Here is a 72,089-nt window from a genome sequence, read left to right as displayed (position 1 = left end):
CCCGATCGACCTCTCCAACCATCATTGACCTACTGATCCCTCCTCTATTCCAATTGCCTTCTCCCCCAGCTCACAAGTCAGGTTTTCAACTGTGGAGCAATACTTCCTGACCCTTGTGTCTACTCTCCATGGGTGTCAGTCTTGACAGAGCACACAACCTGAATAAGATGGTGCAAACAATGTGACAATGTAAGCATCGCCATCCCTGCACCAAGGGACACATACTTATCATGGCAAAGGGACTCCATGATGGAATTGAGGACCGGGAAATTGGAGATGTTCCTGGATCATGTCAGTGGGTCCTGTATCATCAAAGGGTCCTTCAACTGGAAGGAGGCAGGGGACTTAGGTGAGAGAACAGATGTAGTGAGAAAGACTCAGATATGTTCCCTGAGTGTGCCAGAAGGGGTACTGGGCCAGCAATGGGGGAAGCATCTGGAAGCTGGAATAGCCAAAGCGACCATGTGGCATACATCATCAAAAGAAACCAGAGGCTGCACCTCGATATCAGACTTTTACTTCCAGCGACATCATAATGCATTTCCAGGGGCTGGAGCGATAGTACAGCAGGTAGGGCTTTTGCCTTGCATGTGGCCAATCCGGGTTCGATTCCCACATACCATATCGTCCCATGAACACTGCCAGGAGTAATTCCTGAGTGCATTAGCCAAGAGTATCCCCAGTGCATCGCTGGGTGTGACCCAAAAAACATAATGAATTTCCACTATGTTAGTCACCTAATTTGAAGTGAGCTGTCACACCTTCCCTGGTGCCTGAGAGCTGGGCTAATCTTGGAGAGTGGGAATGTGCCAATCATACTTTTCCCTAAAAATCCCACCAGGAGTCCTTGTAACCTCCAACTCACTACCAGTCTCCGGCTCTCAAAGGACAGAGGAGGTTTTCGGCATTTCAGTTACTCCCCACCTCACTCTGCCACTCTCTAGCACTCCCAAAGAAGAAGGTTTTTCAGCCCAGCTGAGCCTCAAGCACTGCCTCAGTCCCCTACCCACCAGCAAGAAAAGCCTCCTCCTATTTCCCTATGCCTCCTAAATTATCTTACTTTGTCTATCTCTCTCCCATAAATAAATATTCAACCCTCTTATTACACACACAAAAAGGCAAATTCCCCCACCAACGCATTCAACTCACAGGGCAGAACCACTCACCAGCAGATATCCCCTTTCAGGATCCATTCATTCTCCAAGAGTCAGTTTTCTCCCATTCTTCCAGATCAGCAGTCACCCTTCCGTTGGCCTCTCTCTCCTCGTGTACATTCACTCACACAGCCTCCTATCCCTTGATTATCCATTCACCTTTGTCCATCTATTCATCCATTCTCCCATCATTCTCATAGAAATCCCCGATCAGCCAATATATCTTCCCGTTCCACCATCCAATGACAGACCCACCATCTTTCCTGTTACCCTCCCACCTGGCTTCCAGTACCCATCTGCCATCGCATTAATACCTTTAGACAACAAAAATTCAGGAGAATATTTTTAGTTCAGAGATAAAACGGTAAGTGAAATAAAGAGAATTATTTTAGAGCTAGACCTAATAAGTAATGTGAAGAAAACTCAGTAGGGAGATGAAATTATAGGGGGGAATATATTTAGCTGATATGAAAATTCAAGCTTCTTAGGAAAGGAGGAAAATGACAAACTCAAAGGAATGATGCACTATTTCTTGAATAAACAACAACTCAGGAACTTCGTAGACTCAAAACCAATCTTAAAAGAAGGACTAAAGGGGCTACTGTAAGACAAGACAAATCCCTACAAGCACAACACACCTCTACAGAAAGATGGCACAAAACCTCATACGATAATCTCTCAATGTCAATTAAGAGACACAGAGTGGCAAAATGAATTAAAAACCTGAACCAATCATTCTGCTACCTACAGGAAACATATCTGAACAGCCAGAGCAAACACAGACTCAAAGTCAAAAGATAGAAAAGAATCCTTCAAGCAAACAAATCCCTCAAAGAAGCCACGGTGGCCATACTAATATCCAACAACAAAGATTTTAGGCTGAAAAAGATTATAGGGGACAACAAAGGACATTTTTTTAAATAATCAAGGGATATGTACAGCAGGAAGAAAATCACACTCCTAAACATATACGCACCCAATGAGGGACCACCAAAACACTTAAAACAAATTCTAAGAAACTTCGAGGAGGATATTGGTAGCAAAACAATAGTAGTTAGAGAATTCAACACCATCTTATCACCTCTGGATAGATCAACAAAATTAAAACTTAGAAGGAAGTCATGGAAGAATGCCTTTGGAAGAAGAATGGCTTTGAAGAATGGCTTTGAAGGAAGAAATGGAAAAGAGAGATCTAATAGATGTATACAGGCCTTTCCATCCCCTCAAAATGTGAATACACATACTTTTCTGCAAATGTGCACATGGAACATTTTTCAAGATAGACTATGTGCTGGGTCCCAAAACATACCTCAATAGAATCAGGAAGATAAAATTGTATCCACTAACTTTTCAGACCATGATGCATTGAAGTCTTACAGCAAACCTTCATAAAGTTGTGTGGACACTAAATCATATACAGCATGGGGCTGGGAGAACTGTCTGGAGATATTGCCTGTACATAAGGTTCTTGGGTCAGGGAGATTGTTGGGTCAAAGAGCTGAGCATATGTTCTGCATGCAGGAGTAAATGTCACTATCCGACACTGCAGGTCCCCTTAATGCTGAAGGAGTGACAACCTAACCCCCAGAGTCAGAAATTTCCCTGAACACCTCTTGGTGTGGCCCAAACACACAGAGAAACACATACAGAGAGATGTTGTCTATAACATCATAAAACACACAGAAGAAAATTTAGGGGTTATGTTCTGGGATTTCAACATTAGGGATACATTCAGACACATGTCCAATGGGGAGGGAAAAGCAATCAAGAATACATGAATAGTGTGAGTTTCCAAATAAAGGAGTGGGCACACATATGGGACTCAAGTGTTTGGTGGCCGAGAGCCACCTTTCAGGCTAGATAACAGCAAGAGATGGACAAAGGATTGAGGGAACAGGAGAACTGGACCCCAAACTTGTCAATAGCCAGTTTCTCTCTCCTCCCCAATGTAGTCTGATCTCTCTCCTTACTGCACAACCATCGTTGTACTTTTGCTCGTAGTCCCAGTCATCATAGTTCCGTCATCCTAGTCTCGTCATAGATCTCAAAGTCCTCTACTTCCAGGCATTGTTCTTATATTCCTTGTCATCCTCCTAGTCCCCTCTTTCCCCTTACAGTATAGTAATATAGAAATCATGAAGGGCGGGGGTACACATAGGTGGGGTTGAACAATATCAGAACAACAAACAGAGATAAAGCTAGTCATTCAGGGGAAGTTCTAGGAGATTAAATCAAGGACAAAATCTCATCTGAGGGTTCAGCACTCCAGATAACTAGGAGCACTCCAGATTACTAGGAGATCCGTACAAGGGCGGGATTGCATCTAGGGTGTATTGCTTTCTCCTTTCCTTAGCTAGTAAGTAATCCATTTGAACAATCATAGTAACTTCTTATACAATTTCTAGTCATTTTTGTATGAACACAGTAAGAACTATATTAAGCTTAAAGTTGGCTCTTCCTGGGACATCTTGCTATATATTCCAAACCACAGTCCTCAGGCCAGGCTAGTTGATCCTAACCTCAGCAGGGTCCTTATTCAGTAACTTCTTCTTGGGTCATGACAGAGTCTGTTCCACGATGATGCTCTTAACTTATTATACTTCATACACTTAGCTTGTCCCTTTCCGATGCCAGGATAGTTTTCAGCTTACCCTGGGCCTATTCAGTCCCTTCGTCAGGACCCTGCTTTTGGAGAGCTAGGAACTAAGGGAAACTGAGGTTTAAGTCAAGTAAATATGGATGCCCAGGAGTAAATATTATTTTGGAGCGAATTAACTTCCATGTTACAAAGCATAGCATCAACTGTCTTTCTTTGTCTATACAAAAAGGACAATGCTAAATAAGCTATGCAAATAACATAAAGGAAAGAGGAAAATAATATAGGCTTATTAGTGCTTGATGGAATTGGGTGTGCTTTAGGGGCACTGTTGTGGGAGCAACTCAATAAACCTAAGCCTCTGCGGGAGGAGCAAGGAGAACCCATTGTTATCCAATGGATTGGGACAACATAAAATTAAAATGCATTTACAAAGAAAAGGAAACCACCATGGAAGCAAACAAACAAACGCAACTGAGTAACAGGCAAAAGCTATTTGATCATCTTTCAAAAGGAAGGATTAATATCCAGAATATATTAACTCATCAAACAAAAAAGGAAAAAAACAACACAATAAAAATTATTCAAAATACATAAACAGACACTTCCTCAAAGTTGGCGCACAGACACATTAAAAAAGTCAAAATTACTTATAATTAGGGAAATGGCTCATAGTTGGGAAAATGGTTCAAGAAGAAATGAGTGTTGGCAAGGATGTGGAGAAAAGGGCTCTGTTAGTGGGAATGAAATTAGTGTAGTTGCTAGGGATAATGATATGCAGTCCTTAAAAAAATTTACGGAAATTCTATATGATTCAAAAGTATCACTACTAATTAGTTATCCAAAGACAACAAATTTTGCTCAGATGTACGAGATGATTTATTAAAGCAAGCAATCACCAAGGAATGACAACACTAACTTGTAGACCCAGTGAAAACAAGGAAGCTTCTAGAGAGAAAGGAGAAGGGGAGAGGAAGTAATGGGCAGAAGGATGTTTGTGGAGGCGAGCTGGCATGGGAGCAATGGTCACATCTAAGCCCATAAAAGTCAGAAGATGATTGTCTGAAATTCTATAGGGTGACTAATGATAAGTCTGCTCCTGGACCTCAAGACAAACACAGTATAAGCTTGTATGAGTGTGTCTGTGCGTGTGTGTTTGTGTGTGTGTATGTGTGCATGTGCATGTATAGTTGGGGGCTGGTTATGAGGAAGGAAGTGTTCCTGCCACTGAGTCAGGCAAGAATATGGAATGCTGCTGTACCCCATTTCCAGAAGATATGGTCTCTCTGAAATGTCTGTAGCACCTTTGAAGAGAAACAGTGTACCAAATAATGACCTTAGAAATAAAGGCAGTTGGGGGGCTGGAGCAATAGCACAGCAGGTAACGCGTTTATCTTCCATGTGGCCAACCCACGTAGGATTCCCAGCATCCCATATGGTCCCCCGGGCATCGCCAGGAATAATTTCTGAGTGCAGAGCCAGGAGCAGCCCCCTGAGAATTGCTGGGTGCGACCCAAAAAGCAAAAACCAAAAAAAGTAAGAAAGTAAGAGAAAAAGACAGAAAGACAGGAAGGAAGGGAGGAAGGAAGGGAGGAAGGAAGGAAGGAAGGAAGGAAGGAAGGAAGGAAGGAAGTTGGGAAAATTCAAAATAATGGTAGTGGGAAGGTGTATGGTGGTGGGATTGGTGTTGGAATCACTATCACTATCACCCCTTTGTTCATCGATTCGCTCGAGTGGGCCCAGTAACATCTCCATTTGTCCCTGTCACGTGCTAGTGTAGCCCGATGACATATTGGGGACTCTTTCCAGATCAGGGGACTGAGGACAATTCATTGTTACTGTCTTTGACATATTGAGTACACCACGGTTAGCTTGTCAGGCTCTGCCATGCGGCAGGATACTCTCAGTAGCTTGCCGGGCTCTCCAAGAGGGTGGAAGCTTTGGGGGCAGCCTCTAATCACTTTTACAGGTGTTCCTAGTCAGGCATATAGGCAGGTATGATATTCTCAGTAGCCTGCCGGGTTCTCTGAGAGTGAGAACTAGAGAATAAGAGGTCGTGCAGCTGGGAGCTTGGTTTGAGAGTCTCTGGATCCTGGCCATTGATGGGGTTACATGGCAGTTGGTGGCTGTCAACTGTCTAGATACTTGAAGGTGGGGGAGCTGGGTGTAGGAAGCCCAGTCCCGAACTGAGCAGGCTTGGAGATCTCAGCCCCAGGTCCCGCATACCTGGGTTTCTCTGCCGGTTCCTCATCCAAGCGTGTGGAGAGTGGTCTCAGCATGGATTTGGATGGGTCCCGGAGGTCTTCAGCTGTTGGGACTCTGCTCAGGGTGGAGAGAAAAACTCAATCCGCCACCCTCCAAGAGGCCCCGGTGAGGACGGTCAGACACGGGAGCAGGAGACTCAAGTGTTGGAATACTAAATGTAATAAATTATTGTGAACAACTTTATAAAAATAAAAAAATTAAAGGAAAATAAATATTTTCTTTTCCCTAATCATTATGCCATCAACATTTCACTAAAGTATAAACACACTTCTCTGAACAAGTTCATGTTTATACTCAATGTTTATACTTCTCCTCATTTTACTGAAAACATCCACAAAGTTTTGCCCTGTATTCACCCTATTACTCCACTCACCTGACAAATCCAAGAGGCAGATAGGAGACACAGGTTAGGAGAAAAACAAAACTTAGGTGATGGAGCTGAGATCATTTCAGGCCATGATTGTTCTTCCCCAGGGTTCTCCAAGAGCGTTTTTCTTTCTTTTACATGTTCCTTCTATGGCCATGGAAAAATCAAGGTATTTCAAAGTAGAAAGAGAAACACTCAGACAAATTGAGTTGACAAAGTCATGTCTGATCTACATCAAATTGAAATATTAGAACCAAGGGGTTAGAAGAGAACAGAAGTGTGAAATACATGCTTCTCACAAAATCGTTGCCAGTTATATCTCTGTCATGACATGTTCCCTAAGCATCAAGATAAAGACCTACAGGCCCTTGAGCACAACCAGATGTGGCCGAGAGGTTTCCCCAGCAGCACTGGGGTGGCATGGTTAACCCTGTCACTGCAGGACCTAACAATACTGCATCCTCAAACTGAGCAGGTGAGCCATACTTCACTGAGAGGAGTTCTCAGGCCACCTAAACAGCATTTTTGAGAAACCCTACATCAATTCACTTAGTAGTTAAATTTTTACACCCAAGACAGAGAAACTTTGAGATCCAGATTCCTGACTCCAAAAAGCAAACGACCCCAGAATTTCAGTGTCTTTGACTTGAGTTACTTTGAAGCTTTCAGAAGGACACATTTTTTCACAAGAGAAACTAGAAGAGTCCAGTTCTCTGGAAAGAAGGCACAGAGGCACAAGGTCCATAGGCCTCCACGCTAACTAGAGATTTTGATGAGCTAGAATCCCATTCCCCGTCTCCCACCCACACCCACACCATAGCCACTCACTGTCCTCAGTGAGCTTTCGCCAGCCAGTTATCCAACAAGATGTGCCAAGGGGAAGCTCCATGCCAGGGGTTGGAAAGTAGACAGGGATGATATAGGAGCTGAAGTTCACAGGTTGTTGCAGTTGTAACACCGCTGCAAAACGGTGGAGCTTCTTAAAGTCTGGATGTATGATAATGCAGCTCACAGCCACCCTCCTGGCCTATTGGGTGTCCTGGTAGAGCTGGGTACTTCCCCCATACACCCAGTAATCCTCAGGGGTATGAGACTTCCTGCAGGAGGGAAGGTGACAGTCATCATCCATTCTCTGCATATGCCAGCTTGCGCCTCTCCACCATCATCTGACCCCCAGCACTGCCTTGTCTGCACCACCGCACAGAACTCTCCCTTTCTGTCATCCCTTCTCTCTGGAGACCAGGGGCGGTTTTAGTCACAGCTCAGCACACACCCACTATTAAAGGAAAGGATCACGGAGGGCTGGAGGCCCCTTGGGGCTGGAAAATCCTGACTTTACTTCGGCACATACAGAGAGCTCTGGCTCCATCTTGGCTCTTGACAAGCCTTATGAACAAACTGCTCTCGCACCACTCCTTTCTCTCACTCCTTCTTGGTACTCACCTGTTCTAAAACGGCACAAAATCATTGGTCAAAAGAGACGATGCGTGCAAAATGTCCTGTGTTCTGACCATGAGGGATGAAACATCCCACTTTCCCACTCACTCACCTGGAAATTCCTCCCCACACAGCTGGTGACCAAAATCTTGCTTTCACAAGCTGACCCAAGCCCATGGGAGCCTGCCCATCTGACTTCCCCAATCCAATGGTGTCAGCCCTGCTCACCCACAGGGGAAACTTCTGCTCTGACTTAATGGAGACACAGTGAGGTTGGTCAAGCCAACCTAATCCACAGTGGGTCTCCAGTGGTACACAGCACAGAGCAGGTGCTTGTGGTCCTCTGTGTGTACCAAAGATCCAGCTCCTGGTTACTGCCCCCAAAAACCTCTCGGAACACCCAACCAGACCCAGGACAGAGTGCAACTCTGTTCTTCTTCAAGGTCAGGGACTCCATATCTAGTGTCCATGCAGCTGACCAATAGACATGTGGTGAGCAGAGACCCCAGGCCAGAGATGTGCAGAACACCAGCATCTGCCACTGCATCCCAGGTTCCAGCCTCCCTCTGACAACCAGGATTTCAGGGACATTGAGAGAAGCCGTGGTGTGAGGTGACACAGAACCAGCTGACACTGCACCTGGGAGGCAGGATGAACACTGCCATCTCGGGTGCATACCTGTGTCTGGGAAATGCATAGGGATGAGGATGGAAGATGAGCAAAATCAGGTGAGGAGAGAGGACAATACAGGAGAGGACAGGTCACAGGCAGAAAGACTTGGACTAGAAGGACACAGATTGTCCCAGCACACAGCGTGAGGATGCAGGGGCTCTAATCTTTTAACCCTCTCCCCCTGCCAGCCCAGCTGCTAGGACCTGAGAAACAACTCACTTTGTAAAGCAGTGGGCAGTAGAGAACACCCAGTGGGAATGAACGAGCACAGCTCCACAGGGATGATTGCTCTGGTACTGCAGGCTGACCTGCCATGGCCACTGGCCTTCCACGGCCTCCTGGCCCCCAGAGATCATCCCTATGCACCTGGGCTTCCCACACACTGTGATGACCAGCCCGATGCCATGTGGTAAACAGGAGATCCCCGTTTCCTCTCCGGTAGACCCTTGAGCACTTCTCAGTGGAAAAGCAGAAGCAGGGGTCAACCAGTCCCAGAGCGACAGGGCAGCTTGGTGTCTGATGTCCCTGTCTGCTGCCGAGGGAGCAAGAACTTGGACAGCAGAGAGCATGTGAGCAAGACCCGTGGGGTGACGTGGAAGTGATATGATTGCCACAGTTGGTCACAGCTGCATCCCGGCAACCCCATGACCTCAGCGCGCGCCAACACCACCCCTGGCCCAGAAACCAGCTTTGTGTGCAGGGCTGCACTAATATCCTGCCTCCACCTCCCCTCTGTCTCCAGGAGGGGCGGTGGGCCATGTGGCCTGGACAGGGTGGGCCAGGTGCCCCAACTGTGTGGACGCTGTGACCCTGTGACCGGCTGCCAGCATGAATACAGGGGAACACAGAGAGGAAAAAAGAGAAGATGGCTGGGCCAGTCCACCCCAGGCTGTTCCTCGCCCACACCCCATCTGCTCCTCTGTGCCTAGGATGCCCCAGGCACCTGCTGGGCACGAGGGCTCCGGGGGCGGGATTTCCTGCCAGGGGCTCTCAGGCTCATTGGCCAGGGCCAGAGTGTTATCAGCCCTGGCCCCGCCCCTCTGACCTCTGACCCCACCCTGTCACTGCCCCCTGACCCTAGTACATGACCTCTCTAATCCCATCCTCCCCATTGGACACAGCTCTCTCCTGAGCCCTCCTTGACCTAGGGCCTGCCCCTATGCTGTGCCTGCCCTGACCCTGCCCTGACCCTGCCCTGACCCCCTCTGACCCCAGCTCTCATACACCACGTTGGCCACACTCTGACCTGGTCAGGCCTTGGAGAGTTGGAGCAGGGTCCACAGAGCAGCTGAGTGCTTCTACTCACTCAAGGGAGGGACCTAGGAACTCCACTTGGCTTTTGGAAGTGATTTGGGCTGGAGAGGTCTACATCAGAGTTAAGTAAGGGCCGAAGGCGCAGCTGGAGCTCGGGGAGTGGATCTGTCCTTAGATGAGAACGTTGGAGCAGAACGGGAGACCCAAGGAGCCAGCCGAGAGGAGGGACCCAGGGAGGCAGGATAGTACCGGGGATGCTTAAACCCAGAGGCCTTACCCAGTTTAGGGAAGACAGATTGTAGAGTAGGTATATCTGCAGTGGCTTCTTGCAGCTCTGTCTTATTTCATTTCATTTCATTTATTTTGAGTTTGGGGTCACACGGTAGGGCTCAGGAACTACTCCCAGGGATCCATATGGTGCCATGATCAATCAGATCCTCACGGATGCAAAACGGAAGTATGAGCACCAGCCCTGTGAGCCAATTCCATTCTCCTGTAGCCCTCTTTTATGGGGGAGCGGGTGTTCTATCAAGTGGTACTCAAGAGGCCCTCGTGGTCCTCTTGGCAATTCTCCACCAACCATGCAGGACATCCAATGTAAGGGACCGTGGATGTGGTGCTTGCTGCTGGCTAGGGTGTGGGATGACCTAGGCCCCTGCACTTGTACTTGGGCCCTCCAGAGCTCCACCTGTAGAGTCTTGGGGCCACTTGGTGCCTGGGATCAAGCTGGGATCAACTATCTAAACCCTATACTAAATCTTTGGCTTCTACAGCCCTGTTTTAAAATTATTCCAGTTATATTACTCGTCACACCTCCCAGATACTACGGAAAGGTAGGGGGATATCTATACAAGCAAAGGAAATCCCTTCACTAGCGCGGAACAAAGCCAAACACAAGTTGTCATTTCTTTTGTGTTTCTTTGGTTTTGGATCTCTTCCTGGGTTACTCCTGGAAGTAAGCTCAGGGGTTGCTCCTGGTGGTTCTGAGGATCAAACTGGGGTCAGCCCTTGTGAGGTAAGAGTGTTATTATCTTCTCTGGCTAGCTGACCTTTCTTTCAATGTTCATATTATAGACACATATATGTATATATATGGTCATTTCCTGAAGCTGCCTGGTCCCCAAGGAAAGGATAATTTTTATTTCTAGATTTCATGGTCGTTCCTCCTGTCTCCAATATACTCTTACCCACAGTTAACTGACTGAAACAACTGAGGAGCATGAGATGAACTTTAGAGTCAGGAGTAAACCCTGAGCACTTCCAGGTGTGGTGAGAAAGAGAAAGTAGAGAGAGCAAAAGGAGAGATTATGCTAACTCAAGAATAGAGAGGAGAGAAGAGAAGGGTGTGAGTGAAGAGGAATAGGGAGGGAGAGAGAGCAGAGAGGAAGAGGGAAAGAAAAGAAAGAGGATGGGGGAGAGACTGTGAGAGCGAGAGAGAAGTATAAAAGGTTAACTCCATGTGAAAGTGCTTCCACCTCTGCTTGACTCACCTTGGTCACCAGTGCTCATGGAAATGCCTGGTCTAGGTCAGGTCAGTTCTATTATCAGCATGGAAGTTCTGGGTCCATCACTTTTCTCTCACAGAAAAGAATTTCATGAGGAGGTTAAATGTGAAGCATGATAGTTTTTATTGAAACTTATCTAGAAAGATGTGAGGGTACAGATAGAGAGAAGTACACGTTCTAAAGAAAATGGGCTTCTCCAGAGTGGAAATAAACAAAGAGACAACTTAGTCAGGCATGTGCTCTAGGGCTTGAAGTATAAGCTCCCGTTGACTTTTAAACTTGTAAGTTTGTTCCCTTAAATGCCACCATTAGTGCTCTCCCATCTCCTAAGCACTCCCTTATTGTTTGCACATTATTTACAGTAGACAAGATAAGAAAACAACTGTGTCTATAACAGAGGAATGACTTTTGAACAATATAGATGAAGATCTAGGGTCTCATGTGAGGTAAAATAAGCCAGATAGAAAGAGACAAATACTGTTTGATGCCACTTACAAATGGAATCAGAAACAGCCAATCTCATAGAAATGGAACCTACAATGGTGGTTTCTAAGGGGTTGAAAATTGGGGAGACTTTTTTAGGGGTACACACTCACTTGCAACTCATAGCTAAGTTTATTCTAGAGATCTAGTGCATAGTTTAGTGATTAAAGACAATATTGTTTTATAAATCTCAAAGTTATGAAGAGTTAATAGTTCTCCACACAAAAATGATACTTTTGTAGAGGGATAGAGCTATGTTGGCAGTCACATTTATAATATTTCAATGTATTAAGCCAGGGTGCTATAAACCTAAATGTACACAGTCTTACATGTCAAGCACATTAAATTTTGTTTGTTTGGTTTTGAACCACACCAGACTTGTGATGAGGGATCACTCTTGGTGAGATCAGGGGACCATATGTCGTGCTGGCGATCAAACTCGGGTTGGCTGCCTGCAAGATAAGCACCCTGCCCACTCTACAGTCTCTCTAGCTCCACAATTTTTGTAAAGTCAATTTTAATAAAAACACTGTGATTATGCAAGGTTATCCATTATACCAAGTCCTGTTCCTTTGTCACTCTGCTTGCTGATGGCAGGGAATTTCTTGGACCTTGAGCACTTGATAAAGAAACAAAGAGAACTGAGGAGGAAAACCACTGCCCGTGGTGTTCCTCTTCTAGTAGTTGGTGGGGGGCATCCCCAGGGCAGGCGTGGCATTTCTGCTGTGCCTGGCGTAGAAGGCGAGCTGGAGGAGGTGGGTACAGAGGACAGGCAATGCACTGTGCCTCAGAAGAGCCTTCACTCAACTGTTTTCAGGTGCAGCATAAGGATGTGATGTGGGGTAAAAGTGAAGTGGAGTATGAAAGTGCCCGTGTCACCTGATGTGACACACACTGCAACTTGAGCTTCACCCAGTGTTGATAAAGACATGCTGATCGAAAAAAGCCAAAACCTAACTCTAGTGCATTTGCAGAAAAAAGCCAAGTGAGAGCCATGAATTAAACTGATCTTTCCTTCTCTCTTCACCAACCTCAGGTTAGAAGTAGCCATAGAAAGGATCATGGCAGCAGAAACTATTTTCCTTTTTGTTGTAGGCAGACTGGTAAGAGAATTTGGGAATGTGCTTTGGGCAAATAATACATTTTAAAATGAAGAGATTATCTAGCCCTGAAGGAACCCAAGGACAGGAAGACCTCTTTGAAATACAAACCCTGAGCTTTTTGAAGAGGAGAAACTGAGACACTATAGGAGATGGAGAAATCCAAGGTTCCATCCAGAGAAGGGTGGAGCCCTCAGAAAAGGGGCAGCTGCAGAGGAATCTGTGAGATTAAAAAGACACTGTCAGCAGTTCAAAGGTCGCAATTTCCAGATGATTAACAGTGCAAGGCTTTTCTGTGACAGCACTGAGGTTGGCCGCCAGCAAGATAAGCACCCTACTCAGTGTATTATTGCTCTAGCTCCAAAATTTTTTAAAAATAAATTATTAAATGCACCGTGATCTACAAAGTTGTTCATTATACAGTTGTTTCAAATATTTAGTGTTTCATCACCACCAGTGTGTTCTTCCTCCACAAATATCCCTAGTTTCTCTCCCAATTTTTCCCCTTAGGCACATAACAAATTTACATTATGTTGCTTATTCCAAATAAAAAAAACTTAACAGATGGCAAATAGAATGATCAGAAAATAAAACAGTAAGAGCTAATTTGTGATTACTGTATGAATTTGACCTATGTAAATACAAGAATCAAAATCATTTAATACAATGTAATAAAATGCCTATTCTCATTTCCATGTGTCTGTTTCCAACTATGGAATCTACAGTATCACTGTATCACTATATTACTGTCCTCCCGTTGTTTATTGATTTGCTCAAGCAGGTGCCAGTAATGTCTCCATTCGTCTCTGACATGTGCTAGTGTAGCCCGATGGCATACTGGGGCTCTTTCAGGGTCAGGGGTATGAGGACCATCATTGCTACTATTTTTGACATATGGAGTATGCCACAGGTAGCTTGCCAGTCTCTGCCATGGGGGTAGGATTCTCTCAGTAGCTTGCCGGGCTCTCTGAGAGGGATGGAGACTTTTGGGTTAGCCTCTAATCACCTTTACAAGTGTTCCCAGTCAGGCATGTATGCGGGAAGGATACATACTTTCAGTAGCTCACTGGGTTCTCTGAGAGCGAAAACTAAACAATAAAAGGTCTAGCATCCGTGGCTGCACGCTTCTGGGAGCTTGGTTTTATAGTCTCCAGATCTTGGCCGTTGGTGGGATTACACGGCAGTTGGTGGGCACAACTGTCTAGCTACTGGAAGATGGGGGATCTGGGTGGACGAGGCCCAGTTCTGATCTGAGCAGGCTTGGAGATTGCAGCCCCAGGTCCTATACACCTGGGTTCCTCTGCCAGTTCCTTCATGCATGAGGCTCAACCGAGCATGTGGAGAGTGGTCTCAGCATGGCTATGGCTGGGCCCTGGAGGTCTTCAGTTGCCAGGGCTCTGCTCGGGCCGGTAGGGAAACTCAACCCGCCCCACTCCAAAGGGCCCCGGTGATGATAGCCAGGTGCGGGGGCAGGAGAGTCTGCATTGTTCTCTTCCAGAAGCTTGGTTTTATAGTCTCTGGATCTTAACCGTTGGTGGGATTACAGGACAGTTGGTGAGCGCAACTGTCTAGCTACTGGAAACAAAAGTATATTACATTAAATTTTACTTTTTACATGGATCTCACTATGGTAATAATCATCTCTCACCTGTCATTAATAAAACCTTTCATGTAATTCTGTGTTAATATATTTTGGAGTTCGCGTGGAATATGTAAAGCCTACATATGTAAATTTTCCCCTACACTTTATGTAAACACTGTAGTTTACAAAGTTGTTCATGTTGGTTCGTTACAGGCATTGAACATTCCAACACAAAACCATCACCATTATACTTTTCCTCCACCACTGTCTCCAATTTTCCCAACCACCCCTTAAGCCTGTCCCCATAGCAGGCCCTCAACGATTTATTTTATATTGCCTTTTATCAATAATTTGCTAACAATGATAACAAATATTTCTTTAGCAGAAAATTAGTATAAATTGTTGTATCTCACCATGGAGACATTAAGTCCTTGTATGAGAGATTATTAAGATGTTATTTCAGCTTAAGTCTTTTATGTTTTATTAATTGAGATTGATTGCCTTCTATGTTACATCCCATCCAATCTGGTGGGCTACTACTGGTTAATCTGTGTTGTGGAGTTTGAGATGTCATTTGCATTCAAGGCTGCTCACTCCAGGAAGTTGGGAATTTTTAATAGGGTGGTGCGACTGGAGTTAAATTTTTAACTGGGTGGTGGCTTTAGGGTGTGTAAGTGACTTCTGGGGCTTATGGAAGTACAGGAAGCGGGGCAGAAGTAGCCCATCCTGACTCCGAGAAAGCCTGGAAGATCTCAGTCACAAAACCCGCATGCCTGAGTTTTTCGGCAGACTAATTTCTCTATGAGGTTGAGTCCCAAGACAATGAAGTCCCGTAGGGAGCATGGTGGCTATTTCGAAGTGTGGGAGCAAGCGCGGGCTAGGGTTCTGTTTGGGTGGGTCAGCCCAGGACCCACCCCTCCTTCCAGGGTACCATGGACATCTCAATCATGTGTGAGTGTCTGGAAAAAATATCTTTTGTGTCTTGTTGTTCTCTTGAGATTTACTTATGAATCTCTGGAGCATGGTCTTACACGAGCTTACCTCTTGTTTTAGCTAATTGTTTTACCTACTTATTTTAGTTTTACCATTTACATTTAAATTTGTCACATAGGTAAGCTATGATTATTGTTTGAATTTATTGCTTTCAAAATATGCACCCAGAATAATATGCGTGGAATCTGTTACAAATTTTAATGTTACTGAGAATTAATTGGACACACTTGTGTGATTTCCTTTAAATAAAGCTGAGTTGTATAACTTAGAAATGCTGTGTGGTCCAAATATTCTCTGTTAAAAAGTCTGTGAAATTATACAGCTTATTAGGGGTTGAAAGGTACTTGAGAGCAGAAATGTTATCTCTCAGTTTCTTAAGTTTCTGACCAGTTTTTTTTTTTAATTGAATCACTGTGAGCTACAGTTACAAAGCTTTCACGTTTGAGTTCTGGTCATACAATGATCAAATACCCATCTCTCCACCAGTGCACATTTTCCACCACCAATGTCCCCTGTATCCCCCACGTGCCTCTATGGCAATTTCTCCCACACTCCCTACTTTTCAGCATTATGGTTTTCTTGAATTTTTCCACCACCATTCAAGCCTGCCTGCCAGCGGCAGATGCTAGATACTTTATTTTCTATTGCTTATTATGAATAACATGAGCGGTCACATGACCACAAAAGCAACCACACACTTCTGGAATTCTAAAATTGTAAATGGTTGGGTCCAGAGACATCTCTGTAGGGAGCTAATACATTTTGAGATTCATTTGGGAGTCTCTGAATCAAGACTGTCCATGCACTGAGATGGAGCCTGGAGGCAGATCGTGGGCATGACAGCCAGGATCCCAAGCAGGCAGGGAGACTGGGAGGGACAGCCCGTCTCAGCTACTGCCATGTGGCCTGGAGTCTTAGTCCTGGAATCCGCATACCTGGGTTTTGATTCTGGAAACTCGTGGCCGTAGGGGTTTCATCTGGAGCGGGCAGAGAGGGCACGTCTCTTCTGTCTGAAGTGCCCCAGTAGAATTGGCTCAGTAAGAGGTCCGGAAAGATCTCCGGTGACCTGTTGCCTGACCAGTTCTTTCTGTAGTCTAGGAGACCATGTCATGTAAAGAAGTAGGCTTTGGTCAGTCCAGGCTAGGGACCTATAAAAGGAAATAGATATCTCTTAAAAGAAAAATACAGAGAAATTAGAAGTATAGAAACAAAACAAAAATTAAGCTGACAAAGGTATAAAAAGAATTAAGAATAATAAGAGAAATATAGAAGATCTAAATATCACAGTCAAATACTATTTTCCTTTGGAAGCATCAAGATTACACAAAAATACTGTAGGCTATATATATATACATACATACATACATATATATATATATATATCTCAGCACACAAGTCTCAACCTTTAACAACATGCTACTAATCTCTAACAGAAGGGCTTAATGGCTCCTGGGTGAAATACAACAATCTTCACACATTTTTCTCTAAGAAAACTTTTTTTGGATCATTTTTAGTGGATTATTCATAACAAGAAATACAAAATAAATTACTTAGGTTCTGCTTTGGGGGCAGGGTTTGGGGTTTGGGATGTAAACACTTGAAATATGGCTATGGCAAGGTGTAATTGTGGTGAAATTGATGTTCAAATATTATATATCACTGCGGGGGGCCCCGCCAGACCACTCTCCGGCCTGCGGAGGTGGCCCTAGGATCCGTAGGTGCTGGGAAGGACCGACCGAATGAACACGAGACACAAGAGACAGAATGCAGCTCAGAAACAGAGAGAAAAAGGGACAGGACTTTATTGGGGGCAATCAGGGTATATATCCATTAGTGAGGCAGCTACACAAAAGGTCGTGCCCATATATGGTTAGGAAGATTTGTTTTCACCTATCATGCATTACAAGGTTTATGTGTATCTGGTACCAGACACGAGGTGATTACACAAAGGGCCATGTCCATATGATTTACCAGACATGAGGTAGATACACAAAGAGCCATGTCCATATGATTTATAAAATTTACATGCATCACGTACCAGACATGAGATAGTTACTTCTTGTTATTACTGACAGCCATGACAGATGTTCTCTCAGGATAACCATACATCAAGATAACCATACATAGCACTGGTTTTGCCTGTTGCGGGGTCACGTAGGTCAAGATGACCATACATAGCACAGGCTGTGCCTTCCGTGGGGTCGTAGGTCAGGATGACCATACAGGCACTTAGGCCTTGGTCAGTTAAAGGGCCAGCTTCCCACATCTCCCCCTTCCTTTATTATAAAAGACGCCAGCTAGGGGGAGCATTGACTGGGTCCCTCCAAAATATCCAGAATACCTCTGTTTTGCGGAGGGGAGGAGAGTGGAAAAAGCCCGTTTTCCCCTGATCACCCTACTAGTGGAGGGGAGCCGCGGAAAAGGGCCAGCGCTAGGCAGAGGAAACCTCCATGCAGGCCCAGTGTACTCCACAGGGAGTCGGAAGCAGCCATGAGGCCTCCCTTGCAGTGCTTTGTGGTGGAGGGGAGCCGCGGAAAAGGGCCAGCGCTAGGCAGAGGAAACCTCCATGCAGGCCCAGTGTACTCCACAGGGAGTCGGAAGCAGCCATGAGGCCTCCCTTGCAGTGCTTTGCCAGACACCTAGCGGCTGAAAAAAATGGAATAGGGTAAAGTCCGACTCTTTCATACCCAGAGTGTCAGATCAGAGAGGGGCGGGGGAGCTGGCCAAGAACAACTCAAGGATGGGTCCAATCAACTACGACCCGCGAGCTGTCCTCTGCAGCAGCAGATTTTGCGGCCGCACAGTCCAGGGAAGCATCTTCCATTGCCAGGCGGTGGTAATGTACTTGTATGGGGTTGGCAGATAGAGAAACTATCTGTTGTCTAACAAAAGCGGTAATTCGATTAAAAATGCAGGGGCCCACAGTAGCAATCAATAAAAGGGCAGTCAGGGGACCCGAGAGTGGCAACGAGTAAAGGAGTAGAGAGTGCAGGGTCCACCCAGAGCTAGGAGACTCACGTTCCTGTTGTCTCAGCTCCAAACCTTCCCTTAGTTCTCCATGGAGTTTTTAATCACTCCACTGTGGTTAACATAAAAGCAACACTCCTCCCCTAAGGCAGCACACAATCCTCCCTCTTTCATAAAGAGCAAGTCCAGTCCAGGCCCTCCTGAAGTCCCGTATAGAATCCCTGATGACCCCACTATGATTGACATAGAAACAGCACTCTTCCCCCAATGCAGCACACAATCACCCCTCTCTCATAAAGAACAAGTCCAGTCCTCGGTGGTTTGAAGAGCAACCTCCGAAAGAGACATCAGCGAATCCTCGAGGTGAGAGATGGATTGTTCAAGGCGCTCTAAATAGGCATCCACGGCGGCATGAAGTGTAGCTAGACCGGAGTGCTGTGAGGTCAGGGCTTTGATGCTCATACCAGAGCCCGCAAGGCCGAGGGTGAACAGGGCGGCGACGGTGAGGGCGGTGACAGGCTCGTGGTGGAGTTGGCGGGGTGAGGCAGCATCACAGGGGGATCCGTAATCATAAAGGGTGGAAGTTGGGTGGTACAAAATACGGAGGACCACCAAATGAGGGAGAGACACCATAGGAAGCATTGTGGCCAATGGCATCAAAAAATGGAGGGACTGGCTGAAGGCAAAGTCAGCGACCACTAGAACCCCGAGGGTGTCTACAGAGCCAGATGGGAGAGGGGTAGGAATGGCAGGGGGAGGAGGGGAAGGAAAGGGGGAAATGTTATCTTAATCTCACTTAACAAAAACTGTACTCTGCAATGCTTCCATAGGTATTCAAATAGCCTTAAAAAATGCTCAATTAAAGCTCTTACAAGGTATATTCACTGGGCAAAAGATCACTTTACATTAGAAATCAACCAGAAGACATCTTAAAATTCTGATTTCCAGGAAAATACAACTACAAAAGATTAAAGCACTCAGATTATTATGAAACATTAAGTATTTCACACTTGAGTACAAAGCTTTCTGAAGAGCAGGGCCAGGTTGATACCTGGTGACAAGGCTTTGCATGAAATAAAGTTATCAAAATAATAGCATGTACTTTCAAACATTGGACAGGTTGATTAACAATGTAGTTAGTAAAATTTCCCACATTTTCCATGAAATTCTCCATTCTCAGAGACCATTACAGAAGGCTGACATCTGAGATTATTCCACTTTATAACTCTTAGAACTTCTAGAAATTTTTGTTACGAAGAGTCTCAGAGATCAGATAGAGCACTGGTAAGACAAATTTTGCAACCAATTTTATAACTCTAGAAACTCATGTTTAAACTAAACCATTACTTTTTTAACCTGTTTTCATGTGTCATAGTTATTTTAACTCCTTCTAGATCAAATATTCTAATCCAAGGCAGATACAAACATGTACATTAACATAACAACATAAGACCTATGATCAATTTTTATAAAACATGATAAAAACTTCTTTGGATTAATTTCAATAGTTCTTGTACCTTAATTATTTAAAATCATGAGCTTTCTACACCAGATATTTTTAACAATTCCACAAGAATACAAACATGCTTTCAGACACAGAAAAAGCCCTTTGGATTTTTTACCAAACTTTGATATAAGCATAAGAAAATATTTGAATTCCTGTGTGAACACAAAAAGGATGGCAGCAATCTATCTCTCCCACCGCCCGCGTTAGGTAGTTTCCCCCACTCCAGGGAGGTGGATGGCGATGGGCAGGAAAAGGAAGGAAACCTTATGGCCAGGCTGCTTGGCCTTAGTTGCAGTTTATTCCAATCCTCTCTCCATTCACTCTCGTATCTCTTCTGTCTCTCCCAGCCCATTCTTACAGTCTCATTATATCCCATAAAAGAAACTCAGGTTCTCTCAAGCATGTTTTCCCCTGTTCTCTCAGACCTCCTAGTAGAGAGCCCTGAAATCTCCTCATATAGATCATGGTACCTCTCTCTAAAGGGGCAATACAGTGATGTCATCAAAAGGAGAAAAAACATTGAGGCAGCAAAACATACATTGCTTCTTTACATCTGCAGGCCAGTAATTTTGGCCTCACCTTTTACAAGCTACAAGCCCTTGGATTAGCACATCAAAGACCAATCTACATCCCAAAGATCAGGCCTGGCTAGCACCTGAGATCTGCTCCATGAGATAAGAGAAGCTGCCTTGCAGTATACTGAAATTGTTTACTTAAGACCATTTGAAAGGGAAAAATGTTTAACCTCATCCAAACTAGTCAGGACATTCTTCTAGGACAGATTCTCACTTAGCAGATCGACTCACAATTTACAGTACAAATTCAGTGTCCTAGAAGGATCTGATCTTACAAATTAACAGATTCTGACTAGGGGGAAAGCTGATTAACTGGTTGGGGAGGAGAGCATAGAGAAGTGCTTACAGGAAAACAAAGGAATGGAAGTGACTCAGGAGCACTGTGATGGGTGTAGCCTGATAAACCTTAGCTCCTTGTGTCAAGGGAGAATGGACAAATCCAATTGTTATCCTATAAATTGCCACTGTTTAGGAAAATAAGGAAACTTCATTTTAATGGCTTCTGTACCTCTGTAGTTTGTAAAAACGGCCTAATTTTTCATTAAAGTTAGCTGAGGATTATAAGATAAAGTCTTGCTTTCTCTGAACTATTATTTCCCTTTAGTTTCAGGCTCTAGTTCCATAGCTCTTCTATATAGTACAAGATTCTTAAGTTCAAAAGGATTTCAACTGTTAATCACATAATCATTAATGTTATTCTACAAAGAAATTTAGATTGAGAATTCTGCTTTCTCTGTAGGCTCAACCTTCTGATAAGGATTCACCCTTGTCTGACAGGTTCCAAAAACAACTGCATTTCTTAAATCACTGGGTTGCATGTCACTAACTTCTCTAAAATTTCTACTTCTGATTTCAGCCTGGTTCCAACACTCGAGTGTTCCACATAGATAGACAGTCAGACAGACAGACAATGAACTGACTAAAACACCAAACATACATGCGCACACATCTGCAATTGATCGATCAATCTGACCCTTCAAAAAATGACAGGGAGAAACTGATGGTCTGAGAAAGGAAGGGACAGTCCCCAGGGCGGAGAAACACTGCTCCCCATTTCCCAGCCTGACCAGCCAGTCTCCTGCTTGTTAAAAATGGGTCAGGAAAGCGCTTTTGTTGATATAAGCCAGCAAAATAGACTATGACAAAGATGTTACCATTTTTTAGCCAAGGCTAATTCTGAGGCAGGGAGATTCTTATCAGACATGGGGACTGGCTCCTTAGTGACACACTTCTTTTTTTCTGATGTCAAACAGTTAATCATAAGATCTTGCATTTTCCTGCCTCCTCTGCTTTGATACTCCTATTTCTTTAGTTTACCTGCAAAGATCTGACTCTAAAATAATCTGGTAATGCAAACTGCCATTTACTGGCTATCTTTCCCCCACTATACTCAGGCCACAAGGTGTTACAGAGATCAACAAGATACTCTTTATCTAAACTACCTAGTTGGAGGCTCCTAGGATGTTTTTCTAATTGCAAGCAATAATCTATATAAAAAAAGGATGGTTCCTTGGCAAAACTTTTTTCTAGGTCTGTCACTTTGGCCTCTCCAAGGGGATTCTAACCCCCTGTAAATTGGCCTTTACTTTGGCCTTTTACCCTTTTTTTTTTTTGAACTGTCTTCATTAGCATTTCAATTGACCTCTATCTTCTAGTTAGAACTGGGTGGGGAAAAGGATCTTATGCCTGGAAATTGGCCTGTCTTAGTTTCCCAGAGTCTTTCTCACTAGTGGGCTTCCTCCTAGTGGAGGGTGATGCAAAGCAGACAAAGGAGGGGTGCCTCTTTGCAGAGACCATTCACATAGAGATTATCACATTCCTTCCCCGTGCCCCCTAGAGATTTCCAGGGGAGTATACCTTCACAGCAGATTTTCTACAGATTACCTCTTTTACTGGAACCACATGATTTGTTGAGAAAGAACCTTGTGGGGGCCAATCCACACCAAAGGAAGGTCATTCTGATGAACAATAAAAGCCAAACTTACCTTTCTTTACCCTCAAGCCCAGATCCTGAGCTTTCCTGTGGATCTCAGAGAAGTGATTAGGAATTAAAACCTTGGGGGTCGATCGATTCTGACCCATGTTAAACAATCTTAATAAACAGAACTAGGAGAAAGATATTAAGACAATACACACACTGGGAACACACGCACAGATCACACTCCTACACTCGCTCGGACCGGTCCTCCACTTACACGGGTGCGCACCACACTCACCAGTCACACAGAGATTTCCGAATTTGCCCAAAGGGCGTGTACGTGATTTTCACCTTCGAGGTTTCAGTTCTTCCAAGCCTTCTCCTGGCGCCAGGTTTTCCAGATCAAGTTACTAATTAGCAGTACATAACTCGAATTCTGCAGCCAAAGAGAGGTCAATTTTCTCTTGCAAATACATTTTAGGGTTGTAAGGGGGAGGTCAGGAAGAAAAGGTAGGGAGGTGTGGGGGCCATTTGGGCTCTAGATATCGGGCAGTCTCCTGCTGGAGGTCTGCCTCATCTCTGGGGATAGGACAGAAGGGAAGTCATGGTGGGGAGCAAAGGGTGGATCTGTGGGATTGTCCTTAAGAACTGGGTATAAATGAGGAACATTAGCCTCAGAAACAGGCATGAGGATAGTAACCGAGGGGCACTGGGACATGGGCTTCTTCATGGGAGAGGAGACCCGAGAGGCTTTTCTCTCATAAGAAGGCCTCTGAATCTTTCACAGCATCCTCTACATCTGATTCAAAAATGCCCTACAATCCACAAGGCTCCCGGAAGCTCTCCTGGGCTGAGGGTCAGATAGAAATCATTCAGGCACTCCCAAGTTTTTGTTTTGTTTTTTTGTTTTTTGTTTTTTTTTTTTACAATCTCATTTAACATGACAAAGCTACTCTGTAGTGCTAGTGACTGGAACCCAGAGAGAGCCCTTAAGACCCACAACAAAGAGTTCCCTTTTGCTAAGTGAATTTCCCAAGGTCCTAAGAAAGGAGGGTGGAGGGAGAGGGAAAGAGAAAGGCGGCGTTTTCAAATCTGGGGACGTGGATAAATTACTTAGGTTCTGCTTTGGGGGCAGGGTTTGGGGTTTGGGATGTAAACACTTGAAATATGGCTATGGCAAGGTGTAATTGTGGTGAAATTGATGTTCAAATATTATATATCACTGCGGTGATATATAATAGGTGATATATAATAGATTTGTTTTCACCTATCATGCATTACAAGGTTTATGTGTATCTGGTACCAGACACGAGGTGATTACACAAAGGGCCATGTCCATATGATTTACCAGACATGAGGTAGATACACAAAGAGCCATGTCCATATGATTTATAAAATTTACATGCATCACGTACCAGACACGAGATAGTTACTTCTTGTTATTACTGACAGCCATGACAGATGTTCTCTCAGGATAACCATACATCAAGATAACCATACATAGCACTGGTTTTGCCTGTTGCGGGGTCACGTAGGTCAAGATGACCATACATAGCACAGGCTGTGCCTGCCGTGGGGTCGTAGGTCAGGATGACCATACAGGCACTTAGGCCTTGGTCAGTTAAAGGGCCATCTTCCCACATATCACGGTATATATATATCACAGTCCCCCTGTTGTTCACCGATTTTGCTCGAGCGGGCCCAGTAACGCCTCCATCATGAGACTTGTTGTTACTGTGTTTGGCATATCGAGTATGTCACGGGTAGCTTGCCAGGCTCTGCCGTGCATGGTTCAAATATTAAATGTAATCAATTATTGTGAACAACTTTATAAAAATAAAATTAAAAATACTGTAGGACCTCAATATGTGGATTACGTTTTTATGCTAATAATTTTCTTAGGTAATTAATTTTAAGTAAAGGTAAAGGTAAAGGCCCTCCCGCTGATTGTCGATTTGCTCGAGCGGGCCCAGGAACGTCTCCATTGGAGACTTTGTTGTTACTGTGTTTGGCATATTGAATACTCTCGGTAGCTTGCCGGGCTCTCCAAGAGGGACTGAGGAATCGAACTCGGGTCGGCCATGTTGGCAGCTTGTAAGGCGAAAGCCCTACCGCTGTGCTATCGCTCCAGCCCCATTCAACATAGTAATATCCATTCACTAAACAAACTTAGCAGTTTACAAAGAAACAATCTTTAATCTGATAAGCAACTATAAAAAGCAGTGAGATAGTATCATAAAAATAATATTCAATGAAATCATTTGAGGAAAAGGGTACCAATGTAAAATTAAAATGTCCACCATTCAGGAAAAAATCTGTACTCAGAAGCTAAGATAATGTACAAAATAATCTTGTACAAGTAAGTGATTCAACTAGATATGGGGCCCAAGAACTCAATATAGTAATTACTTTTTAAATTATTCTAATATTATTGCTATATTTAAACTTGTAATCATATACTTTATATGTATTCTAGCCTCTGACTTAACAGTTTGCTTAGACAAATGTATTCACCCATGTCTGTTTGTGAATATAGAAAAGATTTCTTTTAGCTTGCAACAGACAGAAATATTTATCTCAGAGGACTGAACTCACCTTGCTGGTGAAATCGGCCATTTCTACATTCAGACTCCTTCACCAGACAACCGAACGGCAGCTGTCATTTGAGAAAATGAAGGTTTTCTCAAATATTCAAATTTAGTGGGGTGACACAAAAGCAGACTTCTGAGTAGATGGTTACTATTTTTTACTGTTTTTGGACCATTCCTGGTGGTAGTTTATGATAACAGTAATAAATTCTTCAGGAATGTCTTCTTACCTTTCAATCTTTTCTAATTTTCTTTCTTTTCTATTTAGAGATATTCAATCCTGTATTATCTATTATATGTGCCATAAATACGTATTTATGCACTGCACTTTTGTCTTTAGTAATTTTACTCATCCCTGGCTTCACATGTTTTTCTCCACAGAATAAGCAAATTAGTCCTCCACTCCACCTCTTTATTTTGTCTCCGGAAGAGATCCCTGTAGAATTTAATTCCTTTTCACTAGATAACTGATCTACTTCCCAAGCTTTAAAAAGGTTTGTATTGTGACATATATAAAAGATAAAATTGACATCTTCAGAGGCTGGAGCGATAGCACAGTGGGTACAGCATTTGCCTTGCACGTGACTGACCCGGGTTGGATTCCCAGCATCCCATATGGTCCCCTGGAGCACCACCAGGAGTAATTCCTGAGTGTAAAGCCAGGAATAACCCCTGAATATCACCAGATGTGATCCAAAAAGCAAAAAAAAAAAAAAATTGTCATCTTTGTTCTTATGTGTTCAGCGATGTTAACTACAGTGATGATGTCGTGCAACCAACTGCCTTCCATCGTCCTCTCCCCTTCCTTCTGCAGGGTAGAGACTGCTCTGTAAATAATGCACATGCTTTTCCCCCTTCTCTCCAGGAACCTGCAACCACAACTCTGTTCTGTTTCTAAGATTCCAGCTACTTATTAGAGTTCCTGTCTAAGCTGATTCAATATGTGTTTCTCTGTTTCTCACTGATTTGTTCACTTAGCAGCATGTCTTTAGTGTTCACCATGTGTCAGAATTTTCTGAGAAGCTCAGTAGTGCTCTGTTTTATGTCTATACAGCATTCTGCTACTTTCTCTTCTACCACTAGACACTTGTGTTGCTTCTTCTATGCTTGTGCTATTGTGATTAATGCTGTGTGCTTGGTTGTAATATCTCTTTTTTGACTCTTTTCAGTCTTTTGGGCATCTAACCTGAAGTCAAACAGCTGTACTATATGATAATCTTATTCTAATTTTTGTTTTTAGAATTTCATTTTAAATTACCACTATTATTATTATTATCATTATTTTGTATTTGGGAGATATGGGTCCTGGAAGGAAGTCAGACCAGAAGGGTCCGTATTTAGAGGAGATGCAGAAACACTGACAGATATGGTGTCAGAGTATGTAGCTGGTCTGGTATGTTTTCTACTGAATAAACCTTCCTTACGTGGGAGTCAACAGGATCAGTGCTTAATGGTGTGTCTGGACATCAAGTCGTGGGCATGTGTCAGGATGGAGGTGCCTGCAATTCTTGGTCATGCCGTGACCTGGAAGTACTGTGTCACCTGCTCCCAGGCTGCTGTCTTTCCCATCGGCTTTGTGAGGGTCCAGCTCTGACTCCAGGCTTTCTGTTTGTTCCCTTTTGACTTACTTGTGCTTTATTGACCTCTCCACCTATGAGCCCTTGGGGCTAATATTTTCCCCTCTCTCTTTGTTTATGAGCACTGAGGCTAGTAATGTGTATGGATTTGGTTTTATACATAATTAGGTGGTGGTGGCAGGAGTGGAAAGGGGGGTTGGACTACACCTGGTGGTGCTTAGGGCTTATTGCTGGCTCTGTGCTCAAGGATCACTCCAGGAAGTACTCTGGGGGACCATATGCGATGCTGGAGAACAAACTGGGGTCAGCTACACAGCCTTATCCTGGTTCTATCTCTCTGATCGTACAAATTTGGGTTTAAGATAAACTGCTCTTTAGTCATCGTATGACCGTTAACAAATGAACTTTTCTTGGGTCCATTTATTTAAAAATGCAAATTATTTCATAAGAGGTAAGTAAAAGGGATGCTGCTGTGTGTGTGTGTGTGTGTGTGTGTGTGTGTGTGTGTGTGTTTTATGATTAAAATCAGTTCTTTTATTGAGGGAGAGAAGTTACTCCAGTGTTCCCTGGTGGAGAGAAAGGGGGAAAGTGGGAAGTCAAGTTTGCTGGTGAGAACTGAAGGCTCTGCAAACATTGTCAGAATCCAGGCTTTTCTGGATCTTTCCATGCCTTGTGTCTACGGATGGCAAAGGGTTCTAGAGGCCAAATGAGAGGATTCTTTCAGCTGTCAACCAAGAGGCTTTAGGTCTTCTCTCAGCCAAGGCATCCAGTGAAAATACAATTTATTTTTCAGAATCCTCTGGGGAATTAAACAGTCTCTTTCGCATCGCATTACCAGGCTCCCTGCTCTTGATCCTCTTTTCCGTGCACTCTTTCTTCAAGCATTTTTCTCATCTCTCAATCAAGATCATTGCAATGACCAAACATTTCAGAGAGCCATGATTTTTGTGACATTCCTCAAGCAAGTGTATCAAGATGTTGCACTCTTCAGTTGTGCAAGTGCGGAGATAAGTCGGGATGCATCCTTAGGAGGAGGTGATGGACCCCAGCAGAACAACCCAGACGGCGGCCGGGCCAGGAGCCTGCAGCAGAGTCGGGGCAACTCGCCCAGCCCGGCCGAGACGAGGCTCAGGGCGCATGCGCGGGCGTGCCCAAGTACGGCGGCCGCGAGGGCCCGCGGCGGCTCCGCTGGAACATAGTTTTGAGAAAATTAAATGTGGGGAACGTTAGCCAATTAAAAATTATTATGATAATTCAGATGATATGCTTATAATAGTGTAAATACCATTTATGGTTTTAATGGATAGTTAGAATAGTTCCCTGGAAGCCACTGCCCAGTCCCCACCTCGTATGATACTTCTAGTCTGTCGCTTGGTTCCCCCCCTACATCCCTTGCCTGGTGATTGCAGTATAATACTTATAAACATGTATATGTATGTGCATATATGTATATGTATATGTATATGTATATGTATATGTATATGTATATGTATATTCCACGATTGTTAAGTAGATTGAGTAGATGATAGAACTTTGTAGACCAGCATTACTCAACAAGGGATCAAATAACTCCTAGGGGCCCCTCCAGGATGTTACAAGGGGAACACAGGTTAAAATCATATAAATGGGTGATTTTTGCCTCTAGTCTTGTGACAAGGTTAGAATACCAACTGATAGAACGGGGTGCCACAAGAAGAAACAAGGTCCAAAGGGAGTTGTAGTCAGTGAAAGGGTGAGAAACAATGATTTGGGCCACTGGTTTTGTTCACTCGTTCTGGAGATTACTAAGGTAGTTCAAGTGTCAGCTCTGGATATTAAAGTATTTTTCTCTTCCATCAAATTTTACTCATATTGAGATACTATATTTGTGTTTATATATATATATAAACATATGCATACATATGTTGCATTTTGATTATTAATGATTTGTGATTATTAATGGTTTTCTCTCTCCTTGGTGATTCTTCTTATTCTGAAGTTCATCCTAGTAGCATTCTGGCTAATTTAGATTCCATTTTTTTGGGGTCACACATGGCGATGCACAGGGGTTATTCCTGTCTCTGCACTAAGCAATCTTGGAAAATGTTCCCTGTGCATTGGAGAAGAATGTGTATTCTGCTTTTGAGGGGATGAAAAGCCCTGTGAATATCTACTAGCCCTTTCTCTTCCGTTTCTTCCTTTAGCACCAGTAGTTCCTTTTTTAGTTTTAGTCTCATTGATCTATCAAGAGGTGATAAGGCAGTGCTGAAGTTTCTGACTACTATTTTGTTGCTAAAAGTGTCCTCCTTGAAGTCTATTAGCAGTTGTTTTAAGCATTTTGCTGACCCCTCTTGGGCACGTGTAAATTTAGGAGTGTAATTTCTTCCTGATGTACATATTTCTTGATTATTGTGAAATTAAATAAATAAATAAATAAAATAAAACCAAGCTCCCGGAAGCGTGCGGCCGCATTTGTGGCTTTGCGACCTCTTACTCTCAAGTTCTTGCTCTCAGAGAACCCAGCAGGCTACTGAGAGTATCATTCTCGCATATATTACTGACTCGGAACACCTGTAAAGGTGATTAGAGGCTGCCCCAAAAGCATCCATTGCTCTCGGAGAGCCTGGCAAGCTACTGAGAGTATCCCGTATGGCAGAGCCTGGCAAGCCACCTGTGGTATACTCAATATGCCAAAAACAATAACAATGATGGTCCTCATTCCTCTGACCCTGAAAGAGCCCCCCATATGTCATCGGGCTACACTAGCATGTGACAGGGATGAATGGAGACGATACTGGGACCGCTCGAGCAAATTGATGAACAATGGGGTGATAGTGATTGTGAAATGGCCTTTATTGTCACTTCTTATCTTTTTCATCCTAAAATTTATGTTGTCAGATGCTAGTATGGCTACCCTGGCTTTTTTGAAGAAATTGGTTGCTTGAAATTTTGTTTTCCTTCCTTGACCTTGAGTCTATTTTTACTATGACTGTTTGTGTTTTGCTTATAGACAGCAGAATGATAGATTTATATTTTTAATCCATTTTTCAGCTCTGTGACTCTTTATTGGTGCACTTAAACCATTGACGATGAGAGAGAATATTTTCATTGGGTTTTGTGTCAACATTCTGTAGAAGGTTGTTGTATTTTGGGGTTTTATTTTGTGTTACACTAGCACCTTCAGTTTTTCATTTAAGGTTTAAATCTACAAAATTCCTGAGCTGTCATTAATTCATGAAGTAGTATATCATTCAAATCTGAATGAGAGTCTAGCTGGATACAGTATTCTGAGGAAATCATTTCATTGAGTTTTTTTTTTTAACTATATCCCAATATCTTTGGACCCGGAGGGTTTCGTCTGGTAAGTCTGCTGAAAATCTAAAAAGTTCTCCTTTGTATGTGATTTCTTCTTTGATCTTGCTGCTTTCAGTATTGTGTCTCTATCTTTGCTATTTGTCGTTCTCATTATGTTTCTTTGATTCGTTTTATTAGGGTCTTTTTTAGCTGGTACCCTTCGGGCTTCTTGGATCTGGATGCCTGCATTCTCCAGCTCTGGGAACTTCTCAGTAGTGATGTCATTAACAGTTACTACCACTATTGGTAGTAATTGGGCTTGCCTCCCTATTCTGGTACTCAGATGATTTTTATGTTATGCCTCTTGAACTCATTCCATATATCTCTTACTCACCATTGAGCTATTTTGAAGTCTTTTTTACCATATTCTGTTATTGCCTTTATGTTTTCTGGAGCACATCTTCAAGCTCACTGATTCTCTCTTCAACAGTTGCCATTCTACTGTTGAGGGCATCCCCTGAGTTTTTTATTTCATCTACCAAAATTTTTATTAGTGACTATTCTTTTTGTAGCTTTTTTTAAATTTATGCTCTCATTTCTTTCTGTATTATATTGACTGCCCCTTCCACCATTTCTTTCATATCCTCTCTATTTTATTGGGCTGGAGCGATAGCACAGCGGGTAGGGCGTCTGCCTTGCACGCAGCCAACATGGCCGACCCGAGTTCGATTCCTCTGCCCCTCTCAGAGAGCCCGGCAAGCTTCCGAGAGTATTCGATATGCCAGACACAGTAACAACAAAGTCTCCAATGGAGACGTTACTGGCCCGCTCGAGCAAATCGATGATCAACGGGAGGGCCTTTACCTCTCTATTTTATTGGATGTCCATTCCACTGTTTCTTTGAGCTCAATAACATCCTCTTAGCTTCACCTCAGAATTCTTTATCAGAGAGATTCTTAATGTGGGTATTCCCTGTTGAGGCTTCAGCTTGGTCAATAGTGTTCTCTTCTTCCCCCTTCAAGTATAGTATCTTCCTCTTTCAAGTATAGTACTTTGGTGCTCCTGTGCGAATTATGTGGGACCTCTAACACTGATCCAGGCAATATTTTCTTTTAAATTAGGTTTGTACAGATTCTTGTGTTCACAGTTATTTTGTTGAATTTTGATTGGAATAGAATGGCAGACTACTGGCTTTATGCAGCTGAGGTAGCCAGGCTTTAGTCATAAGAGTTCTGTAAAGGAAGCTGAGATATGGGTCCAGTGCGGCATGAAAGGGAAATTAATTGTCAGATGCATGATCTGCAGCAACCCAAGAGGTCATGCCCCCTCCCACAGGTATACCTGGAGGGAAGGGTCCCTGTGTTGGTGCAGATCCTGGTTTACAATTCAAGTCTCACTTCTAGAACACTTGTAAAACCGCAGGTGTCTGCTCTCACATAGTTGCTCATTTGGGCCATGACATGTTTTTTAAAACTATTTTTGACAAGAAACTCGTGTGGAAATTTGAGTCAGATTAGGAGCGTTGAACGGGTTCTGAGATACTGTTTTCATTAGCACAGTGCTGCTGCACATTCCTTCAGTGCAACCTGAATATTAAGATGGAGCTTTGTTGCTGAAATTCTGCTCGGAGCTCTACTTCTCACTGTTTTCCTACTCACTGCTGTACCTGAAAAATTTTTCTTCCTACACTCTGGGCTCCCGGTGTGTGCTTGTTTCTGCTGCTGCTTGTTAGCTGTGAGAATGCAGCGGTCTGTGCACAGGTGAGATGTCCAAGTAGGATCCAAGCTCCGCACACCTGTTTTCTCAGAGTATCAGGACTTGTTGTCCTTGTGATCCTTCTTTCCTCTGCATGCCCTTAGATTCTACCTTTCCCTGCCCCGGTAAGTGGGTAAGCGGTGAGTCCTAGAGTTTCTTCCCTCAAGTCAGTTTAGCAGTGTTCTCTTGTTTTTACCCTTTGGTATTGTGTCTTAGTCTACATCCCTGTGGCGCTGGTTAGGGCCTTTCTCCAGTTCGATGTCATGAAGAGAGAATATTCCTGGTAGGACTCTGTAGTGAAGGTGGCTGCCCTTAACAGAGTTTCGAAAAAGAAAGATTTCATTGGGGCTGCCCAGATTTCTTAAGAGTTCCCAGCAAAGGACACCACGAAGTGTTTGTAGTTGAGGGTGAACTGAACTTGCATTTGTATCTCTAACACTATTTCTATCTTGCATTACTAATATAATCCTTGCAATTTTAGTGTCCTATTCTACCTACCTTATATCTCTCTGATCCCTCATTACACAGGCGAGTAGTTTTATGCTCTTTCCTTCTGAAAGTAGCTTTTGGGAGAGATGGGGAGCTGCTGGTTACCCCAGATTTCTCATTGCTTGAATAAACTTTAAAACTTTGTAGATCATATAGATATTTTTTGTTTTGTTAAGGTTTCGAATGACTCTGTCTCCAGCATTTTTTTCACAGTAGAGGTAAGTAGAACTCCTATAGTCTCAATTTGAATCTTTTATTATACTTCAAACTTCAATGTCCATGTTCCCTGAGGTTTGCTGATTTGTAGAAGAAGTTACTAAGGTAAAGGTAAAGGTAAAGGCCCTCCCGTTGATCGTCGATTTGCTCGAGCGGGCCCAGTAACGTCCCCATTGGAGACTTTGTTGTTACTGTGTCTGGCATATCGAATACTCTCGGTAGCTTGCCGGGCTCTCCGAGAGGGGCGGAGGAATCGAACTCGGGTCGGCCATGTTGGCCACGTGTAAGGCGAACGCCCTACCCGCTGTGCTATCGCTCTTACTAGCTTTATTAATTAATGATTCTTCGGGCTCGCCACTATACCACCAATGCAGTGGTAGGGCATCTGTCTTGCATGTGGCCAGCACGGCCGAGTCCGGTTCGATTCCTCTGCCCCTCTCGGAGAGCCCGGCAAGCTACCGAGGGTATCTCGCCTGCATAGCAAAACCTGGAAAGCTACCCATGACATATTCAATATGCCAAACACAGTAACAACAAGTTTCACAATGGAGACTTTACTGGGCCTGCTCTAGCATATTGATGAACAATGGGAGGACAGTGATTCTTCAGGCCTCTGTTTTTCATCTCGCATCTATAAAAGTCAAAAGTAAAAACGTGAATTAAGTTTGTGCATATTCTGCTCTGCTTATCTGAAGTATTTTTAACCTTTTACTTTTGATTTTGTTTATACCTTTTTTTAAAATTAATTTTTATTAGTGAGACACCATGAGGTACAGTTGTAGACTTACAAATTTTTGTGCTTGGGTTTCAATTATACAATGATCAAGCGGCAGATAAACTGACCTGGGTGGGGGAGACCAGCTTAGCTTAGGGGACGAAAAGGAAGAGTCAGAGGCTCAGGGTTGCTTTGTCTCCCAAGGTCTGAGAGGACGCCTGGGGGGCTTGCAGGGAGAAATCCAAGTCCCAGGTTTGAGAAGCAGCAGATAAACTGACCTGGGTGGGAGAGAAGACCAGCTCAGCTGGGTGGGGGAGAAGACCAATTTAGCTTGGGGGATGAAAATGAAGAGCTGTTTACACCTTTTAAGAAGAAGCTTTCTTTAGTATATATTCATATATAAACCAAGAGGTACTTAGACTTACTCCTGACTTTGAACTCAAAAGTCTGCTTCTTTGGGATCCCAGAGAGATAGAACCTAGGTTGGTAGTGTCCTAGGTAAGTGCTTGATGTTCTACCTTTTTGGCTTCTACCATTTTAAACTTGCATCACACATGGTGTTTGACAAACGAGTACACAAATACGACACTCCTTTAAAGAATCTGATAAATTACAAGACCTATTTAGTTAAGTTTATGATTAAAGAGGGATATGCCACCGCCCTTTATAAAATTACCTTGGAGATTCTAGTAAAGGTGTTCAAATTGTTTCCTTATTTTGTAGGATTAAGTTGTAGAAAGATCCTTTGCATCTGAGTGGTTGGGGGAAGGGATTGCTTTATTTTGCCCTTGACATACTTTTATAAATGGATTTTGAGAATTGAAATTTCTCTTATAAGTCATTTATATCACTAAAATTATTTTCAACTTCAAAATTCTTTTTAATGTGAATGCAATAATTGGTGCTTCATACACACACACAAAAAGAATGTGGTTGACCTTCAACTAATTTCAAAATTGAAGCTGCAATTTAATCCTTACATACCATATTTCCTCTTTTATTTCTTGTGCATATCAAATCATTGTTACCATTTTCCATTAACATGATAGAATTATAATGAATTCATATACACACCAATGTTACCGATGAAATTAGTTGGTTAACAAACTTAATAAGCAATGAAAAATATAGGTTGAATCAAAAACCCAAGCAAAGGAAATAAGTGTCCTGCTAACCCAGTCATCACCAATTGAATTTAGCATACCAAAGAAGTGAGGCCACTAATGAGATCTTTTTTATTCAGTTCCAATCTTCAAGGGCACTGGCCACCATTTCTATGTCGTAGCAGCAGGGCTAATTGCAGCAGCCAAAGTCACTGCAGAGTTGATGAGGTACCAAACTGCAACTTCTGGTCCATTCTGCATTCCTCAAGCTAATAAACCCAGATAATGTGGAACTGGACTGTGCGGCTGTGCGACACATTATAAGATACTTCCTACCCATTTTCCACTATTACTACACCATGTCTGATGGGTAGGCAACAAATCATAGAGAAAAACATAAATATATGCCTCTCAGAGAGCCCGGCAAGCTACCAAGAGTATCCAGCCCACAGAAGCAGAGCCCTGCAAGCTCCCTGTGATGTATTTGATATGTCAAAAACAGTAACGACAACAGGTCTCATTTCCCTGACCCTCTAATCATTGAGAAAAGACAAGTAAGAAGAGGCTGCTAAAATCTCAGGGCTCGGAGGAACAGAGATGTTACTGGCACTTGCTTGAGTAATTCGATGATCAATGGGATGACAGTGATACAGTGATAGCACAGTTGATAGGGCGTTTGCCTTGCACGCGTCTGACCTGGGTTCGATTCCTCCGTCCATCTCGGAAAGCCCGGCAAGCTACTCAGAGTATCCCGCCCTCATGGCAGAGCCTGGCAATATCCCCATGGCATATCTGAAATGCCAAAAACAGTAACAACAAGTCTCACAATGGAGAAGTTATTGGTGCCCACTTGAGCAAATCGATGAACAATGGGAGGACAGTGCTACAGTGCAATTTAATATTTGATGGCGATATTAAATGTTAGATTGAAATGTACAGCAAAATAGCTGGCTACTTCTTTTCAACAAGACTGCTTTAAGGGTTTAAGATAACTTTTACCTTATATTTATGTCACATAAAGGAGTAGATTTGGACAGTCCAGGTGGAGGCTAGGGACCAACATGAAACCTGCATTCCTGAAGCTTTCAGAAAACATTGGGCTCTTTCTAGTTCTTAGAGATTTTGAAAATATGTTATTATTTAATTTTTTAACTTTTCTGTGAAGAATTTTAGCATATTGTAAATGTAATGAGTTTGAAACTTTGTGGTTAAATTGCAGGTTTATTTATTTTATTATCATATTGAAAATACTAAAACTTTTATATTCACAACTATTGTGTATTTGGTTTCTAAGATTAAATTGAAGTTTACTGATTATTCTTTTTTGAAAACCTAGGTCATCATGGTTTGAAATTTCATCAATAAATATTTTCTCTTTTGTTTCTGATAGCATTTTTATTTTTGATTGTATCTTCAGATTCTGGATAAATTTTCTGAGATACTTTTGTATTTTAATATGGTATGGAGTGATAGCACAGCGGTAAGGGGTTTGCCTTGCACGCAGCCAACATGGCCGACCCACGTTCGATTCCTCCGCCCCTCTCGGAGAGCCCGGCAAGCTACCAAGAGTATCTCACCCGCACGGCAGAGCCTGGCAAGCTACCCGTGACGTATTCGATATGCCAAACACAGTAACAACAAAGTCTCCAATGGAGACGTTACTGGGCCCGCTCGAGTAAATCGACGAACAACGGGAGGGCCTTTACCTTTTTTTACCTTATGGTATTTGGTGAAGATGATGTTCACTTAAACTTTTTGTAGACTTTGAATGTTTTATTATTATCAACCATTTTTTTGACCTGAGAATATTTACAGTGGATGTAATTTTCATTCCTTTAATGCTTACAAGGCAGAGTCTCCTGCCCCCATGCCTGGTTGTCCTCATTGGGGCCCCTTGGAGGTGGGAGGGTTGAGTTTCCCTCTATGCTCTGAGCCAAGCCCCGGCAGCTGAAGACCTCCGGGACCCAGCCACAGCCATGCTGAGACCACTCTCCACACACTAGGACAGGTGTCATTCATGAAGGAATCGGCAGAGAAACCCAGGTGTGCAGAACCTGGGGCTGAGATTTGCAAGGCTGCTCGGTTTGGGACTGGGCCTCCTCCACCCAGATCTCCCATCTTCAAGTAGCTAGACAGTTACACACACCAACTGCCGTGTAACCCCATCAACAGCCAAGATCCAGAGACTATAAAACCAAGCTCCCAGAAGAGAACAACACAGAACCTCCTGCTTCCGTGCCTGGCAGTCCTCACCGGGGCCCCTTGGAGGGGGGAGGAAGGTTGAGTTTCCCTCTCTGCCCTGAGCAGAGCCCCGGCAGCTGAAGACCTCCGGGACCCAGCCACAGCCATGCTGAGACCACTATCTACACACTAGGACTGGCCTCAAGCATGAAGGAACCGGCAGAGGAACCCAGGTGTGTGGGACCCGGGGCTGAGATCTCCAAGCCTGCTGGTTTGGGACTGGGCCTCCTCCATCTAGATCCCCCATCTTCTAGTAGCTAGACAGTTATACCCACCAACTGTCGTGCAAACCCATCAACAGCCAAGATCCAGAGTCTATAAAACCAAGCTCCCGGAAGTGCACGGCTGCATTTGCAACTGTGCAACCTCTTATTGTCTAGTTCTCACTCTCAGAGAACCCAACAGGCTACCGAGAGTCTCTTTCCTGCATGTATGCCTGACTGGGAACACCTGTAAAGGTGGTTAGAGTCTGCCCTAAAAGCCTCCATCGCTCTTGGAGAGCCTGGCAAGCTACCGAGAGTATCCCGCCCCAAGGGCGGAACCTGGAAAGCTACCTGTGGCATACTAGATATGCCAAAAACAGTAACAATGATGGTCCTCATTCCCCTGACCTTGAAAGAGCCCCCAATATGTCATCGGGCTACACTAGCACGTGACAGAGATGAATGGAGATGTTTCTGGTGCCCGCTCGAGCAAATCGATGAACAATGCGGTGATAGTGATAGTGATAGAATGCTTACAATAGTCCTAAAATATCATTCTATAGAAGAATAAAAATAACTTGCAAAATATAGAGAAATAAAAAGTATTGATAATGAAATTAAAAATTAAGCTGAAAAAGTTATGGAAACAATAAGAGAAGTGCAAGATACCCAAATATCATTTTTGGTCCATTATCTACTTTCAGCACACATCTCCTATTCCTACCGGTTCCTCAAGCCATCATTTTTTTTCTTTTTTCTTTTATTTATTAATTAAAAAAATTTTATTAGTGAAACACCATGAGGTATAGTTGTAGACTTACAAATTTTTGTGCTTGGGTTTCAATTATATAATGATCAAGTACCCCTCCCTCCACCAGTGCCCATTTTCCACCACCACAGATCCCAGTATCCCTCCCACCACCCATCCCTCCCATCCCACCCTGCCTCTATGGCAAGGCATTCCCCTTTGTTCTCTTTCTCCTTTTCGGTGCTGTGGTTTGGAAAAGAGGCATTGAGTGGCAATCATGTTTGGTCTACAGTCTACTTTCAGCATGCTTCTCCCATCCTGGGAGGGTACTCCCAACACCCTTTATTTGGTGCTCCTTTCACTCTCTGAGCTCCCTTTGCCCATAGCATGTGTGGCTGGCCTCTAAGCCATGGAGCAAAACTCCTGGTACTAATCTTGGTCACTCTTGGGTGTCAGTCTCCTATTTTGTTACTTTTTGTTCCCCAGATGAATGCAATCTTTCTATGTCTATCCCTCTCTTTCTCATTCATTTCACTTAACATGGTACTTTCCATGTAGTACCACTTGTATGTAAATTTTATGACTTCATCTTTCCTAACAGCTACATAGTACTCCATTGTGTAGATGTACCAAAGCTTCTTTAACCAGTCATCTGTTCTCGGGCACTCAGGTTTTTTCCAGATTCTGGCTATTGTAAAGAGTGCTGCAATGAGCAAACAAGTGCAGATGTCACTTTGACGATACTTTTTTGCCTTTCTGGGATATATTCCCAGGATTGGTATTGCTGGGTCAAATGGGAGCTCAATTTCTAATTTTTGGAGAATCGTCCATACTGTTTTCCAAAAGTCAAGCCATCATTTTCTTAGTGATCCCTTCTCTATTCCAGCTGTCTTCTCCCCTTTGCTCATGAGGCTGGCTTCCAGCTATGGAGCAATTTTCCCGTCCCGTGTATCTACTATTCTTAGGTGTCAACTTCATGTTATGTGGTTTTATACTCCACAAATGAGTGCAGTTCTTCTATGTCTGTCCCTCTCTTTCTGACTCATTTCACTTAGTTAGCATGATACTCTCCTTGTCTATCCACTTATTACAAATTTCATGACTTCATCGTTCCTAACAGCTGCATTGCAAGTCATAGTGCCTCAAAGTAGAGAGAGAGTATGGTTAATATTGTCTGCCACGGAGGCAGAGGGAGGGTAGGAAAGAAGGGGTATACTGGGGATATTGGTGGTGGGGAATGTGCACTGGTGGAGGGATGGGTGTTTAATCATTGTGTGATTGTAACCCAAACATAAAAGCTCGTAACTATCTCGCAATGATTCAATAAAATTTTAAAAAATCTAAATATGACAGTCAAATATTTTTTTCTCTGGAAGCATTGAGATTACAAAACAAACACTGTAGGAGCTTAATACATGGATTATGTTTTTTAATGTTAATAAAATTTTCCCTTAAGTAGTTATGTAACTAATTACATCTTGTTCCTTTGAATCTACATTTCAAACCATCTCTCTATCAATCAAGACAGAATGAATCTTCTAGCAATGTGGAGTTTCTGTCCACATAATTCATTATGATAAAAGAGTTTTATGTTCACATGATTGTATACAGAAAGATAATTCGACATAATAATCCTCATTCAGTATACAAATTTCAGAGTTTAAGAAGAAATAATCTTTAATCTGATAAAAAGCAACTATGAAAAAGCAGTGAGATAGTATCGTAAAAATGCTATACTGTAAGAATAATTCTGTACTCAGAAGCTAGAATAATGTACAAAATAATCTAGTAAAGTAAGGGATTCAACAAGATATGGGACCAAAAAATCAAAATAGAAATTACTTTTTAAATTATCCTATTAGTGTTGCTACATTTAAATTTGTATTCAGAGCTTCATATGTATTTTAGCCTCCAATTTAACAGTTTACTTAGAAAAATGTATTCACCCATGTCTGTTTGCGAATACAGAAAAGACTTCTTTTAGCTTATATCAGACAGAAATGTTTATCACCAAGGACTGAGCTCACCCTGCTGGCGAAATCGGTCATGTGCACACCCAGACTCCATCATCAGACAAACAAACAGCAGCTTTCATTTGAGAAAATGCAGCTGTTTTGTCAAATGTGGCTTTTTTTGAATGCAGCGGGTGGGGGTGGGATAGTGGTACAGAAGCAGCCCCTGGAATACAGACTTCTGAGTAGACAGATACTTTTTTTTTTACGCTGTTTCTGGACCATTCCTGGTGGTAGTTTGTAATAACAGACTTCATCAGGAAAGTCTTCTTACCTTTCAAGTCTTTTCTAATTTCTTTCTTGTTCTTCTAACCATTTGGAGATACTTGTTATCGTTGTATCTATTACATGTGCCATAAATATGTGTGTAGGCATTTTAATTTTGTCTTTAATAATTTTTATTTATTCCTGGCTTCTCTGGTTTACATGTTTTCCTACACAGAATCAGCCAGTTAGTCCTCCACTCTGCCTCTTATTTTGTCTCCAGAAGAGATCCCTGCAGAATTTCATTCCTTTCCACTTGATGACTGATCTACTTCCCAAGTTTTAAAAAGGTTTGTATTGTGACATATATGAAAGAGAAAGTTGGCATCTTTGTTCTTAGTGTGCAGCGATGTTAACTACAGTGATGATACTGTGCAACCTTCTGCCTTCCATCTTCCTCTCCCCTTCCCTCTGCAGGTGGAGACTGCTCTGTAAATAAGCACACGCTCCTCCCTCTTCTCACCAGGAACCTGCAACTCTTCATTCTGTCTTCAAGATTCCAACTCATTAGAGTACCTGTCTAGGCTGAATCAACATAGCATTTCTGTTTCTTGCTGGTTTATTCACTTGGTGGCATATGTTTAGGATTGACCATGTGTCAGAAGTTCCTGAAAAACACAGGCTTTTTTTTGGTCTTTTTAATTTTTATTAGTGAAACACCATGAGGTACAGTTGTAGACTTACACATTTTTGTGCTTGGATTTCAGTTATACAATGATCGAATACCCATCCTTCCACCAGTGCCCATTCTCCACCACAACTGATTCCAGTATCCCTCCCACTCCCCTTACCCCCCATCCCACCCTGCCTCTGTGGCAGGGCATTCCCTTTTGTTCTCTCTCTCCTTTTGGGTGCTGTGGTTTGCAAAAGAGGCATTGAGTGGCAATCATGTTCAGTCTATAGTCTACTCTCAGCATGCATCTTCCATCCTGGGAGGATCCTCCCAACACCCTTGATTTGGTGCTCCCTTCTCTATCTGAGCTGCCTTTTCCTCCAACACGTGTGACTGGCCTCCAAGCCATGGAGTAAACCTCCTGATACTTATCTCAGCTATTCCTGGGTGTTAGTCTCTTATTTTGTTACTTTATGTTCCCCAGATGAATGCAGTCTTTCTATGTCTGTCCCTCTCTTTCTGACTCATTTCGCTTAACATGATACTTTCCATGTAGTACCAATTGTATGTAAATTTCTTGACTTCATCTTTTCTAATAGCTACACAGTACTCCATTGTGTAGATGTACCAAAGTTTATTTAACCAGTCATCTGTTTTCGGGCACTCAGGTTTTTTCCAGATTCTAGCTATTGTAATCAGCGCTGCAATGAACAAACAAGTGCAGATGTCACTTTGACTGTACGTTTTTGCCTCTCTGGGATATATTCCCAGGAGTGGTATTGCTGGGTCAAATGGGAGCTCAATTTCTAATTTTTGGAGAATCGTCCGTACTGTTTTCGAAAAGAGTTGAACCAATTGGCATTCCCACCAGAAGTGAAGGAGGATCCCTTTCTCTCCACATCTGCGCCAACACCGGTTGCTTTTGTTCTTTTGGATGTGCGCCAGTCTCTGTGGTGTGAAATGATATCTCATTGTTATTTTGCTCTGCATCTCCCTGATGATTAATGGTGTAGAGCATTTTCTCGTGTGCCTTTTAGCCATTCGAATTTCTTCTTTGAGAAAGTTTCTGTTCATTTCGTCGCCCCATTTTTGATGGGGTTGGATGTTTTCTTCTTGTGGAAGAGTTAAAGGGGTCAGTGCTTAATGATGTGCCCAGAGGAGGGAGGTGTCTGCACGTCTCTGGCCATGCCATGACCTGGGGTTACTGTGTCACCTGCTCCGGGATGCTGTCCTTCCTGCTTTCTCAAGGTCCAGCTCTGTCTCCAGGCTTTTTGTTCCCATTTGACTTGCTTGTGCTTTATTGACTTCTCCACCCAGGAGCCCTTGGGACTAATATTTTCCCCTCTCTCTTTGTTTATGAGCACTGAGACTAGTCATGTGTATGGATTTGGCTTTTTACATAATGAGGTGTTGGTGGTAGGAGTGGGGAGCGGGGGTTGGGTCACACCTGGTGGTGCTTAGGGCTAATTGCTGGCTCTGTGCTCAGGGATCACTCCAGGCAGTGCTCAGGGGGACCATATGTGGAGCTGGAGATCAAACTGTGTTCAGCTACACAGCTTTACTCTTGTTATCTCTCTCTGAACTTACAAAATTGGGTTTAAGATAAACTGCTCCTTTGTAATTGTAATAGCAAATGAACTTTCCCTGTGTCTGTTTCCGTAAAAATGAAAACTAAGTATTTATTAAGAGGTAAGTAAATTGGTTATTGCTGGAGCATAGTTTTGAGAAAATTAAAAGTGGGGAACACTAGTGAAATTTTAAAAAATGTGACATTTTAGGTGATATGCTTATAATAGTTTTAATACCAGCTATGGTTTTGACATACAGTTAGAACAGTTCCCTGGCCAACAATTGCCATGTCCCCACCTCCAGAACCATGTTATACTTTTAGTCCATCCCTTCACTATGCCACCACAACCCTTGCTAGGTAATTGCAGTATTATGCATAGAAGCATACATATTTTAATAACTTTTTGTATCTTGAAATGCTGTAAACTTGTGCCTGTTTCTTATTTTCACAAAGAGTTTGAAATCAGGTTGAATATGGAAGCTATTTTTTGAAAGTAATTTATTCATATGATGCTTACTTGTATAGCCTTTATGTCTATTACATAGAGTAGGTAGGGATTGAAGGAGATTTTGTTACTGGGTTTAGGTTTGTAACATTCTTTAACTGTTATGGAATTGGAGAGTTACAGTTAAACCAGAGCCCTTAGGTAAGATTTTCAGTTGTAACTGTAGTCTGACAGTGTATGAGATGAGTTTCTAGTTCTCATCTGACAGGGTAGGAGATAAGTTTCTGTTGTTCTCGGTGAGTCTGTCTTGAGATTTCTCAATTGTGTTAATATTTCAAAGAACTGCCTTCTGTGTCAGCTGAATCATGTCTTTGTTTCTTATTTCCTTCATCTACTTTTGATATGGTAGTTCTTCATGGCTTACTTTCTTACTTTTGCTGGGTTCTCCTCAGAAATTCTCCAGAGTCACTCCTGTAGTACTCAGGGCCTCTGGATGGTGCTGGGCACCATGTGGTTGTTAAGGATTAAGCCCAGGCCGTGCCCATACAAGTCATGCCTTCCATCTTGTGTAGCTCACGCCCAGCCCTTTCTCTAGCTTTTAAGGGTAGAAACTTTGGGGATGTATTTGAAGACTTGCCCTTTGGGCTCAGAGAGTCCACAAGTTCCTGGTGGTACTTATTGACTACTCCTGCCTCAGTCTGTGTGTGTTGCTGCTGGCATTTCTGGGGGGCATATGTGGTGCTGGGGGTCAAACTAGGGTTGGACATGTGCAAGGCCAGTCTCTTAACCCCTGTGATATATCTCTACACCTCACTAGAAGTGCATTAATAAGGTTTTTTTTTTTTCCTGGAGAGACTGCATTAATCACACTAATTTGTTTCACATGTTTATGCAACTAAAAATCCTGATTTGAATTTTGTATTCCACATGCCTATGCTTCTTTGGAAGTTTACTGTTTAACTTACAAGTATATTGATGCTTTTCCAACATCTGTCTTTTCCTAATTTCTACTTTAAGCCAGGTTTTTCAGAGGATAAATTTTTGAAATCTTTTCAATCTTGTTACATTTTATCAGCATTCATTATGAGCTTTGGAGAACAAAATCAGTTTTTTTTTTGTCCCATCTGAAAGTACTCTGGGTGTACTGCAATCCATATGATCAGGCATCATTCCTGGTGGAGGTCAGAGCAGCCATACTGTGTATCGGGGATCTAAGCCAAGTCAGCTATCTACAAGGTAAGAACACTTTTGCTGTTCTATCAATCCAGCCCTTGAAATCAGTATTTATATTGGACTGTTGCTGGGTTTTATGTTCCAAACTAGGCTTCTGCAGCGATCACACATTCAGGACATACCACAATCATTAAGAATGCCAGGATGATCAGCTTTAGGGGAAGGATTAACTCCCTCCACTTATTTAATTGCTTAATGTGCTTAATGAGACAGGAACACTGTATGTAGTAGATGATTCCACAAAAACCTGAGGCCGGGAAAGCAGATCTGCCCGGGAATGAGGCAACCAGGGCGCTCTGCTCTGATGAACTGGACTCGGGGTTTGCGGCTCCAGGCAGATTTCCTTAGAGCCCTGCAGAAGCAGCTCCAGAGCCTACAAACAGTCCGGGGAGTTCCCAGGGAGTGAGGGACCCTCTTGGGCCTCACCCCTGTACATCATCAGCAAGATTGGACCAGGAGAGCCAGGGTGGAAGTTTGGCCCCGAGAGAAGGGGCCGGGACCATCTCAATGTAGGCCACTGCTCTCCTTTAGAGGCCAGACAGAGTGCAGGGGTTCAGGGGCAAGGGGTCGCGCCAGGGGTCCCAGGACTTTGTAAGGGGCCAGATGCAGGCAAGCAGCGAGGATGCTGCCCGCAGCGCCCCCGGCGGCCATCAGTGGTACAGCGGGGGCGGCGCCCAGCGGTACCTCTGACATCACACTGCTGCTTTGTTACATGGAATGTGCATCCACCTATATAACCTTGGACCTCAGCGCAGGGGCCTCAGAGACTTTCTGCGCTCTTTGCCTTCAACCATTGAGAAATGCTTGACGCTTGCGTGCCTAAACTTAAGAACTGGAGGCGTTGGATCCGGCCCTTAGTGCTGATCCTCTATCTGCTGGCCGTGGTCGTGACCATCCCCCTGGGTGTGTGGCACCTGCGGAAGCTGGAAGTCAGTATCCACACCAAGGTGTGGTTTATCCCCGGGATCTTTGTGCTGTTCACCATCCCCGTGACCTTCTGGGAGATTCTGCAGCACTTGGTGCACTACACGAGGCCCGAACTCCAGAAACCCATCATTAGGATCCTCTGCATGGTGCCCGTGTACAGCATAGACAGCTGGGTGGCTCTTAAGTATCCGTCCATCGCCATCTACGTGGACACCATGCGGGAGTGTTACGAAGCGTATGTCCTCTACAACTTTATGAACTTCCTATTCAACTACTTGAAGAGCCAGTACCCCAACCTGGAAGCTATGATAGAAGGCAAAGAGAAGACGCAGCCCCCCATACCCTTCTGCTGCTGCCCGCCCTGCCCCGTGGGAGAGGTGTTGCTGTACCGGTGCAAGCTGGGAGTGCTGCAGTACATCGTGATCAGATTGATCACCACCTACGCTGCCGTGATCTGTGAGATATTCGAGGTGTACAGTGAAGGAATCTTCAACTTGAACAGAGCCTGGATGTACTTGGTCATCATCAACAACGTGTCCCAGTCCTTTGCCGTGTATAGCCTCCTGCTATTTTGTAAAGCCCTGAAAGAGGAGCTGAGGCCCATCCAGGCAATGGGAAAGTTCCTTTGTGTGAAGCTTGTCGTTTTTGTCACATTCTGGCAAGCAGTGTTGATTGCTTTGCTGGTGCAATTTGGTGTAATTTCCAAGAACTCCACCTGGGAGTGGCAGACAGAAGAGACAGTGGCCACGGGGCTGCAGGACTTCATCATCTGCATAGAAATGTTCATTGCCGCCATAGTGCACCACTACACCTTCTCTTATACCCCTTATATGGGAGAAGAAGAACGAGGAACATGTTGCTCTTTGTTCCTAGAAATATGGGATGTCTCTGACATCAAAAGTGACATTTCTAAGCAGGCGAAGAACATTAGCAAAACGTTAAGGGGGAATCCAAAAAGTAAAAGTGTTCCAATGGATGAAGATGAGCAATTCAACCTGTTGTCTTCATCACCAGACACTTCAGTCACTTCTTCCACATCACTGCCACACATTGATAGTCACCAAGAGCTTGAAGAAGTCCTGGTAGAATAGAATGTGCCTAGTACAGTTACATATACGTAAGTCATGTAAAATGACACAGAAGAACACATGGAAGAAGCTGAGACTTCAGAATCCATAAGCCATCAAATCCATAATCCAGTGCTGTACTTAATCCTTTTTATTTCTCTGTATTCCTCTTTCTTCCCTTCTTCATTTCCTCCTACCATACTCCCCTCTCCCTTTCTCCTTTTTCTTTTATTCTTTTTCCTCCGTCCCATCCTAGAGCAATGCAGAGGACCATCGCTTGGACAGCCAATCTATGGAGAAGACATCAGACATAAGGACGTTCGGTCCAGGTACAAGTTCCAGTTCTGCACAGACTCATTAGGCTCACCTTGACCTGCCTCCAGTGAGGCTCCCACAATCCCACAGGCAGAGAGGGAGTGTCCCAGTGTCTGCCCACAGGAACTGGGGAGGGGGGTGTTTTTTTCTTTCTTTTCCTCCTTCCTTCCTTCTCCCTCCCTCCCTCCCTCCCTCACCTCCTTGCCTCCTTCCCTCCTTCCTTCCCTCCCTTCCTCTCTCCCTTCCTCCCTCCCTCCGTCCCTCCCTCCCCTCCTCCTATCCTTCCTTTGTTCCTTCCTTCTTCCCTCCCTCCCTCCCTCCTTCCCTCCTTCCCTCCTTCCCTCCCTCCTTCCCTCCCTTCCTCCCTCCCTCCCTCCTTCCCTCCTTCCCTCCCTTCCTCCATTCCTCCCTCCCTCTGTCCCCTCCTCCTATCCTTTGTTCCTTCCTTCTTCCCTCCCTCCCTCCCTCTCTCCCCTCCTTCCCTCCTTCCCTCCCTCCTTCCCTCCCTTCCTCCCTCCCTCCCTACGTCCCCTCCTCCTATCCTTCCTTTGTTCCTTCCTTCCCTCCCTCCTTCCCTCCTTCCCTGCATCCTTCCCTCCCTTCCTCCCACTCTCCCCTCCTTCCCTCCTTCCCTCCCTCCTGCCCTCCCTCCTTCCCTCCCTTCTTCCCTTCCTCCCTCCCTCCCTCACTTCCTTCCTTCTTTCCTCCCTCCCTCCCTCCCTCCCCTCCTATCCTTCCTTTGTTCCTTCCTTCCCTCCCTCCTTCCCTTCTTCCCTCCCTCCTTCCCTTCCGCCCTTCCTCCCTTCCTTCCTTCCTTCCTTCCTCCCTCCCTCCCTCCCTACCTCCCTCCCTCCCTCCCCTCCTTCTATCCTTCCTTTGTTCCTTCCTTCCCTCCCGCCTACCTCCCCCCTCCCTCCCTCCCTCCCTCCCTCCCTTCCTTCCTTCCTTCCTTCCTTTTTTCCTTCCTTCCTCCCTCTCTCCCTCCCCCCTTGCTCCCTCCCTCCCCTCCCTCTTATCCTTCCTTTGTTCCTTCCTTCCCTCCTTCCTTCCTCCCTCTGTCCCTCCCCCTCCCTCCCTCCCTCCCTCCTTCCCTCCTTCCTTCCTTTCATCTTTCCTTCCTTCCTTCCTCCCTCTCTCCCTCCCCCTTCCTCCTTCCCTTCCTTCCCTCCTTCTATCCTTCCTTTGTCCCTTCCCTTCCTCCCTCCCTCCTTCCTTCCACCCTTCCTTTCTTCCTCCCCTCTTTCCCTTTTCCTTCCTTTCTTCCTTCCTTCTTTCCTTCCTTCCTTCCTTCCTTCTTTCCTTCCTGCCTTCCTTCCCTCCTCCCTCCCTCCCTCCCTCCCTCCTTCCATCCTTCCTTCCTTCCTTCCTTCCTTCCTTCCTTCCTTCCTTCCTCCTTTCCCGCTTTTCATCCTTCCTTTCTTTCTTCCCTTTCTCCTTCACTCCTTTCCCTCCTTCCCTCCCTTCCCTCCCTCCTCTCCCTCCCTCCCTCCTCCCACTCTTCCTTCCTGCCTTCCTGCCTTCCTTTTTCCTCCCTTCCTTTTTTCCTCCCCTCCCTCCCTCCCCTCTCCCTTCCCTCCCTCCCCTCTCCCCTCCCTCCCTCCCTCCCTTGCTTCCTTCCTTCCTTCCTTCCCTCCCTCCCTCCCTCCCTGTCTTCCTGTCTTCCTTCCTTTTTCCTTCCTTCCTTTTTCCTCCCTCCCTCCCTCCCTCCCTCCCTCCCTCACTCCTTTCCTTCATTCCTTCCTTCATTCCTTCCTTCCTTCCTTCCCTCCCTCCTCTTCCTCCTTCCTTCCTTCCTTCCTTCCCTCCTTCCCTTTTCCTTCCTTCTCCTTCATACCATCTTTCTTTTCTATTTCTTTCTCTTTTGTTTTGTTCCTTTATTTTTTCTTATTCCTCTGTCCCTTTCTCTCCTTCCCTCTTTTCCTAGTCCTTCCTTCAGCTTTCTCTTTTTCTTCCTTCCCCTCTTTTTTCTTTCTCCCTTTTCTTTTCTCTCTCTATACCTTCCTTCCTCTTTTATTAACTCTTCCTTCTTTCTCTTTCATTTCTTTCTTTACTTAGTTCCTTCATTCCTTCATTCCATCCTCGTTTCTTTTTCTTCCTTTTATTTTTCTTCCTTTCTTTCTTCACTCCTTTATTCCCTCCTTCCTCACTTCCTCCCCATTTCTTTTTCTTTCTTTTGTCTTTCTTTTATTCTATTTTATTTCTTCCTTTATTTCTCTACCTTCCTTTTTCTTCCATTCTTTATTCCCTCCTATCATACTCCCCTCTCCATTTACCCCCTTTTATTAATACGTTCGTTCTTTTTTCTTCCTTCCATCCTATTTCTTTCTCTCCCTCCCTTCCTTCAGTCCTGGAATCCTCCAATTTTCTTCTTCTTTCCTTCCTTCTGGCTTTTCCTTCCTTCCTTCCTTCCTTCCTTCCTTCCTTCCTTCCTTCCTTCCTTCCTTCCTTCCTCTTTCTCCTCTTCCTTCCATTCTTTCCTTTCTTACATTTCATAATTGCTTCTTTTGGTTTTTCTTTCCCTTATTTCTAACTTTCTTTCTTTCATTTCTTTCTTTCATTCTTCCTTATTCCCTTCTCTCCTTCAATTCTGTCTTCTTTCAGCCTTTCCTCCCTCCATTCTTTTCCTTCATTCTTTTTCACCAATTCTTTCTATCCTTTCTTTATCTTCTTTTCTCGGGGCTTACTCCACAGTCCCCGCTTAGGGAACACTCCTATTGGTGATTAGGGGACCACATCAATTGCCAGGGATCCAATCTGTGTTGGCTGTGTAGAAAACAAATGCCCTACTGTAATAATAGTACAGCAGGTGGGAAATTTTCCCTGAACAAGACCAACCTGGCTTAGATCTGCAGTATCCTGTATGGTGCCCCGAGAACTGCCAAGAGTAATTAGAGTGCCAGGAGTAACCCATGAGAATTGCCAGGTGTGACCCAAAGAGCTAAAGAATGGCAAATGCCATACCTGCTGTACTCTCGTTAGCAAGAAAGCGGTGGTGGGTTTGGGAGAATTGTATGAAATATTTGCACCTAAAACTCAGAAGATTGAAAGTTAGTTTCTTGTACAGAAAAAAATGGTTCCAGGTCCTTCCCTAGATGTCCAGGCCTCACCTTTACTTGTGAATGATAACCATGTCCTGTCCATGACACTTTCTGGACCCCTGGACGACTTCCCTGTCCTGTCCCAAGCTGTCTACTTGCCCCCCACGAACAATGCCTGGGTCCTGTCCCTGTGTTGCTCTCTATCTCATCTAAACTTTCCTCTGTCTCCAGCACAGCTGCCCAGGCAGATTAGATCCTATGTTCTGTACCATCCAAAGGGCCTCACGGCTCAATCCCAGCAGTTCCTGTCATGCAGACCTTGCTTTCCTACTCTCTGGCCGTGTTCATGTGTGTGTGGGTGAGAGTCCTGTGCTCAGTGCCTTGTCACTACAGGGCACCTTGAGCCCTTCCTGGGTCTGAGCCCCATGTCTAGGAAAGAACTGATCCACGGAGAGAGGAGAGAGTCCAGAGAATGTGTGCTCAGAGACAGAGGGCGGGGGGGCTTCCTTTTATCTACTGCCGAGTCCCACCCCGAGCCATCCTATTCTACGTTCTGATTGCCTGGTCCATAGGCAGAGATTGAAAGTGACCTAGCAGTCTACACCTCAGCTTCTGCTGAAGCATTCCCCTAAATTATTAATTTATCCCCTAGAGCATTAACTCCTAATGTCAGGAGTGATTACCCTAAATTTATTTTAGGGATTGGGCCAAAGGCCCATCTTCTGAAATGACTTCCTGTTGACATGTGGGTGCTGGTCTTTCTTTGGACCCCTAGAATACAACTCCTGTTCCCTAACTGGAGCTGTGGTGAAGCTGTGGTTAGTTTCTATGATGGTGGTCGACTGATCATTGGGGTTTCAAGACTCTAGTGTGACAGACATGGTTAGACATGTGGCAACTAAAGCCCATTTCAGTAAAACCAAAGAACATTAGAGCAAATATTCTCATATGAAGAAATAGAAAGTATAAAGTACTCCCTTGCCCCTATAGAAAGACATAGAACTATTTCCAAGAGACGAAAACAATTATTAACCTTGAAAATATATATCTATTTTGTAGATGCTGTGCTTCAAACTTCTTGTCCCTGTGGTTTGCAGTGTTGTAATCTAGAGCAACTATTTCTGGGACCTAGGACTTGGTGGGTAGTCCTGTAACCAGTGCTTGTTATTATTATGGACAGGGTCTCTGCAGAAGTTTCTCCTATTTGGACATTAACTTTTCCAGTGCCCGTCCTGATGGCAGAAATGACATATCCCTTTTGAGTTTCTGTTGAAGTCCTCACATGCAAAACCACTCTTGGGCTCTATTTCTTCCTGTGCCCTCTTGTTCTCTGTTGCAATAGATTGCCAAAGCCCCTTTCAATAGTTCTCCAAGGACAACCTCCAGACCCACACCTATCTTCTGAAACTTTCTCCGTGTATCTGGGGCAGCCTGCATAAACATTTTTTCCATAAGATTAATTCACCTTGCATAGGATCAGGATTTAGGTAGTGTATTTTCTAATTGCCTCCCTGACACTCTAAAAATATTGTGGGTGTTTTCTCTGGTTCCTGCTCAATAATGATCAACAAAGCATAATTAAGGGGTCAGTCTCTGCTTCTTGTTATTTTCTCTACTCTGTAACTCACAGTGTCTAGGCACCAAGCAGCAGTTGGCTGGTTGTAATTCCATCCTGAGTCTACATGAGAGACTGCCACTGCCCTGTGGAACATATATTATTTATCAAAGGATTCTGAATTCTCCAGAAATGATTATATGACTCAGATAAGTACATAATCAAGTTATGTACTTTTGTACAGTACTCTTTTGTTTGTTTTTAAGTTTTGATATAAGATGAGTATTATAACTTTCCATGCCATTTCACACACTTGCAGAAAGCCCTGGAACTTCATTATGTACTTCTCAGGGTCATTCGAGAATCTCCCTAGATCTGGCTTTATCTGGCCTATAACTTTCAAGGAGAAAGGCACATGGATCCTGGATATTTCCTGCATCCCTGGGGAGCCTCCTGAAGTGGGCACAAAGCCATAAATCCTAAGTCTCCTGCTTTCCCGATGGTCAACAGATCCATTTGTGGGTATGGATAAGGGAGAAACAACTCTGGGGCTATGAGCACTGCAGGAAGAGGGCTCTTAGGGGTTGTCCATTGTTCTAGTCTCATGGCATTTGGCAAGAAAAGAGGGTTCCAATTTACAATTCCAACAAAGTCCAGGTTTTTCTCATAAAGCATAAAGCAGGTGAACATAAGGTGAACAATGTGCTTATCCATATTTTTACAAAACTAATAGAGTTCCCAGACAGCACTATGGTTTATACTTCCTTGTGCTGGCCATACTTGACCTCCCAAATTGTTTGTGGCCAGACTTGGTACAGAAGTGGCTGAGTCCTTCCTTATGGAGACACTTCAAATCAAACTTTCCCCAGTTGTTCATAGGACATCCCGATCATGTGTCATCTGGAACCATTTGGTGGTTTCTCCATCTGAAAACATACAAGTAGAAGAAATATTTCGGTGGCTGCTGTGTCACCATCCAGTGAACTACACAAGCCTGAGAATATAGCCTTCCTGAGTTCCTCAAGTCAGTCTAGGAGACATTTTCTTGTACTGCCTTAAGTCTCTTTGCTCACTTTTCAGTGCTCTCTGGTTTCATATTGGCTAGGCCTGGAACTCACAGCTTGCATTAGAAGCTTTTTCCTTATATCAAAGGTAAGCTGTCTGATAACTGTACATACACAGGAGCAAATTATCCAAATGACAATACCTTCCTTCCCTCACCAGACTCAGCATCCTTAATGTCTGATGGTGAGTACCCATGAATGAGGCGTGTCTGTGCCTACTGGCAGCATAGACTGCCCTGGACATTCAGAGAAAGTTTCAAATATTAGGCTTGGTTTCAAAGGTTAGCCTTGGAGAACTACTGAAAGTGAGATAGAAAGTCGATTGAAATAGGGAACAGAGGACACAGGAAAGAATCGAGCCCGAACTGCTGTTGCATTTGAGAACTTTAAAACCAGCTCCAAAGGGAGATGTTATTGCTGCCTCAGGAAGGGCATTGGAAAAATAAATGTCCAAATAGACAGAGAAAATTTCTGCAGAAACCCATTTCCATGATAATAATAGTCACTGATTAGAAGACTACCCACTAAAACCCAGGTCACAGAAATAATTATTTTAGATTCCAACACAAACTACAAGGACAAGAACTATGAAGCACATAATCTAGAAGATGCAAAATATCTCTTCAAGGCGAATAGTTAAATGTGTTCTTCACTTGTAAATGGTTCTATATGTTTCTATGGGTGTTAAGGGATATTTTTATATTTTCTGTTTCTTCATATGGGAATATTCTCTCCAAAGTTCCCTGGTCTTAGTGAAATAATTTTTAGTTGTCACAGGTCTGAGCATGTCTGTCTCTCGAGTCTTGGAGCCCCACTAATTATCTGACCAGCCATCAGGGACACTGGCTCCTACCCCACTGTTCCAGTTAGGGAACAAGTGTGGCACCTAGGAGTCCCAAGCAAAACGAGCGTCCACATGCCGACAGGAAGGAGTTTTAGAAGACAGGCCTTTGCCACAATCCCTAAAAGAATTTAAGGTAACCACTACTCAGGGGGGGAAAGACACAGCAGGAGCTGAGGTGTAGAGTCCCAGGAACAGGGAGCCAATCTCAGCCCATGGAACAGGGAGCCAATCTGAACACAGAATTGGAATGCTGAGGGTAGGATTTGGCAGCAGATTAAAGGAAGTCCCGAGTTGGGGTGCTCTCTCTGTCTGTCTGTCTCTATCTCTCTTTCTCTGTCTTTCTCTCTCTGTATCTCTGTCTCTGTCTCTGTCTCTGTCTCTTTCTCTGTCTCTGACTCTCTCTCTCTGACTCTCTCTCTGTCTCTCTCTCTGAGAACATGCATTCTGGATACTGTCCTCCCAATAGATTAGGTAGTATGGTGTACCCTGACACGAGGCACAGTATCACCCGTGCCCAGATTCTGGCAGTTAGAGGCAAGGCTCTGATGCTCAGGATAGCTCAGGTACAGGCAGGGCTCAGACATCCAGATAGTTACAAGGTACTGAGCACAGGACTCTCACCAGCAGACAGATGGCCCTGGCCAGAGAGTAGCAAAACCAGGACTAAAAGACAAACTGCTGGGGCACAGCTGGCAGGTCCAGTGATGGTGCGAAAAACCTAGGAATCTTGTCCCCGTGGGTGGCGGTGGCACCATGTGAGGATAGAGAGCAGCTCCTGCTGCTCGACTATCAATTGGTTCCTTTGCCAAATGCAGCATCTCTTTGGCCCATCTCAGTTTTGAGGGGATATCTCAGTGCTCAGGGGTTACTCCTGGATCTGCCCTCATTACTTACTTCTGGCGATGATCAGGAAACCTTACATGATGCTGAGGATTAAACCCGGGTTGGCTGTGGGAAAGTAAATACCCTACCTCCTATACTATCACTCAGTCCTTTTCTCCATCCACTTCTTGATAAGGTCTTTGGATATTTTTCTTTGATCTTTTTAAGTAGTTTAAATATCCTGGAGATCAACCCTTTATGATGTGTTGAATGCAAGATTTTTTCACATTTCGTTGGTTGTCTTTTAGTTTCAGCCTTTCATTTTCCATGCAGAAACATTTTAATATAGTCCCATTTGTTTATTTTTAATTCTGTTTCCTTTGCCAATCATATCATTGAAGACATCTTTGAGGTTGAAATCTCAGACTATTCTGCCTATATTTTCCTAAATGTACTTTAGTTTCCAGTTAGATCTCAAGATCTTTTATTCACTTTGATTTGACTTTTGGATGTGGATCCAGCTTTAATGTTCTACCTGTGGTTATCCAATTTTCTCAGCAACATTTCTTGAAGAGGCTATCTTTACTCCTTTTCATGTTCTCACCTCCTTTTATCAACGTTATGTCTATAAACATTTTTTTACCTTGAGTATTCAATTCTTAACATTGATCATAAAACCAAACTTTATTCCAGTACCTTGCAGTACCTTTGTTCCAGTAACTTGAATAAAACCTAATTTTAGGCCAGTACCCTGCAGTTTTGATCTGTATAGTTTTATAAATATAGTTTCAAATTATAGGTAATGAGATACCTACAAATCTCTTCTTTTTCAGTATGGATTTGACTTTTTGTGGTTTCTTGTGATTCCGTACAAACTATATTGCTGACTTTTCTAGGTCTTTGCAGAATGTCATCTGAATTTGGATGGGAATTATGTTGAATATATGAGCTAAGGTAGATTAATAATTTTAATAAATTTAGTCTTTCTGTCTGTAATTGTGCATGGAATTGTTTTTTATTTCCTAAGGTCTTCTATGTCTTTATTAAGTGGTTGAAAATTTTCATGATGTAGATCTACATCTTTTGTTAGGTTTAATCAGAGATACTTGATATTTTGGAAACTGATATATTTATTTTGAACACTAGTTTAAATGGGATAGACTCCTTGGTGGCTTACTCCTCTCATTCACTGATTTGTATATAAGAATAACTCCAATGTTTGTACATTGGGTTTTTTACAGCGAGTTTTACTGTATTGATTTATTAATTTTAGTAGCATTTGGTTGACTCTTTAGGGTCTTCTAAATATACTATCACGTCATGGTCAAATAGTAATGATTGGACTTCTTTCACAATTTGGATCCCTTGATTCATTTTTCTTGCCTTGTTGCTGTAGCCAGGACTTTTAATAAAATATTGAATAAAGGTGGAGGATGAAAGGATAGTGGACATCCTTGTACCTTATCTGAGAAGAAATATTTTGCATTTTTTATTATTAAGAATGATACTGGCTGTTGGGCTGGATGGATAACACAGTGAGTAAGGTGCTTGTCTTGCATGTGGCTGACCCGGGTTTAATCCCTAGCATCCAATATGGTCCCTGAATCAGTCAGGAGAGTGATTCCTGAGTTTGGTGAGAAAACTGAAGGGTGTTATCAAAAATCATGAAAATAAAATAAAAACAATTAAAAAAAACAAAGATCTTGGCCTTGGGCTTGTTACAGATGGTCATTACTGCCTTGAAAAGGGTTTCTTCCACCCCTATTTTAATAAAGTTCTTTTTTTCAACATGAATGGATTCTGAAACTTGTCAGAAGTTATCTCTGCATTCACCAATATGATCTATGATTCTTTTCTTCCATATTAGTAAAAACCTTCTTTGAAAGTCAGATAGAACTTTCCAGTAACCCCATTGGACCTGGAATGTTGTTCTTGATGAGACTACTTAGTCATGATTGGTCTATTAATAAACACTACATCCTTCTCATTCAGATTTTTTAAATGATATTATTCTAAGAGGGCTGGAGCGATAGCTCAGCGGGTAGGGTGTTTGCCTTGCACGCAGCCAACCAGGCCGACCTGGGTTCAATTCTTCTGCCCCTCTTGGAGAGCCTGGCAAGCTACCAAGAGTATCTCACCTGCATGGCAAAGCCTGGCAAGATATCCATGATGCATTCGATATGCCAAACACAGTAACAATAAGTCTCACAATGGAGACGTTACTGGGCCCGCTCGAGCAAATCAATTTACAATAGGAGGACAGACAGTGCTGATTCTAAGAATCTGTTCATTTCTTCCAGATTCTTCAACTTAATATCATAAAGTTTTTCATTGTGACCTCTTACATACTGAAATTCCAAGGGATCTGTTCTAATCTACACTTTTGGTCTCTGATTTATTTTATTTGAACATTTTTTTTCTTTTCTCTTGATTGTGAGTGTAGTGAAAGGTTTGTCTCTCTTGCTTATAATTTGAGGAAGCAGCTGCTAGTTTTATTGATTCTTTGAATTTCTTTTGTGCTTTCTATATTATTGATTTCCTCTCTTGACTTAAATTTTATCCTTTCACTCTTTGTATTTTATTTGTGGACTGGAGCGATAGTACAGCGGGCAGGGTGTTTGCCTTGCACGTGGCTGACCTGGAATCACTTCCTCCGTCCCTCTTTGAGAGCCAGACAAGCTACCGAGAGTATCCCGCCCACACGGCAGAGCCTGGAGAGCTCCCCATGGCGTATTCAGTATGCCAAGCACAGTAACAACAAGTCTCACAATGGAGACATTACTGGTGCCCGCTCGAGCAAATAGATGAACAATGGTAGGACAGTGCTACAGTGCTATTTTATTTGTAGTTCCTTCTCCAGATTTTGAGACATGTATTTAGGTTGTTGATTTGAAATTTTGGGTGTGTAGGGACACCTGGTCCTGTTCCCCAAACTACAGGCTTCAGGCCAATTTGTTTTCATTTTCCCAACCCCTTAGTTTCCTTGTCAGTTGCTTCCTTAAGCCTGTTCCAAAGAAGAGCCATTATCCAGTTATAATTCATATGGGCCCTGACACACTCCCTTGTAGAAGTCAGGCTAGTATAGAGCTTGTCTCAGGGCCATCCAAGGAGGTATTAGGATTTAAGACCAATGTAAGGCAACTCAAGCTTAAAATAAGTGAATGTGATGAGTGCCCAGTTTCTTTAATCAGAGTCCACCTGCATTGCTAGTATTTTAGAATTAATCCACTCACACATTGATTTATAGAAAAAGCATAGCTTTATAAGTATTCCTTGTCCAACACAACAAGAAATTGACACGAGCAAAACACACAAAAGGCATTAAGGAAAGATACAAGCAAATATCTCACTAACATCCTGATGTGTAATACTCAGGTAATTAACTGAAAGAACACAATGTTTCTAAATTCATTTCAAACAAACATATGGTATGATCATGCACCAAATTATTTAATTTTATGCTCATCTTCAATATTTTGTTACACGCATAACAACTCTATTTTTCCTTTTCTTTGACTTTCTCTTTTTCTCTTCTTTACTTCAGTTAAAGGTTTGGAGTGAGGAAGCTGAGGTCTTGTGCCTGGCTCTGTGCTCAGGGATCCTGGCAGGACTCAGGGGACCATATAGGGATCAAACTGGTCTGTCACATGCAAGGCAAACACTCTATTTGCTGTAATATCGCTTGGGCCTCCTCTATATCTTTTAAGCTTTAAAATTGTGTAAAAACATTCTATTTGATGTAATATTTAGCTTAACCACATTTTCCCCATCTGCAGTACACAGTTTAGATAATGTTAGACACTGTTCATATTTATATCTTTAAAACAGTGCTTGAAAATTAACACAATTTTATGAAAGGGGACAATATTTAAAATCAGTTATATCTACCTTAGTTTGAAGTCAAATATTTCTTCTAGCTTTCTATTTTTCCTCCTTTTTATTAAAGGCCATTTTCCCACGAGACAATAACTTCTACTACAGTATTTAAAATCTTAAGTTCCCTTTACCCTAAGACATATTTTGTTTTCCTAAAATTCCCTATTCATAAAGCACTCAGAACTGTTCTTAAAAATATCATACTATCAAACCATCACCTGAGATGGTGATGTCTTCATAATCCCAGCTCTCAGTTTTGCAAAGAGGGATGGGGAGCTAACTGTCATCAGATTGTGCTCCTTTTTCTTTCTTCATTTTATTTCTTCAGGGGAACCTTTCTATGAAGAGCCCAAGTTGTGGTCTCACGTAGTAACAGAAAAGCATGGACACGTGGATTCTCATCCTATCACAGTTCTGAGTTAAAATACTGGAGACATTCGCAAACTTGGTTTAAGAGCCATCATTTCACAGCTTCTAACACATGCATAGACTAGACAATATTGGTACACTGAAAATTACAAAACTTTCAAGTGTAACAAAACCCAAACACAAACACATTATTCTATAAATAGCCAAAATCTTTAGAATACTTAACAGTTAACTATTACATACTACACTTTAGCTCCAGCAAAACTTTGCTACTGGGGCTGGAGCAATAGCACAGCGGGTAGGGCCTTTGCCTTGCACACGGCCGACCCGGGTTCGATTCCCAGCATCCCATATGGTCCCCTGAGCACCGCCAGGAGTAACACCTGAGTGCAGAGCCAGGAGTAACCCCTGTGCATCGCCAGGTGTGACCCAAAAAGAAAAAAAAAACAAAACAAAAACAACTTTGCTCCTGTTATAAATTAACCTAGTTTTATTTTGCATCCTTAAAACCACAATTTCTAGGAAACAGATATTAAAGAGTTTTAAAAACTCACATATATTATCATATATCAAGAATTATTTAATTTAATCATATATTAAGCACCATAAAAATTTCATATTTATACTTAAGACTTAGGTCATGACTGTGTTTCAGACCAGGTGTCAAAACTACCATATAAGATGATTTGTGTTAATGAAATGCATTTTCATGTTCTATGCAAAATAATTAGCAGTATAGCCTAAAAATTCTTATTAGGGCTCTCTGGCTTTGCAGAATCCAATAAAAAATTCAGAAACAAACAAAAAATTCTTCTTATAACTGTATCCCATTTTTTAAAACTTAATCCTTCATTTTAGAAATCACCCAAAGTCACAGGGTAACCTAGCAGTTTGAAGTTTAAAACGGCCCCATTTCTCTTCCCTTTCATCTGTAATCCATAGTGAAGAAACAATAAATTCCTGAGCTGGAGACTTCCTCCAGTCTCTTCAGGAGCATCGAGGAATGGAGCTATTGCTAAGGTTACCAAATCAGCCTAACAATTTAAACTTACCAAAAATCTCAGAGATCAAATATTGCTAGGTATGTTAAATTATTGGCATTTGTGAAGTTTTTTTATTGAATCACTATGAGATACAGAGTTACAAAGCTTTCATGACCAGGTTTTCAGGCATACAATGTTCCAAAACCCACCCCTCCACCAGTGTCCATTTCCCACCACAAATGACCCGGGGAAAACTCCTGCCACTGCCCCTCCCCTAGCCTGCCTTTATGGCAGGCGCTTTCCTTCTCTCTCTCTTAATTTTGTAGTCAAATACTTAATTTAAATTATGTAGCACATAATAACTATTTGAGCCAGAGCGATAGCATAGCCGGTAGGGCGTTTGCCTGTACATGGCCAACCTGAGTTTGATTCTTCCACCCCTCTCAGAGAGCCCGGCAAACTACCAAGAGTATTCTGCCCGCATGGCAAAGCCTAGCAAGCTACCCATGATGTATTCGATATGCAAAAAAAAAAAAAAACCCATAACAACAAGTCTCACAATGGAGATGTTACTGGTGCCCGCTCAAGAAAATTGATGAACACGATGAACAACGGGAGGACAGAGTTAAAGTGACAGTGCTATAATAATTATTTAATAATATAACTTATAAATTATTGTATTATATAACTAACTACAAGTTATATACTTAACTTTATAGTCATATAATTAAAATAGTAAAGATCTTTTTTAAACGACAATGTCTTCCAAATGGATCTTAATTTATAAAAAAGCAAATATCATGAAATGTTTTATTATTCCATTCTATTCATGGAATGATTATTCCTGAGCACTTCCCTTGCTTCCTATCCAAAATTTTCCTTAGAGTCTAGTTCTGGGAAGCCTTGTTCCACAAAAGTTATCACAAAACAATACCTACTTATTAATTTCAACATCATAATTGTAAAACTTTCAAGACAATTTTAAGTCAATTACTTTAACATACATACTAACAATTTAATTAAAAATGGTGATTACAATTAATTATCTTGATTTATTAAATTTGTTCTTTAATGAAACTGCAAGGAAAGACAACTTCCAGGCTGCTCCCATATTAAAGTGGCCTCTTCCAGTTAGTATCAGGGCTAACTCTTCACAAGTAAACCATAAGTTCTCCAGGGTATGGCTGGCTTGCTCTCCTTTCAACTTCACTAAGTAGCTGGGTGGAGTCCTTAGTCTAGTCATCCTAGAATCATTAAAAATATCTCAAAAACCAGATAGTTCTAAATATTGGTACATGTGACTTCACAACTGAACTCCAGCTTGTCCTAAAGGCCTTTAATTTTGATTTTAACCTGGCTTTAACGTTCCAGTATTTCAAATACATACAGATACAGTGACTAGAAAGATAGTCTCTCTCTCTCTCTCTCTCTCTCTCTCTCTCACTCTCGCTCTCTTGCTCTCTCTCACACGCACGCACACAAACAGATTTAAGAGGCACTTAAAATTTTTTTTTGCATTGAATCACCATGAGATACACAGTTACAAAGTTTTTCATGATTGGGTTTCAGTCATACAATGTTCCAACACCCATTTCTTCAGCAGTATGCCAGTATGCATGTTCTCCATGTGTCTTCCTTCCCCCCATCTGTCTGCCTCTATGGCAGACCTCTCTCTCTCTCTCTTTCTTTCTTCTTTCTTTCTTTCTTTCTTTCTTTCTTTCTTTCTTTCTTTCTTGAACACCCCCCCCTCAGTTCCTGTGGGCAGACACTGGGACACTCCCTCTCTGCCTGTGGGAATGTGGGAGCCTCACTGGAGGCAGGTCAAGGTGAGCCTAATGAGTCTGTGCAGAACTGGAACTTGTACCTGGACCGACCGTCCTTATGTCTGATGTCTTCTCCATAGATTGGCTGTCCAACCCATGGTCCTCTGCATTGCTCTAGGATGGGAGGAAGGAAAAAGGAAAAAATAAAAGAAAAAGAGGAGAAAGGGAAAGGGGAGCACGGTAGGAGGAAATGAAGGAGGGAAGAAAGGAAGATAGAGAAATAAAGGAAGAAAGAAAAAGCATAAAGAAGTGCAGCACTGGATTATGGATTCCGAAGTTTCGACTTTTATGTGATGTTCTTTGTCATTTTAAAGGTCTTCAGGTACCTCTAACTGTACTGAGCACATTCTGTGCCATCAGTGTGTCTCCAAGCTCGTGGTAATTACCAGTATGTGGTTGTGAAGTGGAAAAAGTAACGTTTTGAGGAACAAAGAGTTGCACACTCGTAATTCTTGATCTCCCATATAAGGTGTAGTGGTGGACTATGGCAGCAATGAACATTTCTATGCAGAATGTTTCTGTCTCTGCTGTCTGAAATCACATGAAGTTTTTACCAACAAAGCAATCACCACTGTTTTCCAGAAGATAATGAGCTTCACATGAAAGAACATCCCCATTTGCTAGATGGGCTCAGATCCTCCTTTGGTGTTTAATAAAATATCAGGAGTCTATACATGGCAAAGAAAGGGGGCACGTTGATGATGACCAAATGAACGCAAGCTCTCTGCAAGCTGAATGTTCCTTCACATAGATGTTGCACGTCTCACAGATCTCAGCGGTGGTGGCCAGTCTGATCGTGACATACACACAGCCTGCAGCACAACCCTCTTGCAGCAGGGCAGCAGAATTTCTCCCATGGAGCAAAGAAGGCAGCAGAAGAAGGGAAGTGAGGACTTGTGCTTCTCTTTACCTTTCCACATGACTTCCATGTTGAAAACAGCTCTTCAGGAAGTTGACTAGGAAGCTCGTGAATTTGTAGAGGACATAGGCCTCCTATCACTACCATAAGGTGTCCATGTATTTGGTGATACTTCAGAGACACCCAGCTGTGTGACATGTGGGTGTAACATGGGCAACATCCTGATGATGGGCCTCTGGAACTTAGGCTTCGTGTAGGGCACCAAGTGCTGCAAGTTCCCCCTAGGGACATGAGGATGGTGACCATACAAGGATCCCCAAAATGAACCACGCTTTGACTTCCAGAGTCTGCAGCTGCCACACACAGGGACATGGCCACGACTATGGGCCATGAGAGGGTCAGCACTGCAGCTTTAGGCTGCATTCAGTTGCCTCCAGTTGTTTTTTTTTTTTCATTTGTTTTGCGGCCACACCCTGCAGTGCCCTGGGTTTACCCTGGTTCTGCATTTTAGAGGTCTCTCCTGGAGGCCTCAGAGACATCTGGGGTCTCAAGGATTGAGCTCGGGTTGGTCTTGTGCAGGAATCTGGCCTTTGCCAGTAGTTCCTGCACATGCACACACGCGCTAAGCATCCTTTTGCTATTATGCACCTCTTTGGAGCGAGGGTAGAGCGCAGACAGCAATATCGGTCAGGCAAGACCATTGATTGAATATGATGTGGTCAATTTCATTGTGGAATCATACACTGGGATACTCCCATATCCAACGTTTAGATTTGGCCTTCTGTAGTTTTGAGTTACCATAGATGGTCTTGGTCGACATGATGAACTCGGACACTCTCTCACCCTGTTCGTTCCATTCTAGGCCATGGGTCCTGATGTGGAGTTCTTAGGCTGATCTTCTCGGTCCTATCTTGGTATTAAAATCACTGACAATGATCTTGTAGAAGGTGTGGTCTTCTTTATAGAACTTCTCCAGCCACACCTATTTAAGCGTAATTGTCCGATTCGGATTATTAGGCATTCAAATGAATCAACGTTTATGGCCAAGTTTGTGTTGACAAGGAAACCGACACCACCGACGCCTCTTTTGTCACGTGTTCCGAAGAACAGCTCTTCCCCAGTGTCAAAAATGGCATGATGTGATTGATGCCTTCTCGTCTCGGTCAGACCAAAGATGTTGTACTTGATTTTTCACGCCTGCACCATCAGGTCCTCGATGGATGCATCCTGAGCCAGCATACGTGCACTGAAAGTACAGACAGTCATTTTTGTCCTTCTTCGTTTTAGCAGCCTATTTTGGCCCTGAGATTTTATCAGCCCAGCCTCTTCTTCCTCATCCTTTGATATGTGCCAGTTTTGTAGTGTAAAGTGCTATCTCATTGTTTTGATTTCCATTCCCATGATAATTACTTATGTATAGCATTTTTTCATATGCCTTTTGATCATTTGTATGTCGTTGAAGAAGTTTCGGTTTATCTCTTCTCTCCATTTTTTATGGGGTTGGATTTTTCCCATGGTTCTATCAGTGCTTATATGCATCTTGGATATTAACAATTTATCAAATAAATGATGGTCAATTATCTTCCAATTTGGGGGGAATCTTTTTGTTTTTGTAACAGTTTTCATTGAGATAAGTTGTTTTGATATTGTCCTTTTTATCTGTGATTCCGTTTGCTTAGCCAGTGGCAGTTGGCTCCTTAAAGATGCCTCTAGCTTTAAGTGTCCGTAAGTGTTCTTCTGCCTATGTTTTTTTGGGTATTGAGATACTTAACCATTTTGATTTGACTTTTGTACATGGTATTAGAAAAGGTTCTGATTTCTTTCTTTCTTTTTTTTTTGCATTGACCAACTAGTTTTCCCAGCACCATTTGTGGAAGAAGTTCTCATGCTCCACCTCGGATGTTTTGCTTATTTACTCAAGATTAGCTGTCCATATACCTGAGGATCTGTTCCTGGGTTTTCAGTTCTATTTCACTGGTCTTAAAGTCTGTTTATTATTTTACATACCAAGGTCTGTGGTATTATTCTAATACCACACTGCTTTAATTACTACAGCTTTGCAGTATAGTTGAGATTGGGCAGAGTGATTCCTCCAGTTCTCTTTTTCCCTAGGATTGCTTTGGCTATTTTGGGTGGGGATTTGTCAGCCCATATAAATGGCAGGAAATACAAGGGGCATTTTTTATAAAGAAGTGAATCTGTATAATGATTTGTTGAATCATACAATTTCATTGAATCTGTATAATGCTTTGGAGGATTATTGCCATCTTGGTTATGTTAATCCTTCTAGTCTCTGAACAGATTGTATTCTCACTGGTGTGAGGTGGTATGTGTCCTTGTTGTCTTGATTTGGATTTCTCTGATAAGTGATGCTGAGCATTTTTTCATTTGCCTACTGCTCATCCACCTATCTTCCTCTGAGAGGTGTCTGTCTATTCACTAGCCTTCTGCTTTATCATTCAATTCTCTTGTTTCTAGGAGGGTTTCTTTTTTAGGTAAAGTGTTCAGAGCTTTTAAGTACAGTATCACCAACTACAAAACCAAGATGACTGCCCTCCGACATCATGATGGATCTATCACATCTTCCAGAAGGGCAATGGAGAAGATTATTCATGACTTCTACTCAGATCTCTTTAATAGCCACACCCACTTGCCGACATACCACATACCACATGATGGATATGTCGTTCCCAATGTTCTCCCTTCCGAAATCCAACATGCCATCTCATCGGTAAAGAAACAAAAAGCACCTGGCCCAGACAAGATCAGACCTGAACACCTGAAGAACTTACCATCAGTACTCATCAATACATTGGCTCGACTCTTCACATGCTACCTGTCTGAATGCAAGGTTCCATCCCAATGGAAAACCAGCAGGACTGTACTACTATACAAGAAAGGAGACATCAACGACATTGGCACCTATCGTCCAATCTGCCTATTGTCTGTCATCTACAAACTATTCACTCGAGTCATCCTGAATAGGATTAGCAGAACACTATGTGATGGACAACCATGTGAACAAGCTGGATTCCGAAAAGGATTCAGTACCATCGACCATATCCACACAATAACCAAGCTCATTGAGGTATCTCGGGAGTTCAAGATGCCTCTCTCTCTAACGTTCATTGATTTAAAGAAGGCCTTTGATTCTGTTGAGACGGAAGCAGTCATGGAAGCCCTAGCCAATCAGGGCGTACAAACTCAATACATCAGGATCCTTCATGAGCTCTATTGCGGATTCACTACCAAGATCTCACCATTCTACAAAGAAGTAATCATCCATATCAAGAGAGGGGTTCGGCAGGGTGATACCATTTCACCAAAACTCTTCAGTGCCACCCTCGAGAACATCATGCGACGACTGGAATGGGAAAACATGGGAGTGAAGATAGATGGTCGGCAACTACACCACCTCCGCTTTGCTGATGACATCGTTCTAATAACACCAACCATCAGCCAAGTGGCACAAATGCTGAACGACTTTGACCGTGAATGTGGAAAGGTCGGACTACAGCTGAATCTTACGAAGACAATGTTTATGAGAAACAGCCTTGTTCCTGACGCTCCATTCGCTCTCAACGGAACCACCATCTCCGAATGCAACAGTTATATATACCTAGGTCGAGAAATCAACATGATGAATGACCTGGCACCTGAGTTACGCAGGAGGAAGAGAGCGGCTTGGAATGCCTTCAAGAGCATTGAAGAAATAACTAAAAGGACAAAGAACCTCCAGCTACGAGCACATCTCTTTGATTCCACTATTCTTCCTGCATTAACATATGCCTCAGAGACCTGGACCCTACGAAAACAGGATGAGAACGCTATTCGGGTCTCTCAAAGAGGAATCAAAAGAACTATGCTTGGAATATCACGATTCACTCAAATGAGAGATAGAATCCGGAGTTCTGATCTTCGTCAATGCTCAAGAATCAGGGACGCTGTCTCATTTGCCAAGACATCAAAAATCAGATGGGCTGGACACGTAATGAGATTTACAGACAACCGCTGGACTAGAGCCATTACTGATTGGATTCCACGGGACATCAAAAGATCACGTGGACGCCCAACTATAAGATGGTCAGACTTCTTCGTCAAGACCCTAAATGATCGGTTTGACGCTCTGCATGTTCCTAGAACGAACAGATACCATTGGGCTACGCTAGCACGCAACCGGGATGAATGGAGACGTTACTTGCACCCGCTCGAATAAATCGATGAATAACGGGGATTAAGTGATTAAGTGAAGTGATCATGTAATTTGCAAATCAAGAGAGCTTGACTTTTTACCTGGTTACCTTAATATCTTCTTGCGTGATTACTATGGCATGGACTTCCCGTACAATATTGAATAGAAATTGTGAGAAAGCCCATCCTTTTCTTGTGCCTCATCAGAAAGGGAAGGCTTTTAGTTTTCCTCCATGCAGTACTATGCTTTCTACGGATTTGTGTTAAATGGTTTTAACTATATTGAGGGAAATTTCTCCAACTCCATTTTTTTATTGAGAGTTTTTAATCATTAATGGATGTTGGATTTTGTCAAATGTGTTCCCTGCATCTATTGATAGGTTCATATAATCTTTATTTTTCAGGGCTATTGGTTTGTAGTTTTCCTTTTTTGTGCTGTCTCTGACTGCTTTTGGTATTAGGGTGATTGTTGGTTGCCCTGTGGAAACAAAAGAGCAGGATTTTGCTGCTGGACAGGATGGGAGATCTAAGAGAGCTCCTCACTCCTTTGACCTTTTTTAAGCTATTACACAAATTCTGGAGCTTTTTCTACAGGGATCTAAGCAGATAACATCCTCTTCTATGCCTGGTGAAGGCTGTTCGTGGAAACATGAACCCATTTCATTGGGGAGGAAATGCCCTGGTTGCCTCATCTCCTGCTGCAGACCCGTTTTCCAGACCTCACAGTTCCGTGGATTCACTCGCTGCTCTCAAGGTTCCTGCTTCTCCAGCACCAACGCTCAGATCTCTTGGCCGCATGTGCTCATCCAAACACTCATACAGGCTTTTCTTGGTAAGTGTTTTGTCTAATATTACTGTGGTTACATTTGTGGCTCCTTTTTGGCTATTATTTCACAGCGGTAGGGCGTTCGCCTTACAAGCGGCCAACATGGCCGACCCGAGTTCGATTCCTCCGCCCCTCTCGGAGAGCCCGGCAAGCTACCGAGAGTATTCGATATGCCAGACACAGTAACAACAGAGTCTCCAATGGAGACGTTACTGGGCCCGCTCGAGCAAATTTGCATGGGAAATCTTTTTTTTTAAATTTGTATTAGTGAAACACCATGAGGTACAGTTGTAGACTTAACAAATTTTTGTGCTTGGATTTCTTTTTTTTTTTTTCCTAAGTAACCTTTTTTATTTTTTAAATTTTTTCAGAAGAACATTATTTATTTATTTATTTTAATAAGTTTTGATGACAATGTAATTTTTTTTATAGTGAGACATCATGAGGTACAGTTGCAGACTTACACATTTTTGTGCTTGGGTTTCAGTTATACAATGATCAAGTACCCATCCGTCCACCAGTGCCCATTCTCCACCACCACTGATCCCGGTATTCCTCCCACCCCGCTTTTCCCCCGTCCCACCTTGCCTCTGTGGCAGGGCATTCCCTTTTGTTCTCTCTCTCCTTTTGGGTGCTGTGGTCTGCAAAAGAGGCATTGAGTGGCAATCATGTTTGTTCTATAGTCCACTTTCAGCATAATTCTCCCATCATGAGAAATCTCTTTCCATTTTTTTGACCTTTGTGTGTCTCTAGAGCTGGAGAATTTCTTGTAGACGATATAAAGTAGGTTATTGGCTTTTGTGTGTTTTTAAAAATGTATTTGGCCATTTATGTTTTTTTATGGGGAAGAGTAAACTTTTATTAAAAGTAATTGCCACTGGTGACAGAGTCAGTATTGCCCTTAAAAAATAATCCTCTGTCCAGAGCAAAGACTCAGATGGCTTGAGAGCATGTTTTGCCATGGATCTTCTGTGCTGGGTCCCTGGCACTGCTTGGCCCCCCAAGGTCCACAGGAAGTCCCCAAGCAAATAACTGGGAGTCACTCTCAGGTACCACTGAGAATGGCCCAGATATCAGAAAGGGAAAAATGTTATTTATGTCTTACTTTTCTTGGGTTTTGTATTTTTCTTATTGCCTTTGTTTTCTGTAGGTGTATGTTAGCACAGTGTGAATCTCTTATTTTATTCTGTAAATACATTATAGTTTTTTCTTTGTTTGTTTCACAGATAAAGTATTTTCTAGTGTTATGGTGACATGGTTAACCTGAAGTCGGCTTCAATCACAATTTGTATCTTTAGTGCTTGACTTCCCAACGCTGTTATGGATGTAACAATATATTGAGAGCACTATTATTCAATACAGTTCTGATAGCTGCTGCCACAGAAATTAAGCAAGAAAAAAATTTAAATTTGTGTTCAAATTGGCAAAGAAATCAAATTCACTGTTTACAAATGACATATCAAGAACCCTAAGACTGCAAATCCAATCATTAATTAAACACTCCTAGAAGCAATAAATCTTTACAGTAAAGTTGCAGCTTACGAAAGCAAACAGGAAAATCTTTTGTGATTTTATATGTAAACAATGATAAAAGAGTGATTTAATTTAAAAATCCTGCTTATAGTTATGAAAAAAATTAGGTAATGTGGAATCAATTTTTAGAAAGGAGGTGAAAGATTTACTTATTAAAACCTGCAAAGCACTGTTAGGAATTTCGTATGTAGGAACCCAAAAAGGCTCCTCTGAAAAACTCCTCAAAACAATATATTTATATAGTAAAGTAGCAAGCTACAAAACCAGTGCACAGGGTTCTAATTTATTCTTACATGTAAACAAACAACAACAAAACACCCCCCCAAATCCAGAATAGAAATAAACCCAATTGCAATCATGTAAAAACAGAAACCCCTTAGTTTAACAAAGGAGGTAAAAGACCTATTTAGTGAAAACTGCAAAACTTCTGAAAGGAATTTAAAATGAACTAATGTAATAGAAACATATTCTTGGTTTAAGGATCATAAGAATTGGCATCTTGAAAATGACTATCTTAACTCAAAGCAGTTTACAGAAACAGCAAATTCCGATAAAATTTCTATGGCTTTATTCAAGGACATGGAGTAAATTTTTCTAAAATTTGCATTAAGCTACAAAACTCCTGACATAGCCAAAGCAATCTTGAGGAAAAATGGGAGGCATTGTGTCCCCAGACTTTAAAATCTGACACAAAGCTTTAGCAATCAAAATTGGTTGGTACTGGAAGAAAAAAAGTCTCTTCTCAATGGCATAGGATTGAGAGGTCAGGGAGAAACCCTCAGATGCATGAGCAATTTATTTATGAAGAAGTGCATGAATTGGAGCAAGGAAACCTCTTTAGCCAATGATTACGGGAAAACTAGATAGTCACAATTAAAAAAATGAAATTAGGTGCAAACCTTCATCATACTTGGGTCTGGAGTGACCCTGTGCTTTCCCACAGTGCTTGCAATTATGAAACGGTTTGAGATCTTGACCTGCTCCATCCAGAGTAAGGTGTTAGAAATCTCAGACAGTCGTGAAAAATAAGAAAAAGAATAAAACAGAAGCAATAAGGGAAAAATAGACCCCTCTTTCACCCTGTAAACAAAAATTAACTCAAATAAAATTTTTATATTGCACTTGAATCTTGAAAAATCCATTGGGGAAACATAGGCAAGACTCTCCAAAATCATGACCACAGTGAAGTCTGAAATGTAAGAACTCAAGTGGCAAAGGTAATAAAAACAGAAACGGAACTATTTCAAACTAGAAAACTTCTGCATTCTATGAGCAATGTGCCCTACAATTAAAAGACATTCTGCTGATTGAAAGGATTTTGAGACCATACGCAAGATAAAGGACTAATATCCAAGATACATAAAGCGCTCTTAAAGCTCTCCAACAGAAAAACCGATTCAAAAATGTGGAAAGGAATGACAAGGTCTCAAGATGTGAAATTGACCCAGAGGCAAAGGAAATTCGTCATCATTGATTATAAGGGAAATGCAAATCAAAGTGAAAATAAAATATCACTCACATGGGGACTCACAAATGTGTAACACAAAGCCAGAAATGAGTAAGTGCCAGTGGGGGTGTGCCAGATAGGAACCTCATTTTTCACTGGAGAGACTGTGGTTTGGCTCAGCCTGAAGGACATCTCCACACCTGTACTCATCACAGCATTGTTGACTGCAGCCAGGATCTGGAAACAACGCAAGTGCCCACAAGAGATGAGTGAATAAAGAGCTTGTACAAACACACGTGCAATACCGCTCAACTGTGAGAAGAGGTGAAAGCTTCACCTGGCTGAAACTTGGATGGAATTGGAAGCTGTTATAATAAGTGAGCTGAGAAGAAAAAGACAAATGTCAGATGATCGTCCTCATGTGGAGGATGAAGAAGCAAAGTAAGTGTATTTGACAGTCAGCAGTGGGAATGAACCCCGAGATGTGATTGTGACAGAACAGGGAATTGAGGGAAAACATTTGTGGGTGGGCTTTGATTAAGCCACACCTGGGTGTGCTCAGGACTTACTCCTGTCTCTGTGCTCAGGGCTCAGTCCTGATGATGATCAGGGTGCTGAAGATCAAGTCTGGCTACATGCTCAATGAGAGCATTCTGCCTGTTGCACTATCTGATATTTTGCCCATTTTGTGCCTAGTATTCATTTGTCCTAGTGAATTTTTAAGCTCAATCCATTTTTACGAAGTAGTTTATTTAAAGAAACTCTCTTAGAAAAATGGGAAACATATGAAATATGAGAAACTAGTCAATTGCTGATAATTTGCCTAGTTTGTGCCTGCTGTTAATTTGTTCTAGTGAATTTCAAGCTCAGTTCTGTTTTATGAAGTAACTAGTTTATTTAAAGATGCTTTCTTAGAGAAATATGATAAATATCTGAAACATAAGAAATTTAATCTATTTTTTTCTTTTGATAGATTTCCTTTTTTAATAATCCCAAGAAATGACTGAAATGTGTATCTCAAGAAGATTTTACGTTATATATAAGATTTTGGTTCAATCACATACAGGACACCATGCATGACTAGGTAGTTAGTATTTCTATAAACCTTTTCCCTTAATTATATTGTAAAGATTAATCTCCTTGGATTTTGTAAATTTAATTTTTATGAGTTATAATTATATGTTGTAATGATAATATATACATATATATTTATTAGTGAGATACCATGTACAGTTACATGGTAACTAGTTTGTAAATAGACTTACAATCTTTCGTATTTGGGTTTCAGTTATACAATGATCAAGTACCCTTCCATCCACTAGTGCCCATCCATTCTCCACCAATGAACCCAGTAGCCTGCCCACTACCCCACCCCCACCCCACCCCACCTCTATGGCAGGGCATTCCCTCTTTCTCTCTCTCTCCTTTAGGTTGTTGGGGTTTGCAATAGAGGTATTGAGTGGACATCATGTTCGGTCTATATTCTACTTTCAGCCTTTCAGCACGCATCTTGCATCCCCAGCAAGTCCTCCAAAAACCCTTTACTTGGTGTTCCCTTTTCTGTCTGAACTGCCTTTTCCCCACTGCATGTGCTGCCGGCTTCCAAGATGTGGAGCAGTCCTCCCAGCATCACATATGGTCCCCTGAGCACCGCCAGGAGTAACTCCTGAGTGCAGAGCCAGGAGTAACCCCTGTGCATCGCCAGGTGTGACCCAAAAAGCAAAAAAAAATTTTTTTTAAAAATTTAAGTTGGTCATATATTCATTGTGTGAATTAATGTTGAAAGCTATGTTTATTCTCGGAATTTCTTTCAAAGCGAATGGCCATAATAATATACCTATCTCTGTAATATACCTTTAATGTTATTGAGCATTATCGGAAACAATTGTTTTTACATAAGTCTGAGTTGCATAACTTAAAAATGTTGTTAGTTCAGTGTATTCTTTGTTAAAAGTCTAAGAAATTATATATATTATTAGGTATTAAAAGTTACTTGAGAGCCAAAATGTCCCATCTCAGTTTCTTAGGTTTCTGACAGCTCTTTCTGCAGTCTGAGGGTCCATGTGGTATAGAGGAGTAGGGGTTAAGGAGTCCAGGCGAGGCACCATTATTTCTGCTTTTAATGCCTGCTCGTATTTTCTGGGTTTTCAGACAGCATGTACACTTTCTTGTTTTCTAAAAGTTTTGTGTGAATAATGCCATAATCTATCCACATAACTAATCTGAAGATTGCAATTTGTTATTAAAGATGCAGTTTTATTTATTTTATAATGTCATGACAATACTAAGTTTCGTATTATAAACTAATGTGTTTGATTTTTAAGGTGACATTGAACTTTATTGACTTAAACATCCTTTTTAATACATATATAGGTTAACTTGATTTTATAATCCTATGGATAAACTTTTATACTCAACCATTTGAAGCTGCATTGGAAGACATTTGGCCATAGTACCTTCTTCTACTAGGTCAGTTATTAAGCACTTTCTCCTTTATGTTGATGAAATAATCCTCTATATTTGGTAGTTTGTTCAGAATTGTGGTTAAATTTTCTGAAATTTTTTATATGTAAAATTTGTATTTGGGGGCTGGAGCGATAGCACAGTGGATAGGGCGTTTGTCTTGCACACAGCCAACCCTGGTTGGATTCCCAGCATCCCATATGATTCCCTGAGCACCGTCAGGAGTGATTCCTGAGTGCATGAGCCAGGAGTAACCCCTGTGCATCGCTGGGTATGACCTAAAAAAAGCAAAATAAATAAATAAATTTGTATTTGGTAATAAGATTTGCTTAAAATTATTGTACACTTAAAATTTGAAATATTTTCAATATGCTTTGTATATTTACATTGAAAATAATTCACTTTATTTTAATGTTTAGTATAGAGCTAAACCATAATCCTATAAAAGATGAAAAACCAAGCATGTGGAATTAAAAAAAGAATAGGAAAAGCAAAACAAAAATTAGCAAATACAAGTGAGAAAACAATAAAGATTAGTAGTAAGAAAAATAGGAGAGATTTAAATACTTCAGTGAAACATAATTTTACTTTGGTGACACTGACTACAAAACATGTGGTAGAATCTTAATATAGTAATTACTTTTTAAAGCTCTTTTTGTAGGGCTGC

At 42.5% G+C, this 72,089-nt stretch overlaps 1 protein-coding gene, 1 non-coding gene and 1 pseudogene across 2 annotated transcripts; 2 read left to right on the top strand and 1 right to left on the bottom strand.

Moving 5' to 3' along the window:
• Positions 1–27,322: 27,322 nt before the first annotated feature.
• Positions 27,323–27,563, bottom strand: LOC130031280 (COX assembly mitochondrial protein 2 homolog; annotated as a pseudogene).
• A 16,657-nt stretch (positions 27,564–44,220) lies between these two features.
• On the top strand, positions 44,221–45,438 carry LOC130031204 (transmembrane protein 184C-like). The gene has a single exon (XM_056122472.1). The coding sequence runs from the start codon at positions 44,221–44,223 to the stop codon at positions 45,436–45,438; it is 1,218 nt and encodes a 405-aa protein (XP_055978447.1).
• Positions 45,439–68,403: 22,965 nt separating this feature from the next.
• LOC130031310 (small nucleolar RNA SNORA9) lies at positions 68,404–68,530 on the top strand. The gene has a single exon (XR_008793657.1). It is a non-coding gene; the product is annotated as a small nucleolar RNA SNORA9 (small nucleolar RNA).
• The last annotated feature ends 3,559 nt before the right edge of the window (positions 68,531–72,089 follow it).

This window comes from Sorex fumeus, unplaced genomic scaffold (genome assembly GCF_029834395.1).
Source record: "Sorex fumeus unplaced genomic scaffold, SorFum_2.1 ptg000046l, whole genome shotgun sequence".
Taxonomy (NCBI): domain Eukaryota; kingdom Metazoa; phylum Chordata; class Mammalia; order Eulipotyphla; family Soricidae; genus Sorex; species Sorex fumeus.
This window is presented reverse-complemented; position numbering and strand designations above follow the sequence as displayed.

Coding starts and splice junctions, on each gene's coding strand:
- LOC130031204 (XM_056122472.1), top strand. CDS start 44,221: ATGCTTGACGCTTGCGTGCCTAAACTTAAGAACTGGAGGCGTTGGATC.